The following is a 72,089-nucleotide window of genomic DNA, read 5'->3' as shown; positions in this document are numbered from 1 at the left end:
AGAACCTAAATAAACAAAAAAACTGTCATGTTCAAATGGCAATGGCATCTTTTGTCACAAGATGTGTGCTATAGGTTATCACCTGCCACATCTATAGTCACATGTAAACTGAACAGGCAGCACCTTCTGAGTAAAATGCTCCTCGGGGCTGAGCGAGTGCTTCTGTGCCCTGGAGCAGGACAGAGTCACTGCACCCTTTCTGCACACTGGGGAGTTTGTTCCTGGCTGAATGGGTAAAGGTGAACGCCTCATAAAAACCATGCTGTTTCTCCAACTAATTTATTTCACATTTTCTGCTCTAAATTCTTAAGACTGAAAAATATATACCATATGTTCTCTAAACCACATTTCTTAAAGTAATTTCCGAATCACCCTGGAAAATAAGTGACACACGTGACAGATTGCTTGTGTCCTGTTTTGATTTTTAATTCAGATTCATAGACCCAAGATGCTGGTCTTAGGTGGTGGCATGAGTGGGGCGACAGGTTAGGTTCATGTGGGGCTTGAGGAATGACACATAGGAAAGAAAGCCCTGTAAGACCCCATAAATCCAGAACAAAGGATACATAGCAATGCTTATCCATTTTGAATCCCCTGGAGAACTGAAGAAACACAGACAAAAGATTTGCTGTCATTTCTGAATCATCTAAGCCTGAGTCCAAGTAATGCCATTTATCTTGATGATTATTTTGAATGCAGACCCATTTGGCATCTACAAAGTCTGCATCTTTGACTCATGTATTACACTTCCTAGGCAAGAGTAAAAATTGTTAGAAGGGAAAGAATTCTTTGTTTGAAGAAATAATTTTTTTTCTTGCCAAGGGAAACAAGTTATTATTAGAAGTCTTTGTTTGGTGTGAGAAATGATATCTGGATTCCTTTTTTTAAAAATTATATTTTATTGATTATGCTATTATGGTTGTCTTGATTTTTCCCCCTTTGCCCCTTCTACACAGCACCCCCTCCCCACTCCTCAAGCAATCCCTTACCATTGTTGATGTCCAAGGGTTATGCGTATAGGTTCTTTGGCTACTCCATTTCCTATCTGTACTTTACACCCCCATGACTATTCTGTAACTACCTATTTGTACTTCTTAATCCCCTCACCTCTTCACCCATTCCCTCACGCTCCCTTGCCATCTGGCAACCGTCAAAATGTTCTCTGTATGATTCTGACTGGATTCCCTTTGAACCAAACAGACAGTACCCCCAAACAGGACCCAGGTTCAACACTATGAGAAGGTCTCAAGGATGAGATTTTCTGGTCTAGGAGATGGCAAATGGATTATGAATTCAACATTTCCTACAAGGCAACATGTTTCCCACAATGAGAACTTAAACAAGGAGAAGCAAGACCACTGATTACTATCAAAATTCAATAGATCATCTGAGAAAGTTCTCAGGAAATATCCTGTGTCTCCCTGCAAATGTCTACTTGTGAGTGGAAATCTGAAAACATGTTGTCCATTTCAAAGCTGGTTACTCACAAAAGAGGGCCAAGGGTCCGCACCAAGAATTCACTTCTTCACTATTCAACAGCCATCTCTAAGAAAATCAGATGAAAAACAGAAACAAGAGCTCAGAAACTGTCCCTGAACTCCGCATCCACCTCCAGCTATCATCCTATGTCCTTGACTGTGGTTCATGCCCAGGTGTCTTCAAGGTAGAGTTTGGCCTCGCAGTGTCTTGTATGTGCTCACAGCATTAGCCACTCTGAGTAATAATTTCTCACCACCTCACTTTACTCTAGACTTTGAAACCTACTGGGAATTCTTCAAAAAATATATTTTTAGCAACAAAATTGTTTTTTAATTTTAGCAAAAAAATTAAAGGTGTGTGCCAAATTTTATTAATAGTTAATGATTTTTAAGGTCAAAGACCAAAAGATGATGAGTTAAAACTTTACTTTTTTAGAACAACAGAAAAATCTCTATTTTTTGTGCCTTTATTTTCCACTATGAACAGAAGCACAGCCACATAAAGGGTTCTGCCGGTGGCCCTGCATTTGTGACTTAGCTGGGAGCCAGAGATCAGCATTCATCGTGCAAAAAGTCAGATCCTGCCAAGTTAGCTCACTGGCATTTGGGACGGGGATGGAGAATTTAAAATGGTTAACCTAATACGTCATAAACAGAACCTGGAGAATGAGCCTCAAGTAGCAGGAACTTCCTTATATGTTTCCTTATATACTCATATTATTTCTCCACAGTCCGTAACTATTCTTTAAGCTGACTGTCAACACACAGTTTGCACTAGAGCATTCATATAGAAAGGCCTACAAGAAATTGTCTTATCAAGATACACAGGAAATGGTATTTTGATGTGGCTCTTTTATCATTGTCAACAAGTACTTCGGAAGTGGATGCTAGTGTTTTTCTGTACAGATACAATAGAGAAACTTGACTGGTGGTTATAAAACTATGAAAGAGGAACCAAAGAGGGTGAGAGCAAGACAACAATAAGGGGTCCCAGCTGTCAAGAGGAGCAAAAGGAGAGGGTGGCTTTAAAGCAGATGATACCTGATTTGATACCTGAATGATACCTGAGTTGGTTCAGTCTTAACACAAAAGAACTTGCCTTTTGTCCTCTTGAGTCAATCAGCTATTAACCTCCGGCTCTCCTCTGAGAGTAGGGAGTAATGATCTGTTAGACCAGGCAGCATCCAAGGGCAATTCTCAAGCAAAGAACGCAACTGTGAGGTAGGAAAGTAACCAACCTTCACAGTAATTGGGGGATGGGTAACTGCACTGGTGAAGGTGATCAGGGTGGGTGCTAATAGCATCACTACAGATTCCATGGTACCAGCCCCAAGCTACTCCAGTCTTCATGGATTTTGCCCAGCTCATAACTAACTCATCTGCCCTGATAGTCCATTCTTCACAAGGTCTTTAAATTGGTGCATTTCACTATGCATACCAATGATTTTATGTATGTTGCTTTATCCCACTCTATTTCTTGGCATTTGAAGAATAAGAATTGGGTAATGCATTTGATTTTTCTCACAGTTTAAGTCACAGTGTTGAACCAAGGGGTTGAAATGTAACTCACTCTCAGTAATTAGTGAGGTTAACGAAAAACCTATGCTATTTAACTATGAGTGTATTAAATACAGTCTATAGGTGCCCAGAGCTTACTGGTTGCTATCCAGTTCCCCTGCCTGCCCCTTGATTCTGTGAAATATCGCCTGCCTTTTCTCTGAAATATCACTGCTCCAGAGGGTTTCATTTCTGTTGCATCACTTGAGTTGTTATGTGTAGTTTCCAAACAGAAAACCCTAACTGATATAGTCTCCAGTATTTTTAAACTCTCTGGATCTCTAGGGATTATTTGCGGAGTCATGCTTCCACATTTTCATGGAAACTCTGGGAACTATCTCACCACCATTCAGTCCTCTTACCTTTCTAGTGGTGCCTTGGGTGTGATGGACCCACTGAAGTGTAGCCTCTGCCCACTGAAGCTGACCTCTGCTGTTCACTAAACTCTTCGTATGATGAAACTGTCTCTGACTTCCTGGGACCTTCACAGACCAAAGCCGTGCTGTGTCCTTTGCCAACATGCTGAAACTCTTTACCGATAGTGCCGTACAGCCATGCGGGCTTACAAGTCGTGCCATCTCTTTCCCCAATGTTTTAGAGACACTGAAATACAATAGCACTGTCTATTTTCACTTACACTCTTACCTTGAGAGCCAGGGCAGAAACCCATGGAAGCTGGGTCTTGGAAAGATGACAATTGAACAAAACTTTTGTGTGTGATTACACTGTGGCAGTGATGACTAAGCTGTGTTTTGTGCGCTGAGCATGTTTCCTGTGGTCTAACACCGAGAGGTTTGGGAATGACTACAAAAACAAACACCTGCTCACCTAAATTATGCATTTGAGTCATTGACGATTTGTCTCAATGTCTAAAATATTTACCTGTTTAAAAGGTCAAGTGGGAGGCACTTATGAATTATATGGTTGTGTTTGCAATTTTCCCTTCTACTATGTTGAATAAATACCTATTCTTTCTAGTGTTACAGGGGTGGTAATTTCTGAGTCTTCTGAAACATTAGCATTTTCTACCTAAATTGCCTCATGTATCCTGGATGATCATTCATTTCTATTTGCTCTCTCCAAAAATGTAGTTATTACTTCTAATTAATTTTCTATCTTTTTTCAACACAAGAAAAAGTCCATTCTATGGGTTTGTATTAAGCAAATACAAGCTGTCATAAAACATACAGTGTTTTCAGATTTTTTTTAATGTAATGTGTTTTATTCTTTATCTCTCACAGTTTACCGTAACAAAGAATATTAGATAGATTCTTTTGTCAGTTGTTCAAATGCTTTAACTTTCAATGAAATAATCAATCTTTAGCAATATGGAATTTCTACTACTCATTCATATTTTTCTATCAAATTTGAATTTTCAATTTCTTTCTAATTCACCCAAGTTTTTGGTCTATAATCAGTAAACTATATATTATAAGATTAAAGTTCCATCAAACAAAAATATTTCAAAAAGGATAGGCAAGCTACAGACTCAGGAAAATTATTTGCTATACAAATATCTAAAAAATGAGGCTTATTTCCAGAATATATATTCCTACAAACTAATAATAAAAAGTCAGAAATATGCAAAAAATATGGACTAAAGATTTGAACAAATACTTCACAAAAGAAGATATAAAGATGAACAAAAAGCACATGAATAAAAGGTATTCCACAACATTAGTTATCGGGGAAATGCCTATTAGATTTCTCCATCATAGTCTCTCCTGTTTCTTTCAATCACTCTAATTTTTCAACTCCATCTCCTTTTTTCAAGCTTCCTCCTTCCATTTTAATTATACCTTGAAAGTATAATTATAATGTGTTGTATGCTTATTCCTCACATGTCAGTATAAAATTCAGGAGTTACAAATTAACCCTATGACCTAGATTTGATCCAAAGACTTGATGTGTTTGGCCAAAAACATGTTTTTTCAAAAACTACATAAATTTCCACTGCTCTGTATGGTATAACAATACATCAATTCTCATGTATTTATTTTAAGTACCTGACCCTTGAAATCACTTGAGTTTGAGACCCTTAATGTTTTAGGTTTGAATTTTCTCAGCACTTAATATAGCTCTAGCTGATGATTTCCCTCAGGTAAGGGTGAGTTAGTAAGGAGCGAACTGGAAAAAATGACCCCGTTACTGCAAGGATTTGGGGTTGAAAGAGCCTTCAAGCTGAGACCCCTCAAAAGGAGAGGGAGCAGAGAGAACCCCAGAGGTTCATAAGCCTCCCTCAGAGCAGGAGGATCTGAGAGAAGCAGTAATCCTTCTGTATTGTGAGAAGGTAGCCATTCCATCCAAACTGCTGAGATCAAGCAGAAGGCCATAGGACTGACTTATCTCACTGAGAGTCCAGTGAGAGACTTGGGGAGCTGTGGTCCCACCACTTCCCCCAGTCCTGCATCCCGTCCCGCAAGCTGAGCCCTGCCCCGGTCTCATATGGACTGGGCTATGGAGACGCAGCGCTTCAGTGCTGCTGCTCCCGGGCCGGTCAGCACACATGGGAAATGTTGGTTGTGATTCCATATTCTTTTTTCCCCCACAGATTTTATTTATTTATTTTTAGAAAGTAGGGGAGGAGGAGAGGGATAGAAACATCTATGCAAGCAAGAAACATTGACTGGTTGCCTCTCTTATGTACCCTGACCAGGGACCAAACCCAAAACCCAGGCACGTGTCTTGATGGGGAATCTACCCAGTGACTTTGCTCCTTGGGGGCCAATGAGCAACCAACTGAGCCACACTGTCCAGGGCTGATTCTACATTCTTGAGCAGCCTCACTGAGTAGTAGGGACAGACAGGAAGACTTTGCAGCGGCTATGAGAATCCAGTAGTTGCCACAATTTCCCCAAATCCTTTTAATTTAAATTTTTTAGCCTTGGCTGGTGTGGCTCAGTGGATTGAGTGCCAACCTGTGAACCAAAGGGTCACTGGTTCAATTCCCAGTCAGGGCACATGCCTAGGTTGCGGGTCAGGTCCCCCATAGGAGGTGTGTGAGAGATACCACACATGAATGTTTCTCTCCCTCTCTTTCTCCCTCCCTTCCCCTCTCTCTATAAATAAATAAATTAATTAATTAATATTTTTTAAAATTTCCCTTCTTATTGGACCACAAGTTTTGCATTCTTTTCCTTAAGACTATCATGATATGTTGGAGAAAATCAACTAAAAAGAGTATTTTTTACAGTAGTAATATTAACCAAAGTGCAATTCTAAACTACCAGGATAACAAAGTTAACTAAATCCTGCTTTATCTTGTTGGAATTGGGAAGTTGGACTTTGGAAGAGCTTAGGCGTGCTATGATATGGATGAGAGCACGTTTTTACTATACTAAAGTATATCTTTAAATAGCTTAATGTTCTATCTATCACGTATTTTCTCTCAAATGTCCTTATTTTAATTTTGGCTCTAGTAATAATTTACTAACTTAATTGAGTTCATCAAAATGAAATAGAGCAGGATGAACTCACGTTGAACAATCCAAAATCCCCAAACAATTTTCTGTGCTCTGAATCATGGTTAGAATTAGAGATTAGACTCCTTTTTATCTAAGCTGAATTATACACTTCACGCACAAAATACACTCACTGATAATTTTCTTTCCCACCAAATCCTATTCTGTGATTTCCTTGCCAACATTTCTGGCATAATAAGTGAGAAATAGCTTTAAAAGATACAGGAAATCTAAGCATGAAATGGATATCCACTTGCGTGAACCCACGTAGCTATGTTTCAGGAGAAAATAATTGCTGAAAAAAAACACAGTATTCACTGTGTTTTAGTTAAACTGGAAACAGGAAGAGCTATTTCTGTCTCTGAGTTGAGCTACAGGTGGGAATAGAAGCAAGTGATCTTTGCAGTTTGACCCTAGAGCAGGAATAAACTGTTGACAAAGGTTGCGGCAGGCTCTTGAGACCCACAGGTGCTGGCCCAAAGCTGGCGAAAGGACCAGAAAAAGGTCACTGCCTAGAGAGACCGCACGCAAGCCCTCACTCTGGCAGGTTCCGAGTTGCCCTGGGGAAAGAGCCCTGGATGCAAACAGCCTTCTGCTCTGATAGCCTCAGTGTTTGATTCCTGGAAAAGTCATCTTTGCTTCTCAGCCTGCCCATGGCTGGAAATGAGCAGTAAACTATCGAAGAATTCAGTTTAATGTCCTGAAGCTAAAGTTATTCTTGAACATTCCCGGAAGCGAGACTACTGTCCTTGGGACTCCTTGATTCAGTGGGGGAAGCTGGCCTCTGTTCTTTTTTTTTTTGTAGTACCTCCAAGTCTTAAGCAGGTAAAAGTAAAGTTGGCACTAACTTCATGTCATCCCATAACTCATGTGCTCAAATGATGTGCTGGCACTTAGGCCGTTCTGGTGCGAAGTTTACTGTGGTTCTGCAGTAGGCCCTGCTCTCAGCTCTGCTCTGATACTTTGTTCTCACACAGACCGATGCTTCACTGTCAATCCCAAGACCAAGTTCCTGGCTCCCAGTGAGGATATACAGTGACATTGGAAGAAAAGAGAGGTCCCTAGAGCATTTATTTTGGCACTCCAAGGCCATTCCACTACATGGGCTAGCACCTTCTCAGCACTGGGAAGGCTGAAGAACATGGATTATTATTTGCTAGTTCCCCCATCTGTTTTCCTGTTCACAGTCAGGACTGCAAGGAAGAGTCAACATGTAGCAGTTGTGCTCATCACAAACACACGATGACTCATTCTCTAGCTTACTAAGAATGAGTAATGACTCATTCTCTAGCTTACTAAGCTTACCTGTGGAAGGACTTGATCACCTGGCTATTATGCAGCGAGGAAACCTCTCCTGTTTAGCCCTTGCCTTTAGCACCCTACTGAGATTTAGGGAACACCGAAAATATGCTCGTTTCTGCTTTGTTTGTTCAAATACATTTTAGTTACCAATACATAGGCATTACTTTCCCCCCAAATGTGTGTGAAACTAGGCAAAATCCCACATTTGCCTTTTCACTCACTATTCACTGATTTAATATGACTTATATAATATTATTTTCATGCAAATTAGTAAGGTTGTTACACAATTTCCAAATGTTTTTGTCCAGTTATAAACAACTTAGCAGTTATGTTCCATAACTTGGTAAATAACATTCAGTTTGGGGAATAAAATACTATTTATATTTCATTTAAAAAATTATTATATAGTTTCTTCATAGTGTTTTACAGTAACATTGCTATAACAACCCATACATGGAACTCAACTTGGATATTACCTATTATTTACCACTTTGCAGGTTTATTTTCAGGCCCATGCCCCTCTGATCAATGACCTAACAACAGCTGAGAACTTCACATGGAAATTTTCTCAGTTCTATTCCATTAGTCTTATCTTTACTACCTGTACATAATTGCAGATTTTCCCTTTTATAATAAATTCTCTTTGTTGGCATCCACCTGCTGCTCTCCCTAAACCTTTATCTCATTAAGGATAAATGAGATAAATCCAATTCAACCAGGATGCACTAAAGTTTCTTTATCTGTGTAAATATCGAGGTAAGGAGAAAATGGCTTTGGAATAGAAACTAAGAATAATGGCCTAGTTATTTTCCTCATGGGAAAATATAAACTTGTATGTAATGCAATTTCTATCAATATAATGTAATTTAGGAAATGCAACTTTGCAGGCATCATCTGTGTGTCTAAGATCTCACAGAAAGAAAACCTAAGAGACAAAAAGAAATCTTGGGATATTTATATTTATATTTATATTTATTTTCATTCAATCACTGGAATAAATGAGGTTAACTTGTGGGTAAAACAAGAAGCAGAGCAAGAGGCCCAAGTGAATGAAGCCACAACTCTATGGAGAACAGAAGAGCCAAAGAGAAAGAAGCAAAATTATGAAACCAGGGCGAGTTTCCAAGGACGAAAAAAAAGAAAGAGCACAATTGTGTAGGGGGAAAAATGAGAAAAGTCCAAGTGTGAAAGGAGATGCATCTTGCAGGAGACTTACAATTACACGAGGCAAAGGAGTAGGACCAAGTGAATGTTTTCTCCCAATAGTCAGGGAGAGAAAGCTGTCAACAGAGGACTGTGAAAAGGCAGCTGCTTTTAATGTGTCTTTTCTCTTCTCTCCTTTCAGACAATTGCAGCTGCTGTCAGTTAACCAGAGAGTCTGGAGCACCAAACAAACATAGGCAAATATATAATAATTGGAGTGTATCTTTCTAAAACCTAGATCTCTTAAAATGTTCATCTCCAGTGGTTCTCGGTTATTCATAGATATTATTCGAGCATCCTTAGTTTCTTTCCTGGCGGTAGCCTGTGGGACGGAGTCTGCGCCTGCAACCCAGCAACTGCGGGGGGTGTGCGTTAGTTTAACATTAAGATAGTATATGGTACTATTGATAGTCATACATGTAGTTTTTTTACAGGATAAACCAAAAATGTACTAATAATGTACCGCTGGTAGCTTAAAATAACATTATGAGAAATTGTATTGGTAATTGTACATTAGGTATTAATTTGCAAGTGTAAGCCAAGTTAAAAATAAAAGTTCTTCTTTTCCAGAGTCAGTCGGAAGTGTCAAAGCCACAGAAAACACTCCACTCAGGGACCAAACACTAAGAGGAATATTGTATTATAATACAATACATTAAACCAATACATTAAGCTTGGTTTAATGTATTAAAATGTAACACATTAAACCAAGATCTAAGTCATTCATGAATCAAAGGGCAACTTCTTTAGAGATTCTCACTTTATAAATTATTGCTAAAGAGGTATTTGCCTTGTTTTGGGCACAGTATGCTCTGTTAAATGGTAGGTATTTTCATAGCAAAAACCACCCTCCACCCCCTGAGAAATTTCCACTTTTTGTAACTCATGAGAAAGAATCAGGTTGCAATTGCAAAGAAGTTTCAGGGGGAAAAGGGAGGACAAATTGAAGGAAGGGAACATTGGGAAGTGAGATTGTCACGAGGGAAGGAAGTAGCACGGTCTGCTCAGAATGGGGCCGGCAATCACAGTACAGTCTTTCTTACCCTTGGCAAATTCTGTCCAGTTCCAGACAGAGGTCAGGTTCCAAAGAGAGAGTTGAGTATAGAAGGGAAAAGAAGGGTTTCAGCAGATGGTCTTTGGTGCCAATTCAATGCCAACAGGAATCCACATTTGGGGTGCAGTGAAGTAGGAAATCTTATTCAGTGCAAACAGCTCAAATGTGATGGTGCAGGACTGTGAAAACAGCAAGGCCCTGGGGCCAGACCCCTCTCATGCTACACAGCTCTGCTCTGCTCTGAGCTGCTCCTGCAAGATATCTTTGGTGTTTCATCTTTGATGTTTCCGCTTTGGCCTGGGAAATACAATCTTCAGTCTTTGGTGGAAAGAAAAAAAATGTGCTCCTTCCACTAGAGGGGAGCTGGCTTATATAGCTAGAAGTCCCTGTCTCTGATTCCTGATGGCTCCATCCTCATGCAAATGAGGACTCCAAATACTAAGAGCTTGATTGGTCCAAAAGATACTCTCCTGATTGGTCATATGGGAGCTGCTCTAATTAGCCAGTGAAGATGCTGATGCAGCTATAGCTGCACTGATGCAATTGAAAATGGAAATAGAACTCCAAGAACTCCTCCATAATTGGCTGGCTTAGATGGCAGAAACATAGGGAAGGCAGGCATGTCAGTGCAGAGGCAGGTAGTTCAGTGCAAGCTTCTACCTGAAATACAGTTTGCATGAGGGGCCCCTGTGTAGAAATGCCTGCTAGACTGTTTTCCTCCCTCCCTCCCTTCCTTCCTCCCTCCCTTCCTTCCTTCCTTCCTTCCTTCCTTCCTTCCTTCCTTCCTTCCTTCCTTCTTTGCTTCCTTCCTGCCTTCCTCCCTCCCTCCCTTCCTTCCTTCCTCCCTCCCTTCCATCCTTCCTTCCTTCCATTTTCTTCTTTCTTTCTTTTTTAAATTTGAGCCCAGTTAATCCATCAGGAGCCCTTTTTGGTAGATATCTTTTTTTCTCAGCATCCAGAGGCAAAGGCCACGTTCACAGACAAGGTAAGGAAAAGTATAAGGCAGCTCTAGGAAAGGGCCAGTAGAACAGTGCAAGACCTCTCAGCATTGGCTGTGTCTAAGGGCTAGACTTCTGTAAGCCAAGAGATAAGGCAAATTCAACCACTGAGCGGAGCCAGGCAGAATGGGGCCTACAATGCTGCATGTGGCCTGATTCTTCATAACCTCTCTGGCTTTGCCTCATATTATATCTTAATCATTCTCTGCATCTCAACCAAAGTGGCCTCCTCTCTGCTCCCCAAAATATGAAGTATGCCCCAGTTCGATGGCTTTTGCATGTGGAATTCCTTCTGTCTAGAATGATCTTTACATAGAGACTCACAAGTGATTTCTCCCTGGGCTTTATTCACATTCACATTCTTGTGAGCTTTTTCTCTAGGAACCTCATCTGAAATTTCAGCCTTTTGTTTGAACTCTTAATATCCCCTTTCCCTGCATTAATCTTTCTCCTTAGAGCTTACTTTCTAACATGACATGTATTTCCCTTGAGTATTTTGTTTATCATCCATTTCTCTCAATAGAATGTAAGCTCCACGTGAGCAGGGATCTGTGTCTATTGTGTCTATCTGTGCTGATACTATTGTATCATCAGAACCAAGAACAGTACTGGTCACAGAGCAGGTTCCTTATGAATATTAGTTTAAGAAACCAATAAGTAAACATTATTTTATGTAGCAGCAGCTTATAAACCTGTTAAAGGTGCCCTCTTCCTTGAAAGACTTTCTTTACTACTTTTCCAGAGCTACACATTTCCCTAATTTTCTCCCATTTCACAAGCTATTTCTTTCATTCCTTTTTACCCCAATTGTTCCTCAACATCCCAGACCATTAATGTTGGAGTGCCTTAGTATTATGGGTTGAATTTTGATCCACCAAATTTTATATGTTTAGTCCTAACCCCTGGTACCTCAAAATGTGACCTTGTTTAGAGATATAATCTTATAGAGGTAATGAAGTTAGAATGAGGTTATTAGCATGAGCATTAATGCAATTTGGCTCATATTTTTCTAAAAAGAAAAAGTTTGGAGACATTCACAGAGACACACACACACACGTACACAAATAAGAATAACAGGGGAGGTGAGGGACAGTGGGGAGAAGGGTTTTCAGAAACTACTATAAAGGACATATAGGCAAAACCAAGGGGGAGGGTGGAAGCAGAGGAGGGAAGTGGGTTTGGCTGGGGTTGGGTAGAGGGATGGGGAGAAAATGCAGACAACTGTAAGTGAACAACAATTTAAAAAAAAAGAACAACACCATGTGAAAGTTAAAACAGAAATCAAGGCAGTTCCTCTATAAGCTGAAGATTGCCAGGAAGCTACCAGAAATCAGAGAAATAAGATTCCCCTTCATAGTCTTCAGAAGGAACAATCCCCGCAGACACCTGGGCCTCAGACACCTACCTCCAGAATGTGAGACAATAAATTTGTGTTGTTTAAATCCCTGAGTTTGTTGTATGTTGTTATGGCAGCCCGAGTAAGTGAACACACCCAGGGACCAAGTGTTGAGATTCTTTTTTTTAGCAACATCCTGTCCATTGGTATTCTCATGACTTGTGCCTTTAAATCTTATTTATATACTGAAATCTACCAGCTGTTTACCTCCAACCCAGCATCTCCTCAAAACTCCTCCTATATGTCTTCAACTCTGTTCAAAATCACCTTTAAAATGTCCAAATCTAAACTCATCTGGCTCTGGAAACTTTTTGCCCATCTTTTTCATCTCAGTTAATAACAACGCTATCCTTCAAGTTGATCAGGTGATTTACTTTGGAAATATTCTGGCCTTCTCTCTTTCACGTCTCACACAAAATCAAACATAACTCTACTTCGAACATGACAACAAACTATTTAGTGCCTGGATTTTTAGAGCTAAAATAAGCTACTTGTGTCACTTAAAGAATCAAAACAACAGAAATTGTGTGCAATGATAATCAAACATCTTTATTTTCTGTTTAATTTTTTACAGTCATTTTGGAAAAATAGTGGTGTCTCCATATGTACTTGCACTGATAGAAGCTGGTGTGACCAAAGCATTATTTGAATGATTATGGAAAAAATATCTATCACTGAAAAACAAATGTTCCCCTCAGTTTACATTCTGCACATACTTTCCACAAGCAGAAAGCCCGGGTCCAATGTCTGAAGTAGAGACCGTTTTCCTTCGTTGAAACACTAGGTCAGAAGAGAGCCTGAGGCAGCTAGAGAGACAAACTTGGGAGGTTTTTAATCCCATTCAAAATGAAGGTTGCCTACAAAGGTGGAATCGCGGAATGTTTTTAAAAATCTTTTTTTGAAGAATGACTTTTTATCTTGGTTAGTATTCTCTTAGACATTAGAAGGTTTATTTAACACAGCATTCTGTCTGCTTAACATTAAAATTTGGACACACTGACCATCTGTTCCACTCTTCTGAATATTTAAAGAAGCTCTATAAATAAACACATCAATTTGCGTTATTACCACCCTTCCAAAAATCCTCATATATCTAAAATTAGCCTTGTATTTTCTTATCATTAAATATATTTGTGTTATAAAGGATATATAGCATATGAAATTACAGGATTTTCACAAGTTAAAGACAAATTTAAGAACTCTGAAGTAATATTTGCAACATAAGCAACACAGTTATTACATTAGCTTAAAATTAATCACAATTTCACAACACAGCATTTTATTTGGTTTTGATATTGAAGATGTTTGCTTGAATTACTTATGTAGAACTCAAAACATAATTGGTCCACCTATCATTTTTCTTCAAGGGTTCTGGAAAGAAAAAAAATATATATAAGCATAAAATATTTTTATTTACATCTTAATTTCCTTCACTTATACACTTATTGGATAAATATCTATTCCTCTCTGGCCCTTGCCAGCAGCCTGTGACAGGAGACCATGTCGTGTGACACCAGGAGGGCATCTTCCAGGGGCCTGATTGTCAGAAAGAGAACTGGGATGGGAAGGGACCCCCTGAGCAGTTATTTATTAATAATTACCCATTTGAATTTTCACAAATGCTTGACCCACAAGATTTCCTATTAAGAGAATTTATCCAAAGCTACCCATTCAAAAAAGAAAAAAATAAAGGGAACAATCTCATAAATAATCTTATAATTTGGAAAAGAATTAAACTCCTATTAAGTTTTGGTGCCAGCTCTACTACATAATTTAATAGAGAAGCCTTCTTATCCTAAGTACTTTTTCAAGAAGCTATGAGAGGTTACCGTTCTTTTTTGAGCAAAGGGACTTGTTTCCCTGAAATGTCCGTCTGTGACCGTGGGTGGGCATGTGCAGCACCGCTGACCACATGTGCCTCTTAGGAGTGAGGGGTGATCAGTGGACACAAGTGACCAGCTGTGCAGGTGCCTCCCCAGGCACCCTGTCCACGAGTGAGGACTCTCGTGAAAGCCAGGAACTGAAGTAAGGCGATGAATTATGTGTACTCAGTCTGAGCCTGGGTCTGGTTTAATCTTCTGAACTTCTTCGGGGTTGTAGTCAAGCCTATCTGCATGTTTTATAAAGAACGTTTTATAGCAACACAGCTACTCCCATTCATTTTACATATTTTTTGTGACAAATACCTCACTACAGAGGTATTTTTAACAGAAACCACAGACTGCAAAACCAAGAATATTTACTCCATAGCCTTTAGAGAAAAATTTAGCTAACCTCAGAGAGTGGAGATGTAAAATTTCTTTAAGCACTTGCTAAGTATCAGAAATACATTTTTATGAGCTAATCTATGCATTACTGCACTCAGAAAAAATATGACTTATACACATGAAAGCAAGCTGGTGACTTAACAAAGGGAAAACCTATTCATGTATTCTCTACTCAAAAAAATATTTTACAATGAATACTATTGGAGTCATAGTACCTACACTCACTTTATAGGTAAAAGAAGGTAAATTTCACTTCTGCTGCATGATGCTTGCTAGGTTTCAAGGAACAAACGTAGACCCAGAGTGCCCTGTAATTTCATAATAACAAGCCATGCCATGATTTGGTGGCATTTCCCTGTACTTAAATTAGAGATGCTAGCAGTCGATCACGGGACAAAACCTTCACTTAATAAAAGCAACCTAGGTTGATTCTCAGAAAGCCAGTTTTTCTCATTACTATGAGTCAGTTTTCTCCATTTTATATCTTGACAGAGGGAAAAGAACATGTCTGAATAAACTAGGACATACGAAACTGTTTACCCATTGTGATTTCCTCTTTTATGCAATCAGAACTCTGCATGAATCATTTTAAGCTGTTTACTGGGTTGCACTTCACTGCAGGTAGACGTGTCCTTCTTACATGAGGTCTCATTGTGAAAAGTCTAAGACATTTCTTACCAAGTGACTCTTACCTATTCAAGTAACTAGATGATTCCTATAAGAACATGTAAAGAATGCACAGATATACCCACCACAGGGAAGTTGCTGCCAACTTTCCTCAAAGACCCTTTTCATCATTTTTCTAGCTCTTCAAGAAAGTCAGGCAATTCCCCCTCGGTGCTGTAGAGAAAAAAAAAGGGTGCATGAAAAAGCATTTAAAGAAATGATACTGTGTGAGCAATGCTATTTTCTGTGCCTTGTAAAGTGTTCTGGAGGGCTAAATAATTATCTTGTAGGTCAGTTCTTACCTATAAATAATTCTTCAGTTTTAAAGGGTCTAAAATTATTCTTACACATTCTAAATCTGGTGGGCAAAGAGAGTCATCTTGTATGACCCCAACCAACCACTATATTTAGACCTTAATACTCACCATCGAAGCAAAAATAAATTAAAAGAGAGAGCAGCCCACTTTCTGTTTATTGTGCTCCAAAATCCACATAACCCAGAGAGTCACAGGTTCATAAAATCCGAGAAGACAGAAGAACCCATCGCTTAATTTGGTAAATAAGACGATTGGAGTGCACGTAAAGGGAGTTCCATGTGATACCAAATTGCTGACTGGCTGCACTTTACATGTTTTAAATATTAGCATTTTTGATAAAACTTGCCTCTAGATTCAGACTAGATGCCGCCAGAGTCTTCATGTCTAACCCTGGAGGCACAACAGAATCAACCAGGGAGCTCTTAGGAAAAACCAGGGGCGAGAGCCACGTCCAAAAAGGCACTAATCTCCCGGCAGTAAGTTCTGGGTCATCTAACGGCAGCCAAGAACTACGCTTCCGAGTATAGATGGATAGAAAGATAGACAGATAAGTAAGCCTCCATTCTGTAGCTGCTGTTCTTAAAATCACTTATAGTTTTTCATTGCAGCAAGTTTTCTGTTTCTTTACCTTCTCTTTCCATTGAGAATTGAGTTCAAATATTTCTTCACCGCCATTTGTTTTCTAAGGCGAGTGTAGTTGTCGGTGAAGACTGCATCCGAGTGGCGTTTGGCTGGTCCCTGGGCTTCCAAGACATCATTGCTAACAAATGCGAGAAAAATAAAATCAAAGGTTTCTAACCCACAGAAATGATAAATATACCGAAGTTCCAATTTTCCTGGAGTCATATAAAAATTAATTTTAGCACCCAACTCATTTTCTATCACAAAAATGCACTGAAAATATACCTGAGTCCAAGGATATGAGAATGAAAAATAATCTGACATATTTTGGCACTTACTGGGAGTGTCTTATTTACTGAGCAAATAATTTATCAAAAGAGGGGGAATATTTGAAGTTGCATTCTGAGAGGAAAAGTTCTTTAGAAATAAATGCTTCTTTAGAAGCTGTGCCTCCTGAAGTGTGCCGTCTAAATATTCATATTTTGACCATTTAAAGAAAGAATCTTCCAATGCTTGGTTTGAGCAGGAAGTTAAAAAACAAATACTGTGGTTAACACTAAAATTTGCTTTAGTTTATCCTATGTCTTATTTTTTTTCTTGTGTCTACTTCAATGTTATTGCAGATTTACAAATGATTGCTATGAAAAAAAACTAAATATGTCAGAAACCAGTGAGAATTTTATTAACAGAAAGGCTTATTTCCTTAATCCATGGGATTGGTATATTTTATTGAAGAATGTAAATTATTTTTAATTAAATTGAACATTGTAAAAGTTGTAAGTTTGCAACAAATTCAGTAAATTATTAATAATGTAAATATAATTCTCAGATTAAATAACCCTATTGCATTTAATAAAAATAATAAATTCTCTTTACCGAAATCGTTTTCCAATAAGAGACTCAAGGTATTTCCTGGCAGAAATTTGACCCAAGAGTCTACTATAGTCATTGGTGAAAACCGCATCAGCATGTCTGGCATTCCTAAAACAAGGAAGAAAGGATAGCCATGATTGTGAAAATGGTTTTCTAAAATATTATTTTGGCTCTGTCATTAAGAGAGAAAGTCATAAGCATTATGCTACGTGAAATAAGCCAGATAGTGAAAGACAAATACCACATGATCTCACCTATAAGGGGAACCTAATGAACAAAACAAAGCAAGTAAAATATAACCAGAGACATTGAAATAAAGAACAAACTGACAGTATACACAGGGGAAGGGTGAGAGGAATAATTCAGAAGAAAAGGAGAAGGGTCATGAGGAACATGTACAATGGACATGTGGACAAAGCCAAAAGTGGTAGGATGGAGGGTAGGTGGCAGGGGTGGGTGAGACGGGCAGAGTGGAGGGGAGAAAATGGAGACAATGGCACTTGAGCAATAATAAAAAATTTTGAAAGAATTTATTTTGAAGAAATAAGTGTCAAGCATACAAAAGAAAAAAAGTTTATGAAATCTTCTCATAAAAACTTAAGTTACAAAGGAGATTTCCTAGTAACCTAATAAAATATGTTTCCTTCTCATTTATATCGAAATATATCCTGTATTTTCACCTCCAAATTTTGTAAAACTTAAAGAAATTAGCTTTTGTAGAAGTATATTTCAACATTAAATAATGCTGTCTGATAGAATCTATAAAACTAATTCTTCTCTAAGGAATATTGGTGGGAGAAATTTAACATTTAAATTACTTTCTGTTTCTTTATTTATGGTGCTTTATTACTACTACCTTTAATAGTGATAGATATAAGGGGAAACAATCCTGATTTGTAGGGAAAAAAACCCTATTATCCTTTTGCTATTTCTTCTCCCAGAATATTAGAAACAAAATCCCTTAGAATAGCGAGGACCTTAGGGCCTATCAACCAACGATTCTTTCCAAATAAAGAAGCTTTTGTATTTTGTCTTCAGGAGAGAGCTACTCTGTCTACGCTCGAGTGTTGCTCTTGACAAATGGCTCTGTGACTAAGTAGCTCTTGTTATTAGACATCTTTTCTTTACCTAGACATGAAACTCATGCCCTAGAACCTCCTCTGTGCTAGAATCCTAAATACTAATGTTTTATTAGAATTGGTGCAACTTCTCCTGTTGCCATTTTGTGTAACAGAATGCCAGAGAATGATTAGTTCATCCTGGCTTGTTACAACCTCTGTACATGGAAGTTGTGACCAGCTGCACAAGCAGCAATAAGTCAGGCTGGGTGAAGCCGTGACATGTGGAAACCTGTACTGTTATGCTGTAGAAACAGCTTCATGGAGACATAAAAATAAAACATGTATTTCAAAAATATGTTTTCAAAATACTACACCATAAAAACGAACTCACCTGGATGCATCATAATAAGGTGTGTCATTTTCAGCTAATACATTTTGCAAGATGTCAGTATCTGCTTTTAATGAAGCTTGATCAGGTTCATTTGCTCCTTCATAGGGTATTCTGTCACCCAACATATTAGAAAAAAGAGTACAGTGAAATATAATACATTCTTTTCTCAGAAGGTGGTGTTCATGTTTTTAAAATCATTTTAAACAAGATGCTCAGAATCTTGGGGAGTATAACCTATTCACTATATGTATTATATATTATATATTACATCTGATTTACTGGCTCCTATGGCTTTTGAGAGTGAAAACAATAATTTTTTAATTTATCCCCAACATAGACACAGTATAACTTTTACAACCTGTATGCATCAGGTATGAGAGCTACTCAGTTCAATCCTATCAGAACATTAAACAAAGTATGCTTCCTTGGCAATATCTGCATGTTGCAAAGTTCAATTTCACAAGTAGAAAAATTTAATACAATTAGGCACTTTGAAAACATTTTACTATTCAGTATGAACACTGGGAGCAATTTGTATGTTTGTTAATGTTTAGTATCATTTATTATGATACGTTTCTCTGTATTGATCAAGTCCAAAGCATCCATCTCTGAGTAGTTACTCCAATTCCATGAATTTTGTGGGGTCTCTGATTTCTAATCTGAAGTGTTAATGGGTTTTAGTAAGGGCTGTACAATGCTTCACTTGAAAGTCTAAGTATAGTCATGCCTGTACATGGAATATGGCTGTGTTTATAAATGCATACACATTTGGAACACCAGCACACTATGAAAATTATGTCTATGCACATTTTCTCTGGTAGGGTCAACCCCCTAGGAACGTGTTGCTCCTGGGCACTTGTGTATCTTTGGTGATGTGGTGGTTGGTAGTCAGTAACAAGCAGTCCTCTTTGAGTAGGAAGCCTAGCAATCAATGCAAATGTCAGCATCCTTGTGACTGTTCCTCTGTGGTGATGTAACCATTCAGCCAGAATCATTCTGTTTAGTGTCAAAGTGACATAGATCTGGCTCTAAGCAGACTTCCTGAAGAACATCAAGAGTTAGGAGATTATTCACTCTATTGAGCATAAATCCACATTGAGCAAAGGATCAGGATGAAAAAATAAGCAAAAAAACCAAAATGATGATTTTGCCTTTAGATATAGTGATGCCTGTAAACTGGAATGAAAGATTGAACTGTTGTAGTTTTCATTTACTGTATATTTCTTAAAATATAAATTTATCTTATTTCAGATAGAGCTTTAAATGAGCTGCATTATAATCTATCAATTTGAAATGTAAAGAAAAACATAGAGAACAGTAAAACTAAGGGGTTATGGTCAAAACCATGTACACTAAAATTCACTCACTGGGCAAGGGTGTCTCAGTAGACCAATTACTCCACTATTCCACAATACCTAACACTAGCAAATTAATTCTGCATAGATAGTTCTCTCTCTCTGTCTCTGTCTCTGTCTCTGTCTCTCTGTCTCTCTCTCTCTCTACACACACACACACAGTCACACACACTAAACTTATGATTAGTTACCAACTGATCTTAAAAAGAAACTAAAGGAGGCAGACAACCAAATACCTATTTTTCTATCAGATACTGATCTGAACTGAAATGACACTGCAAAGAAGCTCATTACTTATCCAAAACTGGTTCTGAATGAGTAGACAGCCAAATCTTCCTTCCACCTTGTTTGGAAAGGTGAGCTATCCTGTCCATAAAACTAGTCACTGACACTGTCTGTCAGGCCCTGAGAGGCAACTTCAGGGTGCAAAAAATCATGCAGACCTGAAGTTGGAAAAACTTGTTTAATACGTCAACCAAATGTTCAATAAAGAGTACATAATTTTTAAAAATGAAGTTGTGCAAAAGAACAGATGTGAAATTCCCACTTTGGTATAGAAGGACCATTCAACGGTCCAAACTGAAAGAGAACCTACCCCACAGCAGAAGGGGCTCCCAAAGGAAGCCAGGCCGCCGTTTGCGAGAAGAGCATGCTGCAAAGGAGCAGGAGCAGGAGGAGCCGGGGGTTCCTCTTCATACCCATCTCTGTACATTGAAAGGGAGACAGTCACATCAGCCTTTCCAAGGTAGTCCTGAGTGTCTAGCAAATTCTGAAGGCTCTTGCAGAGAGTTTGGGAAAAGCAATGTTCATCTTATAGGAAGAGTTAAACTGCAATATTATTACTTTTAAAATCAAGAAGATTTCTCTTGGTGACAGGTGCTGGAATAAAAATGAGGATCCTTTTCAACTGCTGCCTCTCTTTCACAGGCACAGGACATATGGGCCCGAGTACACAGGAATGGCATGCTCTCACAGTGCTGGAAAGAACCCTGCGACCATTTTCTATGACACACGAGTAGCATGCAGTTTTAGTATCTTTTCTAACTAAGGAAACACCTTCAACAAAATGCCTGATTCTTTGACTTAAATTTCTTCATCTGATTAAGATAAAATAGGTTATTGTGTACTTAATAATGTACATGTACATAAAAATGTATATATCTAACAGTATACAATTATTTTCTATATACATATTTTTCCTGCTTTCATTGTAGATAGTACTGGCAACATACTTTCCTAAGCCTGAGTTTGAACAACTTATTGCAATTAATGGTACAAATTAACACCAAAAAAAAACATTGAATTACATATCACTATTGATATTATAATTGCCACAAAAGAAAAATATATTGAAAGCTGTTTTTTAAAACATTTGATCTACTTACAGAAGATCAAACTTTAAATAGTTTCTAGATAGAAACTTATGACTTCAAGGTCCTTTCCCTTGCTGTCTATAAAAATCATGGGATTAAATCTAAAATAAAGTGGAAGATAATGCTTTCTAGGTTCATATAATCAACCTATGACAAAGAAAGAATAGTACTTAAAAAACAAGTTGAAAGCTTCAAAAAATGTACCCACTGAACACTTCAGTCAAAAATTTATTATAAGCAAAAAGTCCCTACTTGAGTACATTATTTAAAAACAGTATTAAGTAAAATAACAACAAGGAAAAGCATTTTCAACTGAAAAAACTCAGAAAATTCATTCATATGTGAGAGTTTGAGTCACTTCTATGCATACCAGGTGACTGAGAAACTTGTGTTTTTTGTTGTTATAAAGAAGTAACACTGTAAAAATTTTTCTGGAGAGAGAAAAATGCAATATGCCCTGAGAAAAGTTGCAGAGGCAGGGAGAGCTAAACAGAAGAAAGCTCACGTTTGCACTTACCTTACCTAAGACTGCTCCCTGTCAGCCTTCTGCCCTGCAGAGTATTGGAGCTGTCTCAGGTGCTGAAATCCTGTGAGGCCTGGAAAGGCTCCACGAGTTCTCTGTCCTTAGAGCTGAACCAGAACTTGCAACTGGCTGAGGGTTGGGTATTATCACCAGCAGCTGCTTTTCACTCTACCCTTGCCAGCATTTCAAAGCCCATCATTTTATAGGGCTTGTACTTCGGGCTGAGCAATCACAAAGCTCTGAAAGACGTCACAGATGTGCTCCCACAGGGTGAATAGGACTTGGAGTTCTTACTTAATTGTCATTATTCCTGATTTATATATAGTGAGTAACTTCAAGACAAAAAATGTAGAAAATTTACTTTTCTTTAAATAAAAACAGCTGCCACATTTATTAGGAAATATTTTAATCTTTACTTAGCAGTAATGATATGAATAATTGCATTTGCATTATAGCCAGGGCCACTGAGCTTCCTTCAGAAATTTTATGGGCAAGAATGGATTCAAAAAGCAACAAACACTTATGTGTATTATGCCTCCAAATGTATAATTCTCTTTTATTACAAAGCAGCAATTCTCCTATGGTCTTTATTTAATTTTTATGCTATTCATGTGCATCCTGTTTCATGTAATGTTTTTTGAGATCTATCCTAACTTTAAAAGCTTCTAGAAGCAATTTTTTTATTTTTCTATTATTATAATTTCTTTATGTTGAAACTAATCCCAGGATAAAAGTTCCAAAAAGACTCCTAGCTGGTGTGATATGCACACTGTTGTTAAATGTAGCGGTAACATTGCTATTTTCCATTTCTGTGGGATACAGTTTTTCCCAACGCCCTTTCACATACATAATCTCAACTCCAAAACTACATTATCAGTCTGTCAATGGCTTTACTTTTTTATTTTCAAGAGTTGTATTCATCATTTTTCTAAAAGTTTGCACTACACAGAATTATTGTGTTTCTCCCTTATTCCTGAACACACACCTACAACCGTACGGGCTTTGGAACAATTTCATCTCAATCACCTGACAGGTGGCTGCAAAGAGCGAGTTGGAAAGCCTGGCTAGTGTACCATGCTTTGAGGGACCCAATTCCTATTTGTGAGTCTTTAACTCAGCCTAGCTCAGTGTACATTTAACCAGAGTTTAAGATGAAAATACAGCCAAAGGAACCACTTTATGGACAAGAAAGTAAAATGCTACTTTTACTTTTATTTTTTAAATTTCCAGTGCATGTATTCTTTTTTGTCTTTACATGTATAAAGTATTAAATGTTTTAAATGTATAAAATCTTTATACATTTTTGTTCTTAAGTTCCTCAAGGGAGAACAACTTGAAAGCCTCTTTATTTCTGCTTTAAGACTTTAGTATCTATTTGCTCGATTCAAAGTCAGACTGATCCAGTAAAAGAAAATCCTGCTATGCTTAATCATACTTCTAATTCACTTACAAGGAAAATTAAATAAATTAAATTTCAAAATGTCTGGAAATTTGTTTCCCAGTTGACAGCTCTGATTTAAGCCAGAGTTCCTGTGGCTTAATTCCAGGAAATCTTTTTTTACCTGATTATTACAAACGAGAGTTTGAAATGATTCTCATATGGAATTTTTTATCCTTATCTCTTTGTCATCCAATTTGCAGTGAAGCAATTTTATTAAGAACAGCAATAGCAAAGTACATTGGTTGAGAGTCACAGAAAAACTGATGCTGATGATAAGCAGAACAATCTAAAAGAAAAAAGACATAAAAGTAATTATTATTTCATCAAAAGAAGTATTTAGCATTAACAAAAAGTAATTATAGTAATTTACTCTAATGGTAAAGACAGTTTCTCCCATCATAATCATAAAGCACAAAAGTAAAGAGAAATAATTCAATTATTCTTTTTTTATCTCTGGATTAAAAGAAACCTATATTTTTCCTACGAATTTAAACTAGAAAGAAAAATTGAATTTTAAAATGGGATTATAGCACCATCTGCAGGTTCAAAGGCTTAATCTACAGATTTTTTAAAAATGTGTTTCTTCTCTTTTTATTCAAAGAAAAGGATGCAAACCAGAGATCCTTTCTAAACATTGTTTTAAAAATTTATTTACTGATATGAGAGAAAGAGAGGGAAAGAGAGAGAGAGAAACACTGCATTGTCGTTCACTTATTTATGCATTCATCAGTTGTTTCCCTTACGTGCCCTCACCTGGATTGACCAGTGACCTTGGCATATTGAGATGACACTCCAATCAACTGAGCTACCCGGCCAGGGCCAGAGATCCCTTAACTAGATACATGATGGATGCTTCAAGAAAAATAAACATAAGAAAAAGTATGTAGTTGAATGTTTAAAATACTTTACTGTGACACTCGGTAAATATAAAAATGCAAATGTGAATTTAGTTTAATTTCTGCCCACACTTCGACACACATTTCTATAATTTTCATACTTACTCTCCACTTTAAGGTTTCTCAGTAAAGTGATGCTTATATGAAGAAGAATTATCATTTGTTCATTCTGTTAGAACAAATCTCCAAGATTCTTCTTGTACAGATAAGTAAACCTATGTCCAGAAACTTTAAGTAATGTTTGCAAGCTCACAGTGGTAGTTAACTACAAACTGGGATTGAAAGCTAGACCTTCTGATCTTCATTTAGCCTTCTTTCTGTTAAGAACTTGTCATTTTCTGCACCTGTTATCACCATGGCTGATGCTAGCGGGTCAGGTAAGGACAACAACAACAAACAAATATTGCCATCTCCCCTCTCCCTTTCTCACTAACAGGACCAAGGACAGAGAAATAGTGCTGGCCCTCTAAACTAAAACACACTGAATATAGGGAAACGTGAAAAAAGGAATTTTCAAGCTCAGGAGGCAGGCAGAAACCTAGATCCAACCTTTCTTCTTCCATGCAAAGGCTTAATAAAGGACACTTATTGCTATCACAGATGACATGCCTCAGAGGTGCTCTGTGGCCTCCTTGAGTGACAGCCTTGTCTGCCTAACCCACCCTAACACACACGCAGCCTGGATCTACCCGCTCTCTCAGGGTTATCCCGTGGGGTTGGGTCTAGACCAGAAGTCTGCAAACTGCTGGGTGTGAACCGCATAGGGCTCAGCTCTCTGGCTTTTACATCTCTCAAGTTATGAATGATGTTTATATTTAAAATACAAATACTATTTTGTGACATGAATATTATGTGGAAGTTAAATTTCAACGTCCATAAATACATTTATATTAGACATGGAAATGCTTATCATGCAGGTGTTGACTGTGGCAGCTGTTGTTACAATGACCAAGTTTAGTCGTTGTGACAAAGACTGCAGCCTGCAAAGCCTGAGATTGGACCTTCAGAGAAAACTTTGTCAACACGCATTTGGGAGGACATTTAAGAAATCATATTCACCTTAATATTCTTAAGTCCCATAGTTTGCAAAAGAAGTATCAGGAAATATATACATACACATGTACTTTTAATATACATTATGTGTAAATAATAAGATGTGTGTATATGCTTATAATAGCTTGTACAATAATAACAATATATATAATTGAATACTTTTAATGTTGAAAGTATATGTATACAGATGCCTGTGTATATGATATCTGTATATATTACTAATTAATTAAATAAATAAATATTTATGTATATGTAAATATATATTTATATTTATATAAATATATATATATATATACTTTTAATCCCTTCAACTTAGGATATTTGATTTTCTTCCAGGATTCTTGTATTGTCAGCAATGATTTGATAAAAATAATGTTATGACAGAGGTCAGCTTTTCCTTTAAAGTTACCTATTACAGTTCATTCTGGATGCTAAAAGAAGCTTATGAGTATTAAGCAATTGGGTACATACTAATTAAATTATATACCAGAGAATGACCCCTCCCTTAGTTCCAGAATCCTATCATCTATCCTACTTACTGATAGTAAATTTAATAAAAATTATTTCTTACTCCCAAAATTCTTTTGTTTATAACAACATACATGTAGAGAGAATGATGTATTAAATGTAGCATTTATCAGATAAGTTTATGAAAGTAGATTTTGGAAGGAAGGCTATAGAGAAACTATAAGAGTACAAAATTCTGTTATACAAGACTTTAAAATAAACTGTTAAAGGTTTAAGAACAAATTTCTTTTCATTTTTTAAAATTATTTTATTGTTGTTCACGTACACTTATCTGCATTTATCCCCCACCACTCCCCACCTACCCCAGTTATCTCTACCTCCCTCCCTTGCTTCCAACCCCCAAAACTTGGTTTTGTCCATGTGTCCTTTATAGTACCTAAAAACCCTTCCCCCCTTTCTCCCATTATCCCCTCCCACCTCCACTCTGTCAGGTTGTTCTTAATTTCAGTGACTCGGGTTCTATTTTGCTTGCTTGTTTGTTTTGTTGATTAGGTTCCAGTTAAAGGTGAGATCATATGGTATTTGACCCTCACAGCCTGGCTATGTCACTTAGCATAATGCTCTCCAGATCCATCCTTGCTGTTGCTAAGGGTAGGAGCTCCTTCTTTCTTTCTGCTGCATAGTATTCCATTGTGTAAATGTACCAGTTTTTTTGATCCATTCATTTACTGATGGGTTCTTAGGTTGCTTCAGGCACTTGGCTATAATAAATTGTGCTGCTATGCACATTGAGGTGCATAAGTTCTTTTGGATTGGTGTTTCAGAGTTCTTAGGGTATAATCCCAGCAGTGGAATTGCTGGGTCAAAAGGCAGTTCCATTTTTAGTTTTCTGAGGAAATTCTATACTGTTTTCCACAGTGGCTGCACCAGTCTGCATTCCCACCAACAGTGCACTAGGGTTCCCTTTTCTCCACAACCTCGCCTTGTTGTTTGTTGACTTGTTTATGATGGCCATTCTCACAGAAATGTATTTATTTTTATTGTTTATGCTACTAAAGTTGTTCCTGCTTTTTCTTTCTTTCCCCACTCCCATCCAGGCCCACCCGCTCCCCTCCCGAAGTTAACCCCACCTTGCTGTCCACATCCAGGGATTGTGCATAAATGTTCTTTGGTTTGTCCTTCACCGTCTTGCATCCCCTCCCCTCCCCCCAACTCCTTTGCAGCAGCTGTCAGTCTGTTTCATGCCTCTAAGCTTCTGTTACTATTTTATAAAGAACAAATTTCCTCTACTTCACAATGTCATCTGTCATGCGTGGGCTCCCCTTGCCACACACACAGTGCATCTTACCAGCCTTTAGTTCAATGATGCCCTCTCCTTGGGGGTCAGAGTACATTGGGTCAACGAGGAGGCAGAGAGGTCACCAGTGGAGAAAATGCAAACTAATGATGTCTGAGTCTTGGTTATTAACATTCAGACTGCTGTCGTCTAGATATTAGAATAAACAACCTGACAAGAATATTTACTGATTGCCATAGCAAACCTTGAAGAAACACTCTTTGCGATGGTATGGGAGGAAGTAATAAACCTGTAGGACAAAAATCTGTTTGCCCCCTGCTTAGTAAGAGCCTAAATGCTGTTCAGGGATCAAGACTGGAAAGAACCTACCAATCTTTAACCAAGAGCCAAATCCTAACGGGGGGCAGAGGCAACTGCCCACCTCACTGGATGACAGCTCCGCCCAGAGCCCAGAGGCAAATTCGCAGATTCCATGTTGTTGTGTCCACTTTCAGAAACCCACGTGCCCCTCTGGGGATAAAGAGGGGCACAGCAAACCCTGAACTGAATGAATTTTAAATATTAAAATGACTGTGTTTACCCAGAAATTACTAAGATTACATTTTCTGTGGAATGGAGGATCCAAATAAAACTTGAGTTAAAGATTTTAGAACTCAAAACTTGTACATCATTCAATGTGGCCTGTGAAAATTGGTCCTCACTTTGGTTTTGCACATGACCTTGAGTTTTGTAGGAACCTGCTTTGTCTAGGAGGACACAGTAAGGGACTGTGACACAGAAGCCTGGTGACGTGCAGAACCGTCCAAGAACCATGAGGCCTGCCCTTGTGTCTCCTCCAACTCCTTTTTCCTTCTGTCCTATGACCTGGTCCCCACATGTGGCATCTGGTTCTCTCCTTAGGTTCGCCCAGCCCACTTCTCGGCCTTCTAGGTCTCAGCCTATATCTTTCCTTTGTCCTTCGTTGTATGTAACTTCCCAGTACACCTGAGTTTTGACCTGCTCTGGGGACAGATCTGATCCCACAGGTTGTAAACCCAGGTGCGCCGCTCAGTTGGGCATTCCGCAGTTGCCCGTTTCCATGTGCTCTCTGCTCTTGTTTACTCTGCAATATGTTCCCTATATGCTGACCTCCAAAACCGTCCATGTCCTGTGGTCCTCCAGATTCTGGTTGGGCTTAGCCAAAGGGAGGCAGAGATAGGAAATTAAAGAGACCAAAGATTAGAGGAAAGAGAGTTCTGATGTTTAATCCCCATAGACCATGGTTTGAAAAAGGCTACATTCCTCCCTCAAGAACCAGATTCTGTAGGTGGCTCCTCCACCATGGCCCTAGAGGTGCCAACCCCTTCCTGCTGAGGGTGTCCATGGGTCCTCTGCCACCCCATTGGTTCTTAACATCTTTTGTAACTCTCTTCCATGAACCTGCAGAGTCAGGTGTTTGTATCTGACTGGGCCCCTACCTTGTGGGCTCTCGTTCTTCACCCAAATCTCACTTCTAAGAATACATGGAGACACTTAATTTTAAGGTTCAATAGTTTTAGAAGGGCTGAACATTTTTAAAGTTTCAATGTTTGCAATTCAGGTTGGGAGACTCCTTCCAATGACCAATGTGGAAACTTGCAGGAAGGTCTCTCCAGCCTGGAGCAGGCCTGTCAGATTGGAGGGTGATCCGTTCTTGAAGATCGTGGCTGAAACACAAACTGGAAGCCTGTCCAGCACTTTGATGCTGCTTGAGTTCCCCTGGGCAAAGAGGCTGATTCCAGCACTAATATGTGTCAGGAGGAAAGGTCAATGGGCGGCAGAAGCCAACATCAAACCCTAACTGGTCTTTGCCAGAGTAGCAGAAAGGCCCTGGGGGGAGGAGGTCTGAGGCAAATGCAGCCTCCACCTCCCCAGGGCTCCTGGCGCCTGGTCCTCAGGAAAGAACACCTCACTGTCTAGGAAGCAGGAGATGCAGCTGTTTGATAAGCTCTGGTTTGTCTTAATTATTATTCTAATATCCTGTGTCTGCACTCATTTCACTGTCCTTCCCAGTCTGGGGACTGATGTTCTATCTGACTCATTAAACTGTGACTTTTAGCTAGAAAGACGGTAAGAAAATTTAGTCCTGCCACTTTGTTTTGAGGAATTTTAACAATTCAATATCCAAGTGAGTGAACTGACTTCGAATGAGCACAGAACTGGGATTGGGACCCTTCTTTCTCTCTCCAAGTTCACTGACTTTTTGCTGGATTGTGAAGCCAGCACATTTGTGACCCACAGAAAGGAGAATGTGTTGTGTGATCAAAGTGATGAAGAAGAGAGGGAAGAAGGTGCATTTGACTTTCTGCTGTGATCCTGTGGGTTTCACACAGACACTGGATTAATGTGTATGGATGGTACTAACAGGCAGTTAAGTGCAAGGATTTCCATTTGTATGGAAGTAGTTTTCACCCCCAATAATAATCAGATGTATCTGTGTATCTGAGGGGAGCAGAACAGGGAATGGCTTCTACGTCTATGCTAGTCGTCTATGCTAGTCTCTTTATGGCCCCAGGGCTGTCAGACTGCCTCAAAGAAATGCCAGACAGAGATGGAGCAAAACCCAACCCCTGCCAGTTCCTTTATCACAATAGTTCGCAGCTTAAGTTCTAGTTAGAGAAGCACAGAGAAGATAAAAGCTTCTTTCTTCTCTCCAACCACAGAAAGGGCGATTCGGGCATTTGGGAGAAGACAGGGAATGAGAATTAGACACTTTTGGGCGTATCTGTGTGTTTAGGCACAGATCCCAATAACTCCGACAATTATGTTTATAGGTAGACATATGGGAGTTTCTATGGTTTGAGTACAGAAAGAGGAAATGGGGAAGTTCAAGTTCTTTGGATGACATGCTGAGGATTCCCTGAGGCAGGCCACGCCTCTGTTCTCCCTCCTCTGAACTAACTCAGCAGTTTCCACAGGGTCCCATTACCTCCAGCCTTCTCTTTCCAATCTCTTCTTCACATCTTGCTAAAGTGATCTTTCCAGGACATATCTTGATCATATCACTTCCTTGTTTAAAACCTTTCTAGGTTTCCTTTTTGGTCCTAAACTAAAGTCCTGAGCAAGCAACAGGCTTGCAAGGCTGTCCACACAGCTCTCACCAATGGCTCCTCGCTGACCTCGCCCCTTCCTACCACAACCTGTCTCAAGCCATGAGAAACAACTGTCAGTTCCTCAGAAGTGGCACATTCTCTGCTGCCTTTGGTTTTCACGCACAGCATTTCCTTCTGCCAGGAGCACCCACTCCAATCTCTCCTTTTCTTTCACATGTCAGGTGACTGGACACTTTTCCAGAAAGTTCTCAAAACATTCTCTCTTTAAATCTGGGCTAGGTGCTGTGCTTTGGGCTCCTATTTAAGTCTGCGTTTCTCCTAGCATAGCGTTGAGCATACCATGCTATTATATCATGTGCTATGCCATACCTCTCAGTTATAACATGCTCAAGCACCGTGCCTGACACATAACAGGTGCTCAGTAGCTGTTCTACATAGTAAGTAGATGAGTGAGATTGAAATTGTACTCATTTTAACTTTGTTTGGTTTGGACTTCAAATTTTTGTGTTTATTTTTTATTTTTTGATTATCTTGGCCTAATGATCAATACTTCTTTCTTATCATCAAAATCCAACTTCATCTTAGTACAGGATGCTTTTTGCCCAAATCTTCCCTATTTTATGTTTTTTTAAAATCTTCTTAGATATGTTGATTTTTTCACTAGAGCTAAAACTTACTAATGAATAAGTTGCTTTTTAGTCCATAAAGCCAATACTAGGTGTTCAGCAGCCTTCTGGTTAATGTTTGATCAATATGTTGGTGAGTATTTTAACCTGCGTGAACATGGATTCAAACAAGTAAGATTCTTATGAAAATAACATATTTTTACAAAGAAAGGGAAATATTTTCTAAAAAGTGAGTGGTTCATTGCTCCTTTAGAATTTCTTCTCTCACACTCTTAACACGCTTTGCAGCATTGCATTTTCCCTTCACAGCAGTTTCCACTCTGCCAATGACCAGCTGGCTTCATATAATTTAACTGAATCTCAGGCATTACCTAGTACATTATAGGTGTTCCAAATGCTCGCTGATCACAATCAAATTAATATTTAAGTGAGAAAAATGGAAAGGGTCTTAATTTTTTTCATCTGGTATTATGTAATCTCAGTGTAGAATTTCCTCTATTTCTAAGGTTGAAGCAAAGAAAAAATGAAATATAAAAACAATTAATTGGTAGAATATTATCCTATTGTTGAGTAGAGGCTCTGGTATTTGAAGTCCATTAATGACTAATGAAATCCTAAAAACCTCTCATGAAAATCCAGAAACTTGCCAAGGAATTTTCAAATTGGAAAGATAAAAATTACAAAGTTAAAGAAAGGTAACAAAATGCTTATAATTCCATGACAATATAATTCTTCCCATTTTTTCACATTTCCTTTTATAAGTATATATTTTTAATTGGTGAAATTTTAAAAGATTTTAAATATATGTTTATAAATTAGGATGTTGCTATTCTTTCTTGACACAGACATTTAACATGATTTTACAGAATTTTTATATTTATTTATAATATTTTTATAATATTCCATTGTGTTGATATACCTGTCTTTATCACCCTTGATATAAGACCTCTGGGTTTTTTCTCCCTTATGTTTTCTCATGTTCTATTACAAATAAAGATAAACTGTATATTCATGGATATAGCTTTATTGCTTTCCTTAAATAGTTTCATTGGTATAAATTCCTATTATAAAATTGCTGTGTCAGTTCTACTGTAAATAGTCATAAGGCTGGCTGGAGGAATTTGAGAGTAAAGACAAATAAACCACTTATGTACACTCTCTTAATTACATACAAATGAAATAATACTTCCTACACTGAAAGATGTCTAAGCTGTTCTATTGGCTGCTGTAAGACAATTGTGAAACCCTAAATAAAAGGTTCACTATACAAATGTTCTCGATCTCTCAGCAATAGAAATAGATTTTGTTTCTTTCATATTAACTTGATGTTTAATGATTAAATAGTATTTTTAGTGAAATAGATGCATTGCTTCTTTGACACAGGCAATGGAAAGGCAATATTTTATACAAGCAAATAGCATGATTGTATTACTGTACATGGAGGGAGCCTCGCTTAGTGGCTAAAATGTACACTCGGGAGCTGTACTGCTTGGTCTGAATCCCAGCTCCACCATTTGTACAGTGTAAGACCTTAAACAAGTTATGCAATCTTTATGAAATATATATGTGTATGTTTTATATAAATATGAACACATAGGGTGTATGTGCATATGTATGCATTTGTGTATGCATTTATAAATTAATATTTCATAATTATTCTCAATATTAAGAAAAATACATTTAGAATTTAATATGTATACAATATACTTATGTATACGAGGTCTGTCCAGAAGGTATCAAGCCGTGTAAAAAATAGAGACATTTACTGAGGAAGATACAAAATACAAGAAGCATTGAAACATTGAGCAGAGGACAATGATACCTCAGTCCCCTTCAAAGTCAGTACCTTGGGGCCTCAGACAGTTTTCCAATTGCCATCAGCTGCCCTGTCGTCTTTTCCTGAATCTCATTGATGGTCTGACATCTCTTCCCTTTCAAAGGTGATTTTTCTCAATATATAGAATATTAAATTATGTATACATACATATACATACACACAAGATACATAATACATTTTGCAGCTATGACCTAGCCAAGACCTTAAGAAACTTCTGGCCTGACAATTGCCAGAAAAAAACCTTTACTTTATTTAAACAGCCACACTCAGCAAACCATCTCATTCGGTTACAGAGGAATATGTTTTACGAGCCATTTATCTTAGCATACTGTTCCAGGAAACTGCATTGCACAAAGCCAGTCTATGGATAATTTGTTCAACTTTTCTTTTTTAATGTTTAAAATGAGTTTTTGATTACATCTGCCTTAAAAATACTCATGTTAAGCTAATTAGCGCACTACATAAAATTTTTATTTTACTTTATTTGGAATACATTCAAAATTTTTTCTCATAAAAATCATTATCTTTCCCAGAATCCTCCCTGGGCTTACCTGCAAGCTCATATGGAATAGGTTTCCCTACCAATTATTCCTAAATCAGTGCTTCCACTTTCACAAGAAGAGATCACACCTGCCCCGTGAGCTGACTCAGAGCATACCTTTCCTTTCCCTAGTGGACATGCAGAATTGTTCATTCAGAGAAGTAGGCAGAGAGTACAGTCTCAAAACTCATCACACATAATTTTGAAAAGCTCATTAAGACAAAGTTATTCATAATGGATGCACAACCTCTTTATTTCTACACATCAATGGTTCTCAATACTTTCTGCATCAAAGGACCTTCTGGTACAAGTTACGAACCCTGTCCTCAAGAAGAGGCCCATACTTGTCTACTCATGTACACGATTTAAAGGATTCCTAGAAGTCTTCTTTTCTTTCAAAGCCCATCAGTTCCATTTGGGTTCTTGAAACTGGTTACAAAGGCTCATTCAAGATATTCCAAAAACCTCCCAAAGTCACTGAGATTCTGCTTACCTCAATGATATGGTGCCATTTTCCCTAATAGGATTATTTCCACTGATTATTTTTTGACGAAGATACTAAATTCCCATGAAACTCCTTGCTTTAATTATCCTAAGCCTACTGTTTAGTGTTCTGCTCATTACATCACACAGGATCCTGTTTAGTATAAACTTCAAATTGGAAGTGACTGTGCTTCTCCTGGATAAATGATTTGCCTTTATTTTATGAGCACTTGAACAATCCATCTCTTCACATCCCTTTCTTTAAATTTATAGTTGGAACACTAAGAGATGAATCTGTGGCCCTTTACTGGTGAGTGGTTAGCTTATAAGACTCTATTTTTTGAGCCCTAACCTCATTACTGGCTCCACAGTACTCCCTCTTGGCTGTAACTTTATCATCTACTTACTTCTGTTATCTCGCTTAGCAGCCCTCTCACAAATACCGTATAACAAAGCAAAGAGGCATGAAAAGATGAATAAAGGGATACAAGGAGAGAAATAGGTTTTTTAGTTATATTCCTTTATATTCAATTTTTTCAAAGCTCAAAATTAAATATTTAACTCTAATTTGTTTCTTAAAGACTTTAAAAATGCAAAATAAAACTGGGAAAATTAAAAAATAATTATTTTGTTAATCCATGTGTTCCTTTGGTGATTTCAAAATCTCAATTGCCAAAACATTGTATTTAGCTACAAGACATTTTTAAATTGTTTATCATTGAAACTTTCAAATATATAGAAAAGAAAATGGTATCATAAACACTCATAAACCCATCACCTAGATTTTAAAATGGTTAATATTTTGCCATATTTGGTTCTTCCAGTTCTCTGCTGTTGAAATATTTTAGAGTAACATACAAAGATTCCTGACTCCATACAAAGGCAGTGTGAAAGGACTCATAGACAAGTTTTTGTAAGACAGACAAGAGAGAAATGCACATACTAAATAATGTATTCACCAGGACTGTAACATGAGCCTCGGGGGGGAAAGCATGCATTTGTAGGGGGCAAAACAAATCTTTCCAAGGAGAAACCACTTTCGTGGGATGACTTGATGGACTTTGGTTTTGTTTCTGCATCTGTCACTGGACGAGTGAAAAGACCATTTCAGGATGTTCCATGTCACCCATTTCACACCCATGGGATGATCCCATTGCAATGTAGTCCCATCGTCGCTGAAGGCAAGTGGCGTGATGCTGGTGAGGTACCAATGGAACTGGCACAGTTGCTTTTTGTTACATAGATCCCAAATATTTACAAACCCACCAGAACCACCTATGGCAAGTGCACTGTGGATGTAGTGAAAGGAAATGGCATTGACAGGGTAAATCTTATTATTTTATTTTAAATCTGCTTATTATTTTGCTTGATTTTCTTTTGAAGGCATACTTCTTCTGTACCTCTGGGCTTGGGTTCAAACATTCAAACACCAGCTGGCCTTCAGGACAGCTTAACCCACACCCTCCTTGTTTAGAAATGCTCATATGCAGCCAGTCTGGGCCTTCAGCCTGGGCCCCTGGTGCCGCTGCTGGTAGCCCATGTTTTCTAACTCCTGCATTAAGACTGCAGCCTGCCAGACAGGGAGAGGGCATTCTGTACCTTTTCAGGCTGAGACCTTGTCTCAGCCTTACAAGGAGTTCTGGGAGCCCACAATTTATTTAGTTGTCTGATCCCCACTCCCAGTAACCATCACATGTACTTCTGAACCCTGTTCAGCACATCTGATATGGGCTCCATGGGTTTCAACAAGACTTTTTAAGAAAAATGTATTGAATTATTGTGGTAGCATTGGTTAATAAAATTATATAGGTATCAATTGTACAATTCTATAATACATCCTCTGTACATGGCATTGTATGTTCACCCAAAATCAAGTCCTCTTTCTGTTACCATTTATCTTCCCTTTATCCTCTTCCACTTTTTCCCCAGCCCCTTTCCCTCGAGTAATCACCATACTGTTGTCTGTGTCTGTGAATCTTTATTTTCTTAATCCTGTTGCCTTTTTCACCCAGCCCCACAGATTCTGGATTCATGTTCAGTCATGGGTGTTCAGCCAAGGCTCTAATCCCCTCACTGTCTGGGTGGTGCTGGTGTGCTGGTCCTTGAGCCACATGGAGCTGACCGGGACCCTGTGGAAATGCAAGGACACGTCCCAGGAGAAGACCAGCAGGAACTGGTGTTGGGGCTGAACTTCAATGAAGAGATGCCATCTTTTGGTGGCTGGTTCAGCTTGAACCCGTTAGAACTAGCCACCTTAGGTTCCTCTCAGAAGCAACTTTGCCACACTGGTTGCTTTTTCACTCCCCTTGGAAATTACAGTATGTCCCCTCTGTGTATTTTAGTATGTATCTCTGAAAAGCAAACACCTGTTTTTACATAATCACAATAACATTTTTCACATCTAACAAAAATCATAATATTCTCTTACTATTTGATACCTAGTCTACCTTCAAATTTTCCAGTTATCCTATCCCTTCCCAAAATACTTTTTGTAACTGTGAAAACATCTTGACATTAGCATGTGTGAGGTGAGCATACCCAGAGCTCTTCTGCACCTCTATTTAGCCATTTTATTTACCTCTCAATGCCAGCGGGCATGGGCACAGCTAAAAGGTTAGTAAAAGTGAAGTGGTGAAATGTATCATATTGTGATCCCATTCAGTTGCAAAAGTTAACTGTGAACTATTTAACTCATTAAAAAAATTATCCTCTATGAAAATTTCAACTTTCAGGGTTTCTATAAAACAAGATGCCATTTGTCATGAAATATTCAAAGGTTCTATTAGTTAAACATAATATGCATTGGGTTATTTTTTTAAATATAAGCTTGCTGTACCCAAAAGCTTATTTATTTATAATATATATACCTGTGAAATAAAGAATAGCTTCTCTTCCAGTTCTTTCAAAATGCTAAACATTGTTACTTTTTTAGCATTTGATTATGTTCTCTGCCTCCCTTTTAAAAAATTGGATTTGATGTTAATGCTAACAATGTACACTATTCTTTGTATGATTCTCTGTCCCTATTGAACCTAGTCTTATTCTTCCTTTTATATGTTTTAGAAATATTAGAGATACATTTCTTTAAACATTTTTTTCAGCTGCATTACTTTATAACCATTGCCTAATTTTATAAAGCATCTGTAGACCAGGGATCTGGCAAATGTTGTTTTATTTTTAAAAACAAATTTCCAGTAAATCCAGTTTTCAGTTTACACTTACAAAGTCAAAATGTCAAGATGACTCAAAAAGAATACATTAAATTGCAAGTGAACTTTACAGATTTGATTTGGGAAAGATAGCACAAGATTCCGTGAGACCGAGCGTCTACAGTATGTCTGAGTGAGCAGTCAGAGATCATTCAGGAAGATAGCGTCAAAGGCCAGACCCACACCACTTATGCAGATACCTTGAGGTGGAATTGACCTAATGGAATGAAACTTTTTCCAAAAAAAAAAAAAAAAAAGTCAAAGCATGTGGGAAATGTTACTGAAGTGTCTCATCTAATGAAAATTCCAGTGAGGAATAAACCTATGGAAAAGCATGTACTTAGGGGTAAGGCAGAGGATAAATAAGTCTCTGCACACAGGAGCCATTTTTACCATTCAGGTGAATGGAAGTGTCTAAATAAGGACAGAAATTATGTCAAGCAACACACTTAATCTTGATGCTTATCACATAGGAGCACCTCTCCACTCCCAGACCTTTTTGGAAGGGATTTGAACAATAGACTACACTTGTCCAGTAGGAGATTTATTTAGGGGAGTTTGGGGACTGAAAGCCTTGGAGGATACGATCCAGATTTTTAAATTGGGGTACAATACGGCAGTGCATTAACCGTCAGGGGGCACGGCACAGTCTGTTCTCACAAGGGGCGCAGGGTTGATGAAGGGTACTAAAATCAGTTAACTCCTTCCAAAGGTGGTCTGGACTCCCGCTGGTCATTTCACATCACAAGAAAAGCACAATCAGGGGAAACCACTAGAGTATTCTGGTGAAGAACTGCTAGGCTTTGCTTCTCATTTTTACGAACTGCGTACTTTATGCCAGTAGATTTTTATAGCAGGGTTGTCCAAACACCAAGATGTCAATAAGCAGTAGCCCTGCTAGAGTGATGGAAGAAGAACCTCTGAAATTTTTCTCCTTCATAAAAGCAATGAGGACACTGGCAAAAAAAAAAATTATAACATTTTCAGTATTCTAGAAAGTAACTGAAGACTTGTGACAATCCAGGGAACATTTGTTTAAGAAAAGCAACTTACTCTTGATAAGACAGTGGGCCATGTGTATATTAACTGGCCTATTCTCAGCTCCTTCTTGGCAGCTCCATGGTAACCTTGAAAATCAGCAGCCTTGCAAACACAGTATCTGTGAAAACCAACAGCCTGGCAGTCACTGGGGCAGTCAAAATGGGTTTTGTTGAGAGGGAAAAAAAGATAGCTGGATAGTAATTAGAGTGCTAAAACCATAATTTATCGAGAAAAGCAATTGCAGTAGGGGAAGCGGACCTCAGTGTACAAACTGGTTCAGTTCTGAATACACCAAGGAAAAGTGAGAATTTATAGCCAAGGAGTCGGGTGGGGATCAATAGAGGGACGATAAGAGGACACATCAGGGGTAAGTGGGGATTCTGACTAAATTGGACTAACAGAATTCTTGCCAGACAGGGCAGGGTGATCAGAAATCACCTGGGAAGAAGGTGGACAATAAGAAACTTGCTTGGATATCAGGGGTGGTCAGACAGCAAGGATGGAATATTATGGTTAAATTTAGCAGGTTGTTGGCTAAAATTGAACAATGCAGAGATGAACATGGAGGCTTACACATCAGAGCCTATCTGAGAGGAGAGTTCAAGGGAGCCAGAGTAGAGCTTAGTCAAGGAGAGGATCTTTGTCACTTTAGAGCTTCTCAAAAAGCTGCCACGCCCAGGGAATAGTCGTTATTCAATCTGACTCGCTGCCTGCTAAGAGCCCTTTTCACAGGATATGTTTTTATATCACTTCATTCAGTGCTCACTCAACCCTGACCTTAACCTTAACCCCAACTCCACCCCTAATCCTACCCTAATCCTACCCCTAATCACTGTCTTGTCCTTTGCTTCAACCAGGGACAGATCCGAAGGGCCATCCTAGCTCTCTCTATAGGATTGGCTCATGCCTTTTTTGGAAATGCCACTCCATTTAATCTCTTCTTCTGCCCAACCCTGTTCCCTCACTCATCCACAGATATTCATTGCTGATAGCTACCCACCCCCATCAATTTTTTCTACACACAAATCACTGTTTTAGAATCTGTTTTGAAAGCCCACAACTTACGATAGAAACGGTAATAATACCAGAAAGAGAAGGGATATTTGAAGTAGTAAAATCATGAGGAAGGCCAAAAGGGAATGGAATTCAAAACACAATGTGGAGTATTGATTTAAAAGGGGAATTTTTTTCCAATTTGAAGAGCATAAAGGGGGAGATAAAGACAGGTGGGGGAACTTTGAGAGTCCCAATAAGACTGTGACACATGGAAGAATTGTTCCCCTAGAAGATTAAAATGTTAGGTAAGCAAAAATGAAAATACGTGTTGGCAAAGCAAAACAAATATTGGTCCCCTGCAAGTGAAACTCAGGAGCACAAAACATAATCAGAAAGAGCAGAAAAATAAATCAGCGAGACTGATAGCCATGGGAAAAACAAAGGATTCCCTCTCAGTCTTCCCAGGCCAATAATGTTTTTCCTTCTGATAATCTGCTTCCCTTTTTCTCCTCCCACTTTGTTTATTTACCCTGGCCAAATAGATACCCACTTCACCTTTTATTTTGACATGACCTCTGGTTCTAGCTCCTGTTTTTTAATTTATAATTCCTTTTTGGTACCTGCTGGTTGAAGACTTTCCTGTATGAGCATTTACAGAATATGACCAATGTCAGAGTTCAGAGATTTTGTTAGATTTTACTGTGAGTACAGTGAGCACTTTAAATCTGCACTCGGCTCCCTCTGACTATAAGTTTCAATCCCAGTTCATCTCATCAGTCAAGAAGTGACTGGAAAACCTCTAGGTCAAAAGTACAGACTTAGTCCAATGAAGCTGTAGCTGCGTTTGGGTTTGGGGGTGGGGGGTTGTTTTGTATGCTGTCTGTTCAGTAGAGGCTTTGGTTTAATAACCATCAGGCACCTGCTTTATTATATGAAATTTTATAACCACTAGAATTAGTTTCCCCAAAATCCACATTTTACATTTATCTGTTGCCATTTTTTTTATTTGAGAAAGTTTATTCCTGATTGTTGGAAGACGTGAATGTGTTAGGGAAGATCCCAAATGGATCAATAGGACTTTCTACTAATCCCATTCCATCTATCAGATAATTGACATCTAAGAGTGATGTTTTGTAGCAGGACAAACTCTCTCTATATTTCTCTGAAGGCATAAAGAAAGTTTCTCTTTGAACTTCAACAGTGTCTGACAAAAATCTTGTTAGAGGGGGAAAATGATACTCATGAGCAAACTCATTTTTCTTTGAACTCTCAAAGCTGCCGCTTAGCGACTGAAGCAGGGTGGGTCTAATCCTTGTTGAAGTGGGGGATGCACCCCGTGCATGTCCCAGGACTTGTCTCTCCAGACTTGGTATTCACATCAGCTGGTAAAGTTTTCTCCATTTAACTGATTGGCTACAGTATCACACTGTGTCCCTGAGCTAGAAAGTACATGTTGTTCTTGGTGTCCCTTGTCAATCTTATCAGAAGTCTACTCTATCTTGTTGCTGTTTTTTGTAGATTGTTTTTTTGTAGATTCTTTTTTGTTGTTGTTCAAGTACAATTGTCTCCATTTTCACCCCACCACAGTCCCACCCATCCCTGCCTCCCACCCTTGAACCTACCCACTTTGGCTTTGTCTGTGTGTCCTTTATACATGTTCCTTGATGGACTGTCCCCTGTTTTCCCCCATTATCCCTCTCCCCACTCTCCTCTGGTTACTGTCAGTTTGTTCTTTATTTCAATGTCTCTGGTTATATTTTGCTTCCTTGTTTGTCTTTATAGATTCTTAATAGGAGCTTTTAGTTTACTTTCAGTGTGGATAGAGTTTCCTTTCCTATTTTGAATTGTTTTAATGTTTACTTTCATCAGTGAATTCCCTAATGATCAGTGAAATCATTATTGAAATCATTATATATCTCTCTTATAATGATTTTTCCCACTGCATATGAGTGCTTTATGTAAAGATCATTAACCCTTTGTCATGCATTTTGCCAATATTAAGTCTTAATTTGTCCCTCACCTTTGAACGAACATCTTAGGCTACTTCCATGATGCTCTGAATACCTTTATCTGAGATTCCCATGCCATTTGCTCATTAGTTACCAGCTGCCAACCCTAGTTCCTCCTACCCTCACTGCAGCCAGTAATGCAATTTAAAGTTCAGCCCTCCTGCTGTCTGCTCTTAGCTAAGCTGGAGCTTACTTACCAAGCCTGACTTCTTTGGTGCTTTTATACACCTGACACTAATGTAATTTTATGTCAGTTATATCTTAATTTTAAAAGTTATGCTCTAAAATATTTAATGAAGTAATTCTAAAATTGTTTATCTAATGAAGTAAAAATCTAAATTAATGTTTTCTTAAAAATAACTTATTTTCTATTTGCATTAATTCATTGAAATTTCCTGTTCCATTTATTGGTGATGTCACTCTTTTTCTTTTATACATTTTCATATAAAATAATGTTTGTGTCTCAGGAAGAGACAATATTCTACATTGGGTTAAAATGCCAAAGTAAATGGGAGATATTTACAAGCAATTCAATAAATAACCTGTGAATCAAAGTTAACATCAGCTTAATTTTGTTTCATAATCAATGAAACATTTCACATAAAAAATACAACTAAAGGGTCTCCAGGTTTTGCTTTAATTTCACATTTCACACTTTGCACATTATTTACAAGACACTCATTTTGGTTGTTTCATAACTCCGGGAGGGAGGAGACCATGGCCTCCCTGATGGTTAAATACACCAGAGGATTTCTTTCATTTTCTAATTTGAGAGATCCAAAACAGTTTGTACTCCCGATATAAAATCCAGATAAAAACCATAAACTTCCCTTGCTTCTCACGTTAAACGCTAAACGTTAAACGTTAATTTACAAACAAGATAGCCTTTTACTAAGGTAATGATCCCTTAAAAACATGCATGGCTATATGACGATTGCAAAATTTGTTAAAAAAGAACTGAAAACAAATTGGTTTTCCTGGGAACTAGCTCGCTCTTTCCTTTCTTTTTTTTCTTTCTTTTTCTTTCTTTGTTTCTTTGTTTCTTTGTTTCTTTGTTTCTTTGTTTCTTTTCTCTCTTTCTTTCTCTCTTTCTTTCTTTCTTTCTTTCTTTCTTTGTTTCTTTCTTTCTGGTATACTGTATTAGAGAGCATCTATCTATAGACATCATTAAAAATAATTGTCCTTAAGGAACAATAAAAAATATAAGCTAAATAAAAATAATAAAGAAATGCTATGCAAAATCTCATTTTATAAAAATTATTACAATCTTGAGCCATATTTAGACACTATTAGCCAGGACCACTGCACTGCAGAAACTGAAATAGAGTACATTTTTCTTCACCCAAAATCCCATGTTCACAGAAACAAACAAACAGTGACATAAGCTAAATATTCACTGTCTCAGAAATAAAGCACAGGCCTTTTGAGTGATTATCCGGTGAAGTCGTGTCCTCGAATGAATAAGGGCAGCCACAGCCACTGACCACTGAAGCTCTCCAGTACCCACATTTGGGGCTGTACCTTTCTTTAAGAGGGTGGCCACCTGTGAAAGTGAACTCCTTAAATATCTGTCCGCACCAATGACCTACGCGGAATGGTTTAATCAATGTATAAAGACCCTTCGCAGAATCTGAGGTTGAAATTCATAGAGATACAAACAAGTAATAATGCCTGATGAGTCAATCCAGGAAGAAGAATTCTTCGTGCATGTAATATCCATTTCCGTGACAGACTTTGTCCCCACTGACCCCTGCTTACTTGTCTGTGAAGTTACAGAAGGTCCCTAGATAAAGCACCTTCTCAGTTGCTAGATTTAAATCTAAGAAATAAAATTCATCCCTTAAGAAAAATGTAAGGTCAGTGTTAAAGTCTGTTTTTAGGTTATATGAATTGGACTTACAGTTGTTGCTTTTCTGAAGACATAACTACAACAGTGAAGAAAGTTAAACTATCATATGAGTAAATCCAAAGATTGGGCCTCAATAATGTAGTTAACTATTCTTAGGAAAAGCACAAAAATCAGTGTCACAATTACAATATCTTATAATACCCACAGAATTCAGCTTCCTTTGCTTGATTCCCACACTTTTCATAAATGAAGGCAATGAAGGCCCTTTAGAATCTTCTGTGTTCTCTCATTCTGTGCCCATATAATTCATTAAAGATCTAAGATTACAAAATGGCTCACTGTCATCTTGAAGAAAGTGAAATTGAATTCCTTAGGCTAGAAAAAAATTGTAAGTTGACAGTAATTTTTTCCCTATGTAATCACATTGGGCAGTGTGTGAGGATTAAAGCCACAAATACCATGTTTTTATTTCAGTCTAAAATACACATGCTGTATTACTGCCGCTTCTCAGTGAGAAGCACTAGCTTTAATAACCCTCACACTGAAAGCAAAGTACATCAGTATATAACTACTTGGAGAAATATTACCTCTTTGTGTGACAAGGAAAGTACAATCAAAGCAAATGCATGTTGTGGGGTCCAAGTTACATAAGCATTTTTCAGTTTGGAAACTCATTGGTTGTGTGGGCTGTGTCCTCAAATTTGTCTAGTCTATTTATGATTTCCTTTCAAGAAAAGACAAGGGAAGAAAGGAACAAATTAACAACAAAAAACACCTTGCTCAGAAATCTGGGAAAGCCTTTATGATGGACTCGTAGGTAGGCGGGGGCGGGGGTGAAAGGCCCACCGGGAGACTGTTACTGGACCAGTGGAAATCAGCGCGGCTCAAGCCCTGGGAAGTGTTGATGGTGGGAGAGGTACTGGAAGAAGGGAGAGTCATCACATGACTGTCAGTCTCCACGGGAAGTGGTGGACTTTGCAGAAATGGATGGAAAGTCGAAGCCCTGAAGCTTGATTTCCTTGGAAAGGAATTTCCTAGCTCCAGGGAAGCTTGTCGCTGGAAAGTGAGACTGGCCAGGCTGAGGTTGCTGCGGCGCTCATAGCCACTGTGGCGGTAAAATCCAGTCCTGTTGAGGCCGTGAGTGTACGAAGACCTAGATCGCCGACTTGAGCTCCAGTGGGAGATGCGGGCACTGGCTCTTCGTCGAGACAAACAAACAAACAGAGCCCAGATAAATCCTCCGATTACAAGCCCGATAGCCATGGACACTGTGAAGGACATTATAAGATCCTCTGAAACAAAGAAACAAACAAACACCCAAATAAGTGATTTGATTTGGAAATAGGGGTTCCACTAACAACACAGGGCAGAGGACAAGCAGTAATTATGGAATAGTATGGATGATTAAACAGATTTCGAATGAGAGAAATAGAAAATGGTTCTAGGTGAATATGAATAAATGAAAGCAGTCACATTTCTTTTTATTTAAACAAAAGGATGTAAAATAACATTTTAGGTATAGCATTCCATGTTACTTATGTTATTTTATTATCTTTAAAAGTAAATAATAAAAATAGTCTCTTTTTTTTAAAAAAAGGCCAGTCTTAGCTCATAAAAATTTTATAGGGTTGCAAAGATTTTTTCCACTTGAGTTACAGTAGTGACGTGCCAAAAATTGGTGAAGAATTTTGTAATCATATTTATTTTGCCTTTTCCTCTGCTCTCATCCACCCACTCTTGCCTCCCACTTTCAGGCTTCACGATGTCTCACTTCCTGTGTTCATTCTGAGACAGGAAGTGTTGGGCTAGAAGCACCTGTGGCCTGATGATTTATATTATATTTCCTGAAATTCTGGACTGTCACTTACATCTATGACTCACTGATGACACGACCTATGCAGACTACTGGGCTCTCTCTTGGCCCCCAAGTTCAGTTCATGCTGCCCTCATGTCCTTCTTTGATAATAGTATTCCTGTCTCCTGAATTTCCATAGAATCTCTACTATACAGCAGTATCCTTCAATTCATAGAACTTGTGTTAGTTCAGATTTCCTTTCTGGTGGGAAATGGAGAAGGACAGAAAACCTTACCAAAAATAGAAATTCTACCTTACTGTTTCTTTGTGGGAACTAAAAACACATTTCTCAAGTGAAACTGGGTAACAGAGCCCCTGCTTTAAGTGAAAAGACACCCTGGATATTAAAAGACTTCTCCAGCCTTAGTGCTCACCTCATTTCTCCACTTTCTATCCTGTCATCTAACCTACAAGACATGTTGATTTTCTCACTGACCCAAAGCCTGCCATTCTCTCTTTTAAACTCGGTGCTTTTCTATGTATTTTTTTCTTTATATTTGGATACAACTTTTACATTTCTATTTGGAAAACTCAGTCTTCAAGCTCCATTTCAAGTATGGCCTTTTGGATGGAAATGCCTACATTTCATTAACCAAAATTAGTTACCTGAAGTAGAGGGGTAAGTTACCGTATCTAATTGCTTACCTAAGGATTCTGTATTGAGAGATCCATAGACTGGAAATTAACTAAATGGGGTTGTGAGATGGGGAAAGCAAGAGAAGGGGAGTTTCAAATGCTAGAAGTTCTTGCATGAAGAGGTAGAATCTATTTCCCCACCCCTAGAATCTGATCTGGCTTCATGACTTGCTTTGACCAAAAAGACTCAGTGGAAATGAATCTGTGGAAGCTGCCACCCTTCTGCTCTTGGGAACCCACAATTGCCAACATATGAACTCATCCAGCTGGGCCTGCCGTTTGATGAGAGACACATGGCCCAGTTGCCTTTACGGCCCTGACCAAGAGCCTGCCAAGCTCCAAACAGATCGATGACATTATTCAGATCATTCAGATTCTAGTCAACCCAACATTTGAGTGTGATACTCGAAAAAAAAACCCAGCAGAAAATGATCTGGGTCCAGATTGCCAGCCCACAGAATTATGAGTCAAGTAAATGATTATTTTTGGCCACTAACTTTTGGGGTGGATTGTTACACAGCAAAAGCTAACTGACCCAGGGTTCCAAATTCAGCTCTCTCCCTAACACGCTGTATGATTTTCAGGAAATTTGTTTAGACTCATTGATTTCATTATTTTTAATGGACTTAGATTTCATGATTGCCAAGGTTTTTTCCAGTTTATTGTTGCATTCTATGAGAATATATAGATAATATGTAATTCAGAAATAATAAAATAAACCAATATGAATGAACATATAAAAACGTATTGCTCTTTAATTTTAGGATATATTTAGTGTCTTTCCACCTTTTATTATTATATTTATCTCTTATGGAAAAACTATATTTGTTATGTCCTACTTTCTCAATTTTCTTTACAAATATAAAAATCCTCAAAGACAATTAGTTATATTAAATCTATACAATAATTTTTATAATAGAAAGATGACTTTTAAATTACAAGACAATTTAGGAAAAATCTGTTAGACCCAGTATTGTTCTTCCAAAGTGTGTGTCACAAAAATAATATTAAGTCATAGCCTTAAAATGCAATCTGTTGAGATAAGAATTTCTCTGAGTTAGGCTCTATCTGAAAAAAGCAAATAAATAAAGCTAGAACCTAAAATTGGTCTTACTAGTAATACAGTAAAATTCCAAATTCACTTCCAACTATCAATGCCCCAAATATTTGGAACCTATAAAAGAAGGTATAGGAATTCAAGGTTTCTAAGACAATGGCAGCAATGTAAATCAAGATTTCCCATTTCTTCCAAAAAACAAATAGAACAACAAAATGAACAAATAAAACTGTACAAAACCCATGCCTTCAGTATAATTAGAAGGCAGTGAACATTCAACTTCAAGTTACCTAGAAAATGATCAGTGAGAAACAATACAGATACCAATAAATTATCTCCCATGCTTTGAGTGCAAGCCTTCGTGGAGAGAAAAGGCAATTTTGTAAAAACTATGCTATAGGAAAGAAACTTTTGAGTTCATACAGGAATGTGAGGAGACAGTCTTGGAAAGACTGCCAGAAGATCCTATCTCATATGATTTCATTTACCTAAAATGTCCAGGACAGACAAACAATGGGGATAGAAAGTAAATGAGTGATGGCCCAGGGCTGGGGGGTGAAATGGGAGGGAATGGCAGTGGTGGCTATGGGAACAGGTTTCTTTTTGAAGGACACAGTGTTCTCAGATTAGATTGTGGTGATGGTCACACAACTCTGTGACAACAATAAAACCATTTAAATGTCCTTGTGGGTGAATTATATCTCAATAAAGCTGTGGAAAAACAACAAAGAAAGAAAAGGAGAGGTGGCTTACGGGAACCACATAATGAAGGAGAAAAGAAAGAGTAAGGGGAAATTTTAGGATCATTTAAAATGAAAGAAAATTAAAAACAATAACAGGACACATAATCCCTCTCCCACCTTCACTTTCTAAAAATAAAAGTCAACCAGTAAAAACACCATACTCTGCAATACTGAGGGAAGGAGGAATCTAGAATGACCCCCAGGATTCTGGTGTGGACAGGCGAGGGTGGATACCAGATTTGATAGCCTGTTATGAATAGAAATACTTGGGAAAGTTATGGTAAATCAATACTATGTATTTTATAGATATATTTCCCTGAACCAACAACCTCCATTAGAGAATTTTGAATATTAACAGCTGCAAATATAGAAACAGAGATATGGGGTTTCAGCTAAAACAAACTTCTAAAACTGCTTTGTGTTCAAACTTCTCATTTTATCGGTATTGAAAGACTCTAAGGAGAACTAACACAAATTATTTTAATAATTGAATATGAACAACTAGCACTTGTCAGGGAACTATTGCTTTCACTCACAAATGACATAAAACAAGAAGACAAATCCTCAAGTTCATAAGATAAATGTTGTTGCTTTTGCATATAAGCTTATGCAGCCACCAGGTCTGATTGAGGACCCCAAACATAGCAGGATATATGCAGGTGCAACGGATGAGAGCAAAGAAATGTATTCACCTTATTTCAACTAAATCAGTGCATCGACCCTCTCAGCCTCTCTACCCCCGTCTCTTCTGACAAACAATGTGTTTCTGACAGTTTATCTACAGTGAAAAATAGCATCGGATTCCATTTCATTAAAAAATCAAACACTTTAAAAATACAGAATCAAGGAAAAATAATGTCTTCTTATTAAAGTGGTTGAGAAAATTAGCAAAGAAACCCAAAATATGTGGAGTGAGAAATATATTTATATGCCAGGTGACTTTGATTTCCAGAATATATTATTGTTCTGATATAAGAAAATAAGAGCCATATAGAGACTCCAGTATATAAGTTGTTAAAGAATATTTTCAACTACCACAATCTTCTTCAATGACAAGTTTCAGTTGTGTCAGTGAAAGAATTATTTTTGGTGGCACTGAAAGCAGAATAATATCCCCACAAGAGCAATTTGACAATAAATCTATTTTAAATGAGTCTGTGCCCAAAATTTTGGGAAATGTCAAGGAGAGTGGATCATTATGATTCAAAATATATTCTTATTATAAATAAAAGGTTATGGTTACATGTATATATCTGAAGAGGATTAAATAATGAATTTTAAAGGTACATTAGAATGATATATACATCGTAATAATAAACTATCCAAACTTTGAAAGAGTATAAAATACAGTAAGGTAGAGCTACAGAAACTATAAAAATTCATGCTGCCCTGGTTATGGGTGTCCCTAACTTCTGTTACTCATTTGAGTACACGTACCGTGAAAATGGTTTCCTTCCCCATGGAGTCAGTCAAATATTTCTTTTAGAAATTATTTCATTAATTCTAATGCCCTTGCTATACATGCAGAATTTTTAATACTTAAAAATAATAGCAATGACATAAGACTCTCTAAGACTTGCTGAAATAGCTCATCTATCGCGCTAAGCGCCCTAAATGCAAACTGCAAGAACAAGTGTGAAATGCAGAAAAGCAGTAACAGAGAAATAGCAAGAGTCCTAATCGTAACAGAGTGGTCTTCCATAAGGATTCTTTTTGTTTGTAATGAATGATTTTTGTGGCCCAAGCTGTAGAATTCAGAAAAAAAAAACCATCTATCGGCCATACAGCTTTAAAATGATAAATATTTAATTCAATTCTGGCAAACTTCTGACAATAAATTCTGGGAGCTTTTTTAAAAACCCTATTATAAAAGAAAACATACATGAAAAATACATTGGCTTGATATTCCTTTTCTGAGGAAAGTTTACTTTTTTATTTCCAAACAATCATAGGGGAAGAAAAACGAGTCATAATTTTACTTCTTATAATTACAATATAATGCAAATAATGAGACCAAACAATTACTTTGAAAGATGCAGAGATCCCTTTGAAGGCCAAAAGAACAAACTCTAAAATCTGTAAGGTATGGCATATGATTAGATATTGTTATTCTAAATTGTAATGTCTCTCTATACAACTAGCAAGGGGCTGGACCATAAGTCCTCAATGAATAATTATGTTTATAACGGTTATATAACTTATCCAAGTCATTTTACCTATTTGGATCTAATAATAATAGTCACTATAGTGTCCTCCAATTCTAACAATCTAATACCAAATCTGGTTTTCAGCAAATCTAATCGAATACTTCAACTTCTGTCCATTAGTGTTAAAATTTAGTAGAGGCTACCATCTAGTGGTCTTGTGATGAACCGTCTCAATATCTGAAAAGTGATCTTGTCTTTGACAACAGAATAACGCATTGATCTAGTCACAAAGGCCTTTGCAATTATAAGAATCAGGAGCTTAGCTATTAATGACGTAGGCTATGCTGTTCTTGGTGCCCTGGAGTGAATGATTCAAGCAATATGATGCTGGCAAAAGTTTTTCAGAGAGAATAATATCTAGGGCACAGAAAACTCAATTAATTATAATTTCAACAGAGTAAGTGCTTTCTCTGTGTATCTTATCTGCCAAAAATCCTATTTGGTTTTGGGGGTTTTTTTTTTCATAATACCTCTATACCCAGAACTCAGCTTCTTACTAAAACTTTGCCACCTCCCTGGTCCAAGCAACCATCATTTCTGACCCAACACATTGCAATAGCCTGTTATCTGGTCTTCCTGCACCTGCTCTTGCCCGACTCTCCCTAGCTACACTCTATTCTCAGTATAAGAAGCCAGAGTAAACCTTTGAAAATATGTCAGCTCACATCATTCTTCTGTTCTAAACCTTCCATTTCTTGAGTAAAACCAAACTCCTAAAAATGGCCTTTTACAAACAGAAGTTCCAACTTGATCTGTATCTAATTTCTGTGCTCATGTCTGCTGTCCTTCTGCCTCACTGACTTTCATCCACACGGCCCTCTTTGCCAGCAGACACGCACCCGACTTAAGGCCTGGCACTGGTTGCAACTTGCTCCGGAAGATCTCCCCTCAGTTCTCCGAACGGTTCATTTTAGTTTGGGCTTACATGTCCACCTCTCACTGAGGCCCACTCTCACCACCTGAGTTGCCACTGACATTCCTGAATTTCGTTTTCCTTTTCAGATGAGTGGAAACTAGACTGATTAGTTTATACTCTTTAAATAAAACTAAATGACATGCAGGAGTATCACAGGCCCTAAGTGTCATTCCACTTGCAAGATAAAATAACTTATTTCTAGGACAGTCAGAAAAACTCCCTAGAAGAAGTGACATTTGAGGTGTTTTCTTGGGTGGGTTTGAAAAACAAATGCACGAAAGGCTGGGAGACTGTAAGTAGTTTTGGCCAGAGGCAAAAGTCATAAGCAATATTCTGAATATGACTATTCAACAATATTGTTAGAATAGAAGGTAAGTTAAATAGGAAAGGAGTAGCACTCCTCTTCCTGTATATGATGAGCTAACTTGAATCAAACCCCTGATAACAATTATAAAATACAGATTAAAAATATTTTTCAAAATCTGAAGTCGTGAGAGACCTACCAAAACTGGAAAACATTTTATTTATTTACTTACTTATAATTGAATGTATTGGGGTGACATTGGTTAACAAAATTATATAGGTTACAGGTGTTCCATTCTATAACACATCATCTATATATTGTATTATGTGCTCACCACCCCAAGTCAAGTCTCCTTCCATCACCATTTATCCCCACTGTACCCTCTTCCGCCTCCTTCCACCCCCCCTTTCCCCATGGTAATCACCATACTAGTATCTGTGTCTATAAGGTTTTATTTTTTCACCCAGCCCTGTAATCCCCCTCCCCTTGATGAAGCAAATTTAAAGAGAGGCAAAACATCAGTAGAGTTGTGTGCAATCTCAGTAGGCTGGGAAAACAAAAATAGTGGTTCAGGGCTTCCCAGGAAGATGGACTGGGGAACACTCCAGACTCTGAGCTGGGCCCATGAAAACCTGCCCTAAGTGGGATAGCAACCTTAGAGAAAAGCCTTAGCAAAGAGGAAAACGGGGGGACCTAAGTTCATGAAACTGAGCATTATGTTAAACTAGATCAAACTTTTACACTGACCTCAAATCTTTACACAAATCTGCCTTAAGCCACTCACTTCTCTGCAGACATGGCTTGTGTGTGTTTACTTCTGTACGTTTGCTGTTAACATTTCTCCTGAACTCCCTTAACTTCTTCAGCTATTCCTATGTCTGTCCTAACGTGTAATGCATTGCCTGTCATCTACTGGGTGGCGAGTCAGTACACCTGAGTAGACTAATGCACTGGTTAAATACATGAATGAATGAGTTAATGAGTGAATGAAAGAAAAATGAATGACTGAAAAGTCCTTCCTGGAATCATTTGATTCCTTATTTGAACCCTATCTAACCTTTTAGGAACAGGTGAAGTCTCTTTCCTTCTAAGAAGGAAGGATTTAGGGATCATTTCTGCCATTTTTTTAAAAACTCATAACTATTATCAATCATTACAATTTTACTATATATTATCCTGTATTGTTCCAAACAATAAAAGCATCTATTTGCATTTGTCATGGACACACCATCTACTCCAAGAGGTAATCTTCTTGAGGACAGACACTGCAGTTCAGGAGAGGATTAATTAAGGTGAATAAATGCAAGCTACTGAACCGGTTATGCTAACCGAAAAGCCACGTGGTAAGGCAGGAAGTATAACCAAAAGTATGTCTTCTTCAGGACTCTGAGTACCAAGGGGATAACCAAGATAAAGGACACCTCTCTACTATTTCATTACAGCGGGGTGCAGCGAACTTCCCCAGACTGTTTCCCTCTGCTTTCCTGGGAGTGTTTACAGCAAGAGTTTTAAGCAAAAGTGAGAAATGCAAGGTGGTGTCTTCAGTTGTATTGTCACTCTCAGGCTGATTTTGCTGACCACCCTCTCACTAATTACTTTAACATTGACATAACGTTTAGTAAGATTTTGGGGGCAATTACTATGAAAATGCATGCTGTCATGACTGATAACCACCTGCTATCATTACCTTACTTTTTAGCATTCAGTAAAGTAAACCAGGAAAATTATATTTGTGAAACAACTTTTGATGCAGCTTAAGTCTGTTAAGTCTGGGAAATTGATACGATTAATGCACAAATTTTGTTTTTCTAAGCTAGTCTTTCTTTACTTCTCTAAGTTCAAAGTGTGAAGCAGCCAGTTGATTTTGGAAGCCATAGACAATGTCTTACAGTGTTTTACAGCATTTTCAAAATTATATGTGGAGTCTGTGATCACAATAGATATCAATTTAAGTATACATAAGAAAGAAAATCAAAAAGATAGACATTTATGTTTTAGGAAATATTTATACTTTACATATTCACGTTTACATTTTTGCATCTTAGACTTAATATTTTTTACTTCAGAAAAATGTGACCTTTTTTATGTTTTCCCCCAAACATTATATCCGCTCAACATATTTGCCCTGGTTTTGTTAATGTTTATCAATATTACACTTCCTGGTTTTCATTATTTTTAATCTATTTTCCATTGTATTCACATAAGACAAAGAACCACTGGGAACTATCTTTGGAACAGTAAGTTTGAATTCCTTCTCAAGCACAGATTTCTGTATTTTTAAAGAAAAACTATCACTTTTAGGGTTGGCCAATAGACTCTAATTAAACATTTGCTCTTAGAGATTCAAGTTTATTTTGTGATTATCATCCATGTTTCAGTCAGTGAATAATTATTTCTTTTCCTTAAGTGAGCCTGACAGACATTTAACTTTTAATGTTGGAGAAAAAATAGATTTGCCTTTTATCATTAACTTTTGCAGTAAGATTTACTTTACTTTTAAATACATTTATACAGCTACTTATTTTTGTAATGAAGAACTTAGTGTAAACACCCTCTAGCTGTTTTTCAGCACATTCACTTTACATTCACTGTAAATGAGTCGTATTGTAACAAGTATGTAACAAATATGTATATTTAGTCGTCTGCAGTTCAAAGGCTTATTTTCTACTGGTGTCTACCTAGAGTTACCAGGCCATTTTTTTAGCATGCAAATACAATTTATTTTCTTCGTTCTAATTTGTTTCTATAAATTATTTAGGATGTTCCCTATTATCTCTCCCTTACACACTTGAAGCCAACATAAATGGTTGATGGTAAAAATAAGTAATTAACCCTCTGCATGCAAACTTCTGTGATGGTGGACAATAGGTGAGGTTGCTCGGGACAGTTAGCTGCGGCTGCTCACTTGCCACCTCAGTGTCCCAGCACGTCCTCTTGAACAGCACCAGAAACTCCGAAATAGTTCTCTGCGATGGTTAAAAACTTGCTCTGGACTAGTAAGTAATTGATCTCTCAATAAACTCCATTTTCTCCTTTAACATTTTTTTCTGGATGTAACTCAACTTGCCCCCTTTATTTTAAAAATTTCCCTGAACCCCAGAGTACATGTCGGTTTTACATTTTAGCCCTCGCCTGTACCTCTAACCTTGAACAACTGGTAATTTTGACCTCCTTGCTGCTGCTGGTGTCTGCCTCATAGCCGTGTCTGAACACAGAAAGCCCTTCGGGCTGTGCCTTTTGCTCTCGTGATAAGCTTCCTTTGCAATGTTATGTGTGATCTTATTTCCACTTAACTTTTTCTATTTCAGTTTTCCCCTTTATGTTCATACTATGAGTCCTTCCTTTATCTGTGTTATCACACTCCTGAAGTACAGATTTATTATTTAGATTCCCTTTGGGAATTAAAAAGTATAACATTGACAAGGTATGTTAAAAATAAACTCTACAAAAATTCTTGGTTGATTTATTATTTAGATTCCCTTTGGGAATTAAAAAGTATAACATTGACAAGGTATGTTAAAAATAAACTCTACAAAAATTCTTGGTTTCATTAAACAAAACACATAATCTCTAACTTTAAAACAAATACAACTTCCTTTTCTAACAAAATACACATTGTCATCTTCCAAAGAGCAATTACTGCTGCCTTGTTCCTCGTTTTTATTCTTATTACTTTCTAATTCTATCTTGTAACACCAGCCACATTTATACCTGTTGCACAGATTCTTCTTAAGTGTCTTCATAGCCCACTTTAAAGACCTCTATTCTATTATAATCAATAGATGAAAACCATCAGTTCACAGTAAGCAAAATGTCTCTGCTCTTGCAGAATATTTCTCTGCACTCTAATTTTCGATTAAAAGCAGGTAAAGAAAATAGCTTACCCCAAAAGTTTTCTGGCCATTGACTGTCTAAAGTTGTTGTGTTATTAGCCATAATATCCACAAGAAATAGAAGAGAAAAAAGAAAAAAAGAAGGAAAGAAAAGCCAGCGTGTCCAAAGGAAGCACTTGGATTCTATGTCTTTGTGGTTCAGCAAGAGAAAAATAATTTTCACACAGCCCCTCATATACTGTGTTTGCATAAAAGGAAACAAGTGTATCATGTTTCCTGCTTTTATACTCAAATTAGCAACTGTTTTCCTTATCTTGGAATTCCACATGGTTCCCGAGACACAAAACAATTTCCTTCTCGTCATTTCCTTGGCTAACTATTAAATGCCGACCTCTTGGCCACCTCCAAAATGCTTTTGGGATAAGAGACTTTTTTTGTCTTGTCCTTTCCCCATCTCCTACAGGCATGTATAGGCAGATTTCAAACTCTCAGCTGCAGCACTTTGGGTTAAATTTCCATAGGATGAGACTGCTTTCCAATGTTTAAAAATTACACTGAAATAATAAGTTATGGAGGGGAACAATTTCAAAAGCCCATATTCTGTTCAAGTACAATTAATTTTTAATAACATTTTTTTTAAATCTCAGTTACTTTTTAAAATTCTTAACATGTCTTGTTCTAATTGGTATGTTAATTTTGAAAATTTCTTTATTTCATAAATATTTATCTAACAGGCAGTTTATATTTGTTAATTAAACTTGTATTTAAATATGGAAAACAATTTCTATAGTGAAGGAATCGATTGAAAAACAAGTAGAAGAAACATACACTCAAACATTCAATTGCAACAGAATTGCTATAGCGAGGAGTACAATGATGGGTGGTCGCAGTAACGTTTTCTTCATGGAAAGGTCTGGGAGAAGTGATGACTGTAGTATCGCGTATGAAAGTATGAAAACAAATGTATCAAGTAGAGACCAGGTAATAAGGTAGAAGGACACCATGAACAAAGGAGGGGAGTTATTACAGCTCCCACGGGGAATATCTTTGGTAGGACTGTAGAGTGTGGAAAGTAGGGCTATAGGAGATGTAGGTGAGTTGAATTTCAAGTCTTTGTCTACAAGCTTTGTTAGTTTAGACTAGACCCTCTGAGCACTGGGAAGTCATTGTAAGTAGGAGTCACAGTGCCAAGTTATACTTAACAAGGGCACTGAACTGCGTTCGGTGACCTGTTTCCTCCAGCTTTGATTAACTCCAGCACCAACACTTGTGTAACCTGCATTCACCCAAATTCTCATTAGGTGTGACTTAGTGTGAAGCAGTAGCCATCTTTGTTAAGTAATACATGTCTGAGTAGCTGTAAGAATATCCAAAAGAATAAAGTTTTTCTCACATTCATTTTACACTCCCAATTCTATAAAAACTAGGTCATTTCTGCCTATTTTCTCAATTTTTATAGCTTTACACTAATTGTAAATGTACTGGAAATTAAAATATAGACTCCAAAAGGAGAATACTGTTATGGAAACTTTTAGAGTTTCTTTTGTTAAAAAAATATTTTATTATTTTTCTATTACAGTTATGTCTCAATTTTCCCCCCTTTGCCCTCCTCTGCCCAGCCCACCCCCCACTCCCACAGTCAATCCCCAACCTGTTGTCCATGTCCATGGGTCATTCATGCATGTTCCTTGACTAGTCCCTTCCCCTTCTTTCCCCCCTTATACCCCATCCCCCTCCCCTCTGGTCGCTGTCAGTCTGTTCTTTGTTTCCATGCCTCTGGTTCTATTTTGCTCGCCTGTTTGTTTTGTTCATTACCTTTCTCTTATAGATGAGACCACATGGTATTTGTCTTTCACCGTCTGGTTTATTTCACTTAGCATAATATTCTCCAGTTCCATCCATGCCGTCACAAAAGGTAAGAGTTCTTCTTTACTTCTGCTGCATAGTATTCCATTGTGTAAATGTACCACATTTTTTTGGTCCACCCATTTACTGATGGGCACGTAGGCTGTCTCTAGAACTTGGCTATTGTAAGTAATGCTGCTATCAACATAGGGCTGCATAGGTTCTTTGGAATTTGTGTTTCAGGATTCTTAGGGTATAATCCCAGCAGTGGAATTGCTGGGTCAAAGGGAGTTCCATTTTTAGCTTTCTGAGGAAATTCCATACTGTTTTCCACAGTGGCTGCACCAGTCTGCATTCCCACCAACAGTGCACCAGGGTGCCCTTTTCTCCACAACCTTTTCCAACACTTGTTGTTTATTTGTTAATGATGGCCATTCCGACAAGTGTGAGGTGGTACCTCATTGTGGTTTTAATTTGCATCTCTCTGATGGCTAGTGATGCTGAGCATCCTTTCATCTGTCTCTGGGCCCTCTGTGTGTCCTCCTTGGAGAAGTGTCTGTTGAGGTCTTGTGGCCATTTTTTAACTGTATTATTTGTCTTCTTGGTATTGAGTGTATAAGTTCTTTATATATTTTGGACATCAAGCCCTTGTCCAAAGTATCATTGGCAAAAATGTTTTCCCATAGTGTCGGATCCTTTCTCATTTTGATGTTTTCTTTAGGAAGCTTTTTAATTTGTAATCACATTTGCTTATTCTCTGTTTTATCTCCCTTGCCGTAAGAGATATATCAGTGAAAATATTGCTGCATGGGATATCTGAAATTTTACTACCTATGTTTTCCTCTAGGCCTTTTACGTGTCATGACTTATATTTTAGTCCTTTACCCATTTTGAGTTTATTTTTGTGTATGGTGTAAGTTGGTGGTGGTTTCATTTTTTTTTTTTTTGCATGTACCTGTCCTGATCTCCCAACACTATTTATTGAAGAGGCTATTTTAACTCCATGTTATGCCCCTGCCCTCTTTGTCAAATATTAGTTGACCATAGAGACATGGGTATATTTCTGGGCTCTCTATTCTGTTTCATTGGTCTATGTGTCTGTTCTTATGCCAGTACCAGGCTGTTTTAATTATAGTGGCCTTGTAGCCTTTTAGTATAGTTTGATATCAGGTATTGTGATCCCTCCTACCTTGTTCTTCTTTCTTGGGATTGCTGAGGCTATTCAGGGTCATTTTTTGTTCCATATAAATTTTTGAGGTATTTGTGAAATACTTCACTAGATCTGTGAAATATGACATCGGTATTTTAGTAGAGATTGCATTGAATCTATAGATTGCTTTGGGTATTATGGACATTTTAATGATGTTAATTCTTCCAATCCATGAACACAGTATATGTTTCCATTTATTTCTATCTTTCTTGATTTCTTTCTTTAATGTTCTGTAGTTTTCTAAGGACAGGTCTTTTACCTCCTTGGTTAAGTTTACTCTTAGGTACTTTATTTTTCTTGTTGCTATACTAAATGGGATTTCCCCCCTAGTTTTTGTTTCTGAAATTTCATTGTGGTGTACAAAAACACCTTCAATTTCTGAATATTGACTTTGTTTCCTGCTATTCTGCCAAATTCACTTATTAGGTTGAGTAGGTTTTTTTTGGTGGAAACTACAGGCTTTTCTAAGTACACTATAATGTCATCTGCAAATAATGACAATTTTACTAACTGTTTTCCAATTTATATGCCTATAGTGTCTATTTAGAGATTTTTTTGAGAAAATATGAAGATGCATGTCTACCGTATTCTTGTTGAGGTTTATTTCCATATAATCAAGTAAATAAAATATTTATATTAATGACCAAGGAAAGCAAAATAAGGGCTCACATTTTATTTATTTTTAAATATATTTTATTGATTATGCTATTACAGTTGTCCCATTTTTTTCTCTTCTTTACTCCTCCTCTTCCCTATACCTCCCCTCCCATCATAATTCCCCCACCTTAGTTCATGTCCATGGGTCATACATATAAGTTCTTTGGCTTCTCCATTTCCCATATTATTCTTAACCTCCCCCTGTCTATTTTATACCTACCATTTATGCTTCTATTCCCTGTACCTTTTTCCCCATTCTCCCCCAACACCCCACTGATAATCCTCCATGTGATTTCCATTTCTGTGAATCTGTTCCTGTTCTAGTTTGCTTAGTTCATTTTTGTTTTTGTTTTTGTTTTTTTTTAGGTTCGGTTGTTAATAGCTATGAGTTTGTTGTCATTTTTCTGTTCATATTTGTTATCTTCTTTTTCTTAGTTAAGTCCCTTTAACATTTCATATAATAAGGGCTTGGTGGTGATGAACTCCTTGAACTTGACCTTATTTGGTAAGCACTGTATCTGCCCTTCCATTCTAAATGATAGCTTTGCTGGTTAGAGCAATCTTAGATGTAGGTCCTTGCCTTTCATGACTTGGAATATTTCTTTCCAACCCCTTCTTGACTGTAAGGTCTCTTTTGAGAAATCAACTGATAGTCTTATGGGAACTCCTTTGTAAATAACTGTTTCCTTTTCTCTTGCTGCTTTTAAGATTCTCTCCTTATCTTTAATCTTGGATAAGGTAATTATGATGTGCCTTGATGTATGCTTCCTTGGGTCCAACTTCTTTGGGACTCTCTGATCTTTCTGGTCTTCCTGGAAGTCTATTTCCTTTGCCAGATTAGGGAAGTTTTCCTTCATTATGTTTTCAAATAAGTTTTCAATTTCTTGCTCTTCCTCTTCTTCTTCTAGCACCCCTATGATTCAGATGTTGGAATATTTAAAGTTGTCCCAGAGGTTCCTAAGCCTCTCCTCATATTTTTTAATTCTTTTTTCTTCATTCTGTTCTGGTTGAATGTTTCTTTCTTTCTTCTGGCCCAAACTGTTGATTTAAGTCCCTGTTTCTTTCCCTTCACTGTTGGTTCCCTGTACATTTTCCTGTATTTCACTTTTCATAGCCGTCACTTTTTCCTTTATTTTGCAACCATACTCAACCACTTCTGTAAGCATCCTGATTACCAGTGTTTTGAACTGTGCATCTGATAGGTTGGCTATCTCTTCATCTCTTAGTTGTATTTTTTCTGGAGCTTTGATCTGTTCTTTCATTTGGGCCATTTTTGTTTTGTCTTGGTGTGCCTGTTATGTAGCCAGGGGCGGAGACTTAGGTGTTCACCAGGGAAGGGCAACCCACTCACTGCGTTGTGATGCTGTATGTGAGGGAGGGGTTGGAGAGGGAACAACGCCACTTGCTCAGATCTCAGCCGGTTTTCAGTCACTTACTCTGCTACCCACAAGCAAATTGGGCCCTTCTGGTGCTGATTCCCGGTGCGTAGTTTTGTGTACATTCTAGGCCCCTGTGGGTCTCTCCAACGAACTCTCCTGTGAATCTGGGAGTTTCTCCTGCCACCTCAATCCCCACAGGTGTTTTCAGTCAGAGGCTCTGAGGCTTTATTTCCCTGTGCTGGAATCCTGGGTTGTGCAGTCTGTCTCGCTCCCCAGTTGTTCTTCCGGTTTATCTATACACGAATGTGGGACTGCCCACTCTGCCAGGCGCTGCCTTGCTGTGAGTCCTCTCTGCCCCAGGTACCTATCTCTGCCCCTCCTATAGGTCTGCATGAATGTTTCTTCTTTAACTCCTTGGTTGTTGGACTTCCAAGACAGTTCAATTTTCTGGCAGTTCCGGGTTTTTTTGTTTTTAAATTTGTTGTTGTTTTCCTTCTTTGGGTTGTGCAAGGAGGTACAGTGTATCTACCTATGTCTCCATCTTGGCTGGAAGTCTAGGGCTCACATTTTAATAGCTACCTTTAGTTTCTATATTTCTGAACAAAATTTATAAAAATAGAAAACTAAAAGATCATTATCTTATTTCTAAAAATAGATATAGTCTGGAAAAAATTATATTGAAATACTTCTAAATTCTTCTAGAAACAGTAGGATCCTTCAATTACTATATGCTATTTTAAATCCACATTTGGTAGTATTATGGACTACCAATTTCAATAAATAGGATAATTTTATAAATGGATACATTTTTATAAAAATTTATTCAGAGTGCATTTGCCCTGAAACAATAAAGCAGAAGAATAGAATGGGTGGCTCTGGCTTTGTCAAAACTACCTCTGTGCAGAAACAGAGTTCATTCCACCTCAGGACTGGCATACAGGCTGAGACTTCCTTTTATTGTTTCATGTTTAATTACCCTGATTTTCTCCCAATATATTTTCATTTTTGCAGCTGGTCAAAACCCAGTCAAAACTCTGAGGAACACATGTTTTCTATCAATTGATAATGTGGGAATATTTTTCTCTTCTGTTAATAGCTTATTGATAACATTAATTCTCATCTGTGTATGCAATTTGGCTGGTAAGGATGCATCCTGTTTTTTGGCAGACATCCATGTAAAGGAGTGTTTATGTCTCTGTGATTTTTGAGTCCCATGCCAAACAGGAAGTCAATTTTTATCTTTACAGAAATGTTAGGTCTGCTTTTCTACTCTTCCCTATTTCACAAGTTGGGTCTTTAGATCTGGATTCTCCAGTAGTCACAAAATACATTTGGAGGTTTGTTCCTCCCTCATAGTCATAGGACTTAGTGCCCCCTTCATTCAGGTCTCTGGTCCTCACCAGGCATTCAATAATTACCTTGTCTGAGGTGTCATCACTCAGCCACTTTCTCCTGTGACCCTGCATCATCATTATCTTCATAGCGCTTATTACTCCCTGACTTTATGCTGTATATATTTTGGGGTTTTTTTTTGTCTCTTCCACAAAGAGTTAAGTGCTAGTAGGACAGGCACTCTCTTGATATTGCTCATACCTGTATTTCCCACGGCTAATGTAGGTCTCTTAATAACATGTAATTAATAAATAAGTTAATAGGCTCTTAATAATATTTACTCAGTGAGGAAATAAAATAATTCCAAGGGCTCTGAGGATGAAAGTATTTTAGATATTTTACATCAGGTTAGTAAAAAATGCCATACTGATTTATAAGCATTCAATATTTTAGAAGTGTGAGTTATTATTTATTATTTGATACAGAGTCAAACAATCCAAAAGAAAAATGTCAGACCTTAAACTTTATTTTTTAGCTTTATCTCTTAAAACTATCATGGGTTTTGTCTTCCTCATATTAAATTGACCCAAGTAATTTAGTTAAACTGAAAGTACTATCAGAACATATAAGAATTACCCACAAAAAAATAAAATTTTAAATCTACTTGAAAAAAATCCAATTTTAAAAAAGTAACCTGGAGAATAAATTAAAATGTAAACATATTTGAACATATTTATGCTTTTTTTTTTCTTTGTGTTACATGGTGTGAGTAGTGGTCTTTTACTTTCTCCTTAAACTCATCCCCTTTGGTAGGCCGACAAACTAAGACAGACCCAAAATAGAAGTCAGGTTATGTGTGTGACAAACTACTGCTAGGGTTTAAGATTTTACAAGTTGAAGTGGAGATAAGGGCGATATCCTGGAGTGGGAGTAGTGGTTTTCTAAGTAAATGCGGGTTTCAGTGTCTGAGTGAGGCTATGGTGAGTGACGAGTAGATTACAGGGAGGTCACCGTGAGGTGAACAGTGAGGAGAGTCACCAGGTCAGAACACGGGACTTCAGGTGGTGGGAGAAAGGCAAGAGGCAGACAAGAAAAAAGTCAGAGAGGTACGAGCCTAAGGAGGTTTTAGCATGCTTTTGTTGGTTTTGATGTAGGTGCCATGACAAGGGGCTGGGGGAGGTCCTCAGCAGGCAGGTAACAAGGAAGCCAGGAGCTCAGTCCTACAAGCACCAGGAACTGAACTGGGGCAATAGCTTGGATGAGCTTGGAAGCAGATTCTCCCCCAAATCTCCCGTAAAGGATGCAGGTCTGCTGACATGTTGATTTCAATCTCAGCAGACGTGGAGCAGAGAAATTAGTTAAACCAGGCTGTAGCTAGACTTCTGACCCACAGAAACAGATTATTTCAAAGGGAACTCAATTCCTCTAAAAGCTGTCCTGAAATGGTAACAGTGGAAGCCAGAAGACAATGGAACAATATCTTTAAAGTACTGAAAGAAAAAAATTTAAAAATAGACAATTGAGTCTACAGTGCACCTATCTTTCAAAGATAAAAGTGAAACACACATACACAAAAAAGGTTAAGTAATGTCCAATTGCTTGTTGTCTCTTCAATAAGTATTCTCTCTTTTTCTTCAGAAAAACAGTGTTTAACTTGACATAGCCTCCTGGCTAAAGCCTAGAAATCCCAGTACCCCATGTAACCAGGTGTGTGCAGGCAGTTAAGTGAGGAGCAATTACACAGGAATGGAAGTGAGAATGGCCAGTTCCTTACCTTGCCTTTAAAGTTACCGGATAAGTGCTGTCTTTTTCCCCACTTTCCCTGTTCTTCTTGCTGGAAAACAGGTGATATGCAAGTTGCTGGTGCCACCACCTGGGACCAGTCAAGAATGAAAGTCACAGTCAAGAATGGTAGAACCCCAAAAGAATGAAATCTCTCCATTTGCAACAAGTGGATGGTGTTATGCTAAGTGAAATAAGAAAGACAAATATCACATGATTTCGGTTGTATGTGGAATCTATAAGAAGAAGAATAGGAAGGGGAAGGAGGAGAAGGAGAAGAAGAATGAAGCGAAGATGGAGGAGGAGGAAATGGAGGAGGAGGAATAGAAGAAGGAGGAGGAGGAAAAAAGAAAAGAAAGAAAACCAAGCTTATACATAGAGAACTGATTGGTAATTTACCAGAAGCAGGGTGTACAAGGTAGACAAAATGGGTGATATATGTTGAAATGTACAGCTATCCAGTAATAAAATAAATCATGGGGATGTAATGTACAGCATAATGACTATAGTTAATAATACTGCATTGCATATTTGAAAGTTACTAAGAGTAGGTCTAAAATGTTCTCATCACAAGAAAGAGAAATTTTGAACTATGTAGAGTAATGCCTGTTAGCTAGACTTATTGTGGTCATCATTGCACAATATATACAAATATCAAATTACTATATTGCACACATAAAACTAACATCATGTGATATGTCAATTATACCTTAAAAGAAAAAGAAGAAGGAGGAAGGGGAGGAGCAGGAGGAGGAATGATAGAACCCAAGGAAAGGGCCTGGGTGCCGGCAGTTAGAGGCATGGTACATCCCGGACCGCCTACTGGCATTTTTACAGGAGCAACACACACATCTATTTGTGTCTATTACACTCAGAACCAGCCCAGTGGGGTTCAGTGGGGTCTGAAGGATTCCATGCTGCTGAAAAGTCAGCGATGTGTCACTCATTTTATCCCACCCATAAGAATAGTTCACTTTGGTTGATATGATCACAGTTTATAATAAAGGTTCTGTAACCTGGACACATTTTAGTAATAATTTAGTGTGGCATGACTTGCTGTTGTTGCAAGAATACGGGCTCCTACAATGGTCAGTGTTCATTCTCAAGAACCCCCCAAGTCATTCATTCAAAACTCATTTTAAAACCTTTTAGGATTTATGGCAAATATTTATGTCAAATTTTAGGAACCAATTTCATTCCTTTTAACAATACAACTTTCCTATTCTCCATGATTTTTCTATAAGTCTATATTTGATAAATTGATACTCAAATTCTCATTATGCTAAAGTCCAAATTGCCGAGACCAGAAGGTATTACTCATCTAGAACAACTACATACTAATTTATAATCTGTCTGGTCACCAACGACTTCAATTCTTTCTTTCCACTCTAACGATCTTTATTCCTAACTAGAAAGAAGGAAGTGAAGGGAGAGTCAAAGAGTTCTATGCCATTGGCTTTTATTTCATACTAAACCATTTATGTTGCTGATGATAGCAGATTTTAATGTGTTTTACTATGTTTTAACAAGTCTAAGGAGTGTCAATGTAAGAAAAGTCCAAACCTGTAAAGTATTTTTACGAGAAGTTTTTCAGCCAAAATTGATAACAATTGCCAGAAAATGATCTCCAATTCACCGGAGAAAGACAGTTTTGCAGTTTCTTTCATGCATTTGAAGTGAAGGAGGGAACTTTAGAGAGATCACGTGAAGTGGGAGAAAGAAGGTGAGGATTGGATTATGGGATAGTTGAGATTGGGTGCTGGCTTGAGCGTGGTCCTATATTCCAGGGATATTACTTCTGACATTTTAAAGGTGTGTTAAGCTAGATGCACAAAAACAAGGGAAAGGGCTTGTTTAAAGCAAAGATAAAACTTCCAATGATAAAGTTATGTGCCTGGAGTGTGACTGCCCAGCATGGCCTGCCCCTTGCAGAACTGATGATCAGAGCATCCTTGGGGTCACTTTATGTAGAACCCCCTTTTCATCCACAGGAGGAGAGAATAAAATGGAGAGGAAGGCTAAGGATTGTAGGTGGGAAGGAGGGAGGGAGGGTGTGGAGGTGATTACAAAGCTCTGTGATTTAGGCTTTTCTTCTCCAGGAAGCACTTCCTGGGCTGCCCCTCCTGCCCAGGGTCAGGTTTCATTTGGCCACAAAACGCTCCCTCAACACCCACTGGAACTCAGGGCCAGCTCACCTGACCAAATTCTTTCTGTTCTTGTCAGCCTCAACAACAAGGAAGTTGTTGAAAATAGAATCAGGAAGCTCATTCCATCTCGCAAATATTTGCAGCATTGAAGAGTACTCTACAGAGTGAGGGAGGTAACCTTTCTCTGGGCTTTTCCCTTTCCATAATTTTCCCCAGGCCCGAGGCCTTGGTCTAGACGTTCTTGTCAACATTCTGGCAAGAAAAGAGTCACTTTGTGACTTTGGCCAAGTCATTTAGCCACAATAAGCTTTTTTCTAAACTGTAAAATTAGAGCCAACAATTCAACCTAAAGCCAGTATATCTAAACTCTGTTTTCCTTAAAAGCTTGTTTTACATGGTAATCTGTTGTCCAGCGCCAACAGGATTGAGCAGCATAACACTCCCGTGAGAAAGCATGAGAGCGTCATTTTTAACTGTCACATCATCTCTAATATGATAGATTAAAATTGCATTTGTAGTATGTTGCAGGCATTCGACTCCTGTGTTTGCCCATTGATTTGCTATCATTCCTTTCACACTTGTCTCTGTGTTCCCCCCTAAATTCTGATGTCTTCAAGTGTAAAAGCGGTGAGAATAACACCCATCCTACAGAACTGAGAGGTCATTTTGTGAGGCAACTGACGTAAAGCACACTGAGGTTGGTAGCTGGTAACTGTAAATGGTGCCTGACCTTACAAAACCCTATTATTAATGTCTGATAAAATGAATTGGATTAGCAAATCTCTTAAGAACTATGCTGGCTATCATTTTAGCTAATTTTATGGTGATTATTTCCTAATTACAGTGAGTTTTTATGGGATTCCTTTTTTTTTAAAATGTCACACTACTAATCTGAGAAGATAATACAATAAAGTTAAAATAAAATAGTGGTTTTGGACTTCAATAAGGACTAAAATGGGTTTACTAAATATCTAAATACATATTTTAGCAGAAATTATATTTAGATAAAATAACTAAAAATTAAATGGCCAATACCAACAAAAAATGGAAACAGAGCAATGGTAGAAAATATTTTTCAGTGAATATAAATCTTGAACATAAGTTATTTTTTCTTACACTGTAACAGTGGCATGATTTTATAATTTTGAATAATTTAAAATAATTTTGACTTGAAGAAATGTAGTTCAACAATAAAAAAAGAGGGATCGCTCGTACTTTTCTATTAGTGGGAAAATATCTGTTCATACCTCCTGTCTCAAGAGAAATGTGACACGTGGAGACTCATGGATGACCAGCTCAGATAAATTGTCCAAACACAAAATAATCTCAATGGTACCCTCTACCAAATGTACTTTTTGGTTATAAATCAAGTGCTAGGTTTTAACATACTATTATTAACTAAGAGAAATATAATACTCTAAACAGCTAATCTTTTTTTCTTCTGACTTTTTTTTCTATTGGCCTCTTTTCCTATTTTTTACAGGTCATTAAAATTTTAAAAATACACAGCAAGGTAGTACTGGAGTAGTTGTTTTTAAGTTTTATTAAAGACTCATTTCCTCTTACTTGGTTCACACCCTGAGACAAATTCCAAGGGAGGAGACAGTAGAAAAATGTCCTTGAAAATCTCTGTATAATCAGTGGAATTGTATTGTGATGGGAGTGATTATTTTTTATCACAGTTAGTGGGTAAACATGTGCCCATCCACCCAAAGTTCTCAATGTCCCCAACACTTTCATCTTGTAACTGCGATTGTGTTATACACTCGAAAGGACAAACTTTTGCTTGAAACAGCTCTGGTTTGTTTATTATTATAACCTGAATTGGCTCTTAGCAAAATCATTTTAGATGTATCATACATAGGCAATAGACATACTCCTCAAAAGATAATGCTAAGTCCTTTTTATTTAAAAAATGGGAGTTTATTATTAAAGGACCCTTTACAAAATGATTTTTGGTAAAATGGTAATATGTTTTATGATATTAAAAAATCGAATAAATATTTTAAAAGCAAGGTAGAGATGAATTATGTGGGTCCATAGTATATCTTTACATAATTTTAAGTTTTTATTTATTTCAGACAGATTTCATTCTGTTTTAGTTTGTTAAACAAACATGTTTTGGGAAGAACATCTTTTTTAAAAATGTACATGAATAACAGTTTACCTGCTATGCATTAAATGTTTAGGTACATAAATTATTAGCAGGAATAATACTCCACGGTGTAGAAGTTGTAACCTCAGTCTCTTTGCACCTCAAATACTAAATGCATGAGTACAAAGCAGACAGAGAGCAAGAAATGATGCTAAGGCGTAAAAAAAGCTGCGAAAACTTTACATTACACATGGAAGCTAATTAAGTCTCAATTAGAGAATAAGTGTTAAGTTTTTAGCATTCTTTGACAAGATGCAAAGGAAGAGCCAGAATATGTTGTGATACCATAATATTTTTCTTAGAAATTAACGATTAAAAGTAATTTCCACTAACCCCACTACCATGGTTACAATCAAAGGTGCAATAATTTCTTTTGCCCTCCTCACAGTGATTTTAAAGTAGCCGGATAGAACAGAAGACCTAAAAGGGGGCAAGTGATGACATAAAGCTGGGTGGGGCAATAGGAAACAATTGCAACCTCCCCCCCAAACTTATATATTGCATGGCATCACTATCCTATACGGTAGCCACATTTGGTTGTTTCAAATTACATTTATACTAATTAAGATGAAATTAAATTAGAAATTCAGTGTGTCAGTCACACTGGCCACATTTGGTGTGCGAGCTAAATGCGGCCACGCAGGGCACCACAGGTGTGGACTGCCGTCTCCCCAGGGGGCTTGAATGAGTAGTGCTGCTCTCCACTCCAGGGTCTGGAAAAGCATCCGTGAAAACCTCCATTACCTTCGAATGTCTTGGGGATTACTCCTATTTTATAAAGAGGTGACAAGCTAGGCGGACTATGCTTCTATAGTATTAAAAGGTTGCATCGTCTTATGAGAACCATGAAATTGACCTCAGATAATTGTGGGTTCCACTCTGTTGACTGACCTTGGACATATCACTTTCAGTTCTGAGCCTTTGTCCTTTTATTTGCAAAACAAGATAACATAACACTTACCTCAGAAGTTTATAAATATCAGAAATGATATATGGAAAGTGCTTCCGAGAGTGCCTGACACATAACAGGTGTTCGGGTATGGTAGTTACTGTGTTTCCTAATTAACAGTTGGGAAGAGAGGAAAGCCATTAATGGTCACATATAAAATCATACTTCTAAAGAAAGTATGAGTCTTTATTGGCTCGAAACAGTATCTTATAAGGCCTCAGCTCATTTCAGAAGCTCCACACCGAAAATGTCTGTGACCATAGTAATCACTGGACCGGGAGGAAGTGAGCAAGTCAGGACAGGAAAATATACCCCCACAGAGGAGTCGGGAGTCAGGAAGAGGGTAATGAGTAAAACTGGTGTGAAGGGGAAAGGGAAAGCTGATACAAGAAGAAAGGAGCAAGTACACGAGGTGGGGGTAGAAGAAAAACTTATCTCGGATGAAGTTCCTCTTCATCTGTCTGCTTCTGGAAATGTACCAGAAAGAAGAGTGAAGCATAGTGCCATAATCAAACTGGAAGGGAAAAGTCGTTTCTCACTGCGAGGCTGTGAGGAGACAGCTTTTCCATTACACTCATTTTCCTGTGCAGGAGAGGTATCTCTGTCCAAAAGATTCAAGAGCAAAAAGAGAGCAACCTGCTAACAACCATCTATTCCTGGTGTCCTTTACGACGTACACAAGTCGCTCAGAAGTGATGGGCCACTGTTGTGGGATGTAAAAAAATGCACAGGGTAGACGACATGGTATTTAATCCCTCCAGAGTCAGTATGTAATGTTTATGGTAAGTGTTGGGCTCTGACAACCAAAATTTGAAATCTCTTAGATTAGTCAGAAAGAGGCAGCCCAGAAAAGACACATGGCCCCATTCCCAGAGGAGCATATGTGAAAAAGAACACATTCCCTGTCACTATGGCCGAACCTCCCATAAGAGAGAATAAAGGAGTCAAAAGATAAAATTTCAGAGCTAGGGCGGGATCTCAGGCATTTTCTGTGTATCCCATGGGGAAAACATCACTTGTCTGAGATTAATCTGGACACAGGAAGAGAGAGGATGCTTGTAAGAGGAAACAAATCACCCTGTTTATGGAGACTGGAATTTTGCAACACCCAGACGCAGTAGGAATATGGTGGATGAAATAAGGTGAAGAGAGAACTTAGCAAGTTATGAAATAGCCCAGAGGCCTCAGACTCAGGTATCAATTTCTATTTGATCCTGAAAAATAAAGTCAAGACTATAAAAAAAACAGTAAGAAACCTGATTAATATCACTCAACATGTGTATACTGAATGCCCATATTGTGCCAAAAATAGTGTTAGCTACTGGGGATGCAATACTAACAAAACAATCACAAGTCCAGACCTTTATGTTTAAAATTAGGTAATTTTATTTGGCATCATCTATATTGTTAATTTAATAAACACATATATCTGTACCACTAAAGACATTACTTGAGAAAAAGTCAGCCACATTACGAGTCCATTGTGAAACCTATTCCCCTCTGATTAAGTACTGCAAGATGCTGGGGGAAACTCACCAGGAGATGGCAACACACAATTCCCGTCCCTGCCAGGACCGCCCCTGCAGCTGAAAAACTGGAGACTGCTCATGGTTAGCCTGTAACCCTTCCACTACGGCTGCAAAAGCACTTCTCGTCTCAGTGGTTTGCGTGAGGCATGCTACGTGTATTTGATCACCACCCAGCAGAGACATTGTCAGATCTACAGGGAGCTTACAAAGAAGCTCACTGTTACAAAAACCTCGACATGAAAGCCCAGAAGACGGTCCTTGTTCTTGTCCTTGTTCTCTCTGTAACCTTTTTCTAGTTTCAACAATGTACATAGCAAGGTTCACGAACATTAAGTTATCCTATCAGAGTTAGTTGTCTTTTACATTTGAATTCTTAGCCTTAAGATGTATTTACTGTATTATAAAATTTTTCAAGTATGTGTTAATTTCCTAAAAGGAAATTAAAGTTTCAACCTTCATTAGTGCTTCAAAATAGGTTTTCCTCTCTGAATTCAAGATAAAATATGTCAGTTACTAGCTCTATTTTTTAATAGAACCAACTAAACATTAAAACGCCCACTTTTAACTCAATAGGTTTTACTTAATGTGAGTCTAGCACTAAAAATTTAAAATTAGGAATGTCAGCCACATTTATAAAAAGCTGGAAGCAACTTGCCATCCATTCAGGCAGAATAATGAACCTAGAAATCTAAAAGTAGTTGCAAAATAAACAACTACATTTAATTCCAACGGATGCCGTGGTTGTTAAATCCCTGAAAAAAAGCCAAGACTCTAAAAGTTACCTCTTTCTGGGCCTGAAGAATACATGGCAGATCTCTATAGCAATAGGTCAAACAGACTGTCAAAAATGAATAGAAACATGTTAGAATAAAAGTCTTTAATTTACCTTTTGTATCAGTTTGGGTCCAGTTAAAAGGAAGAAATCCCCAAGTTATTTTAACAGAGAAAGTTTAATGAAAAATGTCTTCTTTCTCAGAAATGGGATGGGCCCTCACTCACAGTTGGGTTCAAGTGTCAAGACTGAATGCAGGTGTGAGGGTTTTATTATTTCCATAACGACGTGCCCTAGGGGCAGCAAGGGAGGCATCCTGGCCGGGCTAAATAAGACTTGAGAGAACACTCACAGGAGACTGGGGACTTTACTGTGGTTTCAGGGTGGAGTGGGGGCAGGGTTCTTCCCGTTGCTCTATGCGTCTCCTCCAATTATGCCTCCCAAACATAGAGAACTAACCACAGATGGGGCAATGTGATTCAAGCCTGGGACAAAACCTTATTTGTCATCTGACCACCATAAGCCCTCGCATTGATTGGTGGAACAAAATCACATTTTGAATCTGTAGACATTAGCATCGATTCAGAGCTAATGTCCACCAGTTCCTGAAAAGACAGACTATTTTCTTTTTCCCAGTACAGTCACTCTAGCAAATGACTTGAGGGAAGATTTAAAGTGTAATCGTGTAAAGTGTAATCATCTGATTCAAGGTAGCAAGCAGTGCATACATTTAACTCCCATCCATTCTGATACTCCAGTGAAGTAAAAGACTAGAAGCCCCCAAAAGGAATAGCCACAGAACGAAACATATAATAGGAGAGTCTCTTTAGCATAGGAAAGACTTCTGGAAGATTTCTGGAAGATTGAAAGATCTATGTTGATCAATAAAGCCAAGAAAGAAAGCCATACTAAGAATACCCCACGTGGTTTCTATAGAGCAAGCTGGGTAGCTTGCATGGATTCCTGCCTCACAGTAGGAAAGGTAAGGAGAGTAGCAGGAGGAAGTAGGCTGAGAGGGGAGGTAAGCGGAAGATCCACAGACATGTAGCACAAAGACACCAGGTGGCACTCCTACACCTCTTTTCCACCTCACGGTGTCCCTGTAAGCAGCCCAGCTAGGGTACTAACTGCCCTAGTTTGCCTAGCACTGACGGAGGTGGGACAAGGAAGGAGAAGCAAACTTTATGACTCTCCCTACGAAATTTTAATAAACTTTTTGTTGGAAGCCACGGCTTCTAGTGTCAGTGTTGCTGCCCAAGAACAACGTTCCCCACAACCCAGTAAGACTCAAACTAAAATTTAAAGTTCATCGGATTTTACCTTCCAGACACCAAAATCTTTAAGACAATCTATTTTTTAACAGCGGCCCACAAATTTATCTGAGCCTTTTCTTTTATAATATCCTGCCTGGGTTTCCTCATTTCTGAGCTTATATTAACCTACTCATATTTTAGTCGGTTACCACTTTGGGAAACTGAGATTCAGAAGCACATTGGGTCATTTGTAAGGCAGTACTTCTTTACTTGCATCGTGCTCTCCTCCTTCAACACAAATAGGTTTTAAAATGATCCCTTCCCATGCACAATATTAAGCAATAATAACGGGCATAATGATTTTTCAGCACAAATACTGAGATCTAACAAAAATGGCAACAGAAATGGGAGGGGAGAAGGGTAACTAAGAAAAGCAGATGAACTAGTAAACAGATAAAGGAATCAAAAGAAAAAATTACAAGGCCTGAAAATGTAGGGAGTAGGACAGAAAAGGACCCAGCAGAAGTGACATGAAATATGTTTCCTGGAATTGTCTTAAGGAAGATTAACCTAGTGGATAATGTCAGAATGTCTGCTACAGTAACAACAAATTGGATGAGATGGGACGTAGAGAAAGAAATAGGACTGTAGGTGGGATCTCAGAAATTAAATGAAGGGCAAAGAGAAAGAGGCAGATATTTCTGGCTAAGGACAGTATCATCCTCATCATCACTCAAGTGTAATGCGTGTGACTTATCATCAATTCCTCTCTTGACCTGTATATTCAATCAATTGATCAGTCATTGTAGCTTTTA

General features: G+C 37.9%; 2 protein-coding genes and 1 pseudogene across 2 annotated transcripts; all 3 read right to left on the bottom strand.

Moving 5' to 3' along the window:
* Positions 1-13,801: 13,801 nt before the first annotated feature.
* Positions 13,802-22,050, bottom strand: VIP (vasoactive intestinal peptide). The gene is made up of 5 exons (XM_053914353.1): positions 21,896-22,050; positions 20,596-20,704; positions 16,328-16,459; positions 15,469-15,556; positions 13,802-13,820 (listed from the first exon to the last, which is right to left on the bottom strand). Exons 2-4 carry the CDS (start codon positions 20,700-20,702, stop codon positions 15,511-15,513), a joined length of 285 nt encoding a protein of 94 aa, XP_053770328.1. The 5' UTR covers positions 20,703-20,704; positions 21,896-22,050; the 3' UTR covers positions 13,802-13,820; positions 15,469-15,510.
* Positions 22,051-34,551: 12,501 nt separating this feature from the next.
* Positions 34,552-36,207, bottom strand: LOC112297281 (mitotic checkpoint protein BUB3-like; annotated as a pseudogene).
* A 5,278-nt stretch (positions 36,208-41,485) lies between these two features.
* On the bottom strand, positions 41,486-60,836 carry MYCT1 (MYC target 1). Its single transcript, XM_024552097.3, is given in 4 exon segments — positions 41,486-44,005; positions 54,316-54,391; positions 54,393-54,502; positions 60,626-60,836. Coding segments are annotated over 4 exon segments (909 nt in total). The 3' UTR covers positions 41,486-43,493.
* Positions 60,837-72,089: the final 11,253 nt, after the last annotated feature.

This window comes from Desmodus rotundus, chromosome 11 (genome assembly GCF_022682495.2).
Source record: "Desmodus rotundus isolate HL8 chromosome 11, HLdesRot8A.1, whole genome shotgun sequence".
Classification (NCBI taxonomy): domain Eukaryota; kingdom Metazoa; phylum Chordata; class Mammalia; order Chiroptera; family Phyllostomidae; genus Desmodus; species Desmodus rotundus.
This window is presented reverse-complemented; position numbering and strand designations above follow the sequence as displayed.

Excerpts from the sequence above, each read along its gene's own strand:
- VIP (XM_053914353.1), bottom strand. The coding sequence starts at position 20,702 with ATGGGTATGAAGAGGAACCCCCGGCTCCTCCTGCTCCTGCTCCTTTGC. Across the intron at positions 16,460-20,595 it reads GGAGCCCCTTCTGCTGTGGG|CAATGATGTCTTGGAAGCCC; the intron begins GTAGGTTCTCTT and ends CGCATTTGTTAG. Across the intron at positions 15,557-16,327 it reads ATTCTCAATGGAAAGAGAAG|CACCGAGGGGGAATTGCCTG; the intron begins GTAAAGAAACAG and ends TTTTCTCTACAG.